This window comes from Salmo trutta, chromosome 12 (genome assembly GCF_901001165.1).
Source record: "Salmo trutta chromosome 12, fSalTru1.1, whole genome shotgun sequence".
NCBI classification, from domain to species: Eukaryota; Metazoa; Chordata; class Actinopteri; order Salmoniformes; family Salmonidae; genus Salmo; species Salmo trutta.
The window spans coordinates 59,784,730-59,849,580 of NC_042968.1; the positions used below are offsets into that span (position 1 = coordinate 59,784,730).

The window sequence follows — 64,851 nt, forward strand, 5'->3', positions numbered from 1 at the left end:
GTGATAAAGGCACTGGACTATGAACTCTCTTATTTGCTAAATGAACAAATGAAATAGGCAGAGGCATGGTGCATATAGCCACAGAAGCACAGTGACATATGCCTCAATGCAGTCATATTCATGGGTTATTATTATTATTATTGGGGGTGTGGCTTTCAGTTAGTTCTTTTTGGAAAACCATCCAGTGAGAGTGATTGTCATTCCATGTCATCTGTTCTGTATATTTAGTAAAAACGGACTAACCCAGTGCACTGCTTGGTATGATTTATATCTGAGGGGTTTTGCATGTGTAGGTAAAACGACAAATAATGTCCCATTTGAAACACTGACAATTAAAGAGCATTTTATTTTTTGTGGGTGGACCTGGGCCCAACCAGCCCCACCCATGCCTACACCCCTGGGTTAAATAGGTCTAACCAGCTTGGTGTAAAATAACAGCATGTCTAGTTTGATGGTAGGCTACTCACATTATGTAATATTAATTTGATCATTTATTATGCATAGGCCTATAAGTTTGTAGTCTACCTTATGTACAGACAGGAATCTTTTGACACCCTGTGGGCTGTTGAATATGCTTGTTTTGAAACATCTGGGGAAAATGCAAACACCCCCTTTGCAGAGTAGCCTACCATTCACCGCAAATCAGCGTACTTCCGCGTAAAGCAATTAGGCTACTGTCACGCACTCCATTGGTCTACCCTACAGAGAGCATCGAAGCAACATTGCGGTGTCTTCAGAGGGGAAACTGCGTAATGCGCAATAGCTGCTGGTCTCCAGTGCGCCTTGTCAGTCCATCAAGCTGTGACACTTATCGTTTCGAAAGCAGCAGCGCACCACACAGAGAGAGAAAGAGCAGGAGAGAATGGAGAAAAGTGAAGAGAACGACGATGAAGCCTCCTCGACCTCGTCCCACCAAAACACAATGTGGAAACAATTTCAAGCGAGAGCCAAACCCATCCTTAGCCCCAAACTCAGCGCCAGAAACCCAGATGAGAAAAAGGAGAAGGGATCATTGTGGATGTTTCGGAAGAAGAAAAAGCACCCTGTTTTGGATCGGGTGATCTCCTCCTCACAGCCCGACTTATTCTCCGAACCGGTGGGTTTGGACATGCAGGAGTCGCCCCTCTGCGGCAAAGTGGACCCGAGCACCAGCCACAGCTCCAGACAGGCGGGCGAAGAGACGATGCAGCCCGACACACAGAGAGTCGTTGTCGGCTCGGGAATCCCGAAGCCCACGCTAGTACAGCTGGTGCAGTCCCACCACAAGAGCTCTTCGCTGGGTTCCTCGTGCCTGGAGAGGCTGGTTGCGGACCCTTCAGCGAGTGGTAGTGACAGCGATGTAGGAGAGAAGGAGGCACAGCTGGATAAAGCTGACCTGCAGGTAAGGATCAATGAAACAAAGAGACCGCTATAGCCTATCTCTATTAGCCCTACATGAGTAATTTCTTTGCAGCATGTACATGGAGCCTATAGATATAATGTGGGCTATAGTAGCAAAATTAGAGCTACAGGCTATTCCGATGTGTACTGTACCACCCCGTTACAATATGTTATAGCTCTAACACTCCTCTGGATAATCTTTTGTAGCCTTTATTTAGGGTTCTAGGCTAACCATCATTTCTATTGAAGCTGCTAAAATAAACTACTATGCTGGTGTCAAACAGCACCCGCATCATCAAAGGAAGTTACCTTTAGCTAACAACCAAAGACAACAGTACCTTGGGATGCTCGCCAAACAAATATGAACAGTTTCATTTGTTTAACAGTTCATTTGGGTAAGTATACCTTCATTGCATAACAATACCTGCAGGACAGGTTGACTGGATGGTCATATGGTTCACCTTTTAGTTGTGTGTGTGTGTGTGTGTGTGTGTGTGTGTGTGTGTGTGTGTGTGTGCGCGTGCATGCATGATGTGTGTTTTCCAGCTAAGACAACAGCTGTAGACTATACCTGCAGCCTGATCAGACCTGTTGACTGACTACAGGTTACAGTTGTGTGTCTTTACACAATGTCAAGACAGATGATATTTCATAAAATAAGAAAACCACAATCCCTGGGTTTTGGGAAGGGAGGTGATAATAGAAGTGTGTATATAGTTAGTTAAAGGTATATTTTCCTCTGAGAGACAACAAATTGGTGCCCAAATGGGTCTGCGATAAGACAGTGTAATACCACAGTGTTTCTGAAAAGGAGAATGTGTGTGTGTGTGTTTGTTGTGTGGGGAAGGGAGTAGTAGAAATGCATGATCTAAGAGTATGGAGCCAGATAGCTGCCAAAAAGGTTGAACGTGCTTATCGTTAGGATCGTAAGAACAGCCATGCGTGAAACATGAAATGTAAACGTGAAATTTCATCTGTGAACATACAAACACCATGTTACGATTATGGACAAACATTTTAGGCTTGAACTAATCTTGTGTTGCAATTCTGACGTATAATAATACCTTTCAGAGTTTTGGCAGTTTCCTCTTACCAACAAAAACAACCTACACCAAACAGCCTGTGCGGAGTGCTACGCGAACAAGCATAACACAGTATTAAAAAAACGGAAGTCAGGGAAACCGGAAAGAGGTATCCTGCGCATTTTCAAGTTAAAAGTCTCCATTCTCTAATACTCAGTTGAGTTTACTTAACATTTAGGTAGCTAATGTAATGGATTTGTTCACCAGCGCAAGTCTAGATACCACTAGCTGTATTATGCCTACAACAGTGAAGTTTCAGTCCAATAGGTGTACCTCTACAGCATGGACATATCTCTGGGTGACGTGGACATCCCCATGCATGCACCTTATCAAAATATGACTAATTCAATATTGTACCATCCCATTCTCTGGGCTCTGTCTGCAATCATAACCAGTAGTATATACCAGGAATAATGAAACATAGAATAATACTATATGTTTGGTGAATCTATTAAGTATCTATGAACGCTCTTTGCCACTCAAAATATTTTAATATAGAATATTTAGATATGTATTTCATCACTCAAAATCTTGCCAAAGCATATTTTGTAGGCAGGGTTAATATGACTTTAAAATAAAGAACATATTCACTTTGAAACGAATGAGGTAGATGTTAAACGTAGGCTAAATCTGACATTAGGTAGTCTCCATATAGGCTATTCCCTCCATCGCAACACTTTTTATTATACGCCACTTAAAAAGATACCCTAGTTCACAGGCCTCTAAATAGAGCCTCTAAATACCTTTTAAACAAAATAGTTGGAGAAGCACAAGCGGTGGCTGATAGGAAAAACAGATCTGGCAGTTAGAATAGGCGATAGATAGTCTTGACCATTTGGGACCCCTTGGCTATTTCGCTCAGGACAGGTTATAGCCAAGACTTAATCAATATTTTGTTTTGTCTCATTTATTGATATGGATACAGACTCTGCGTGACGGGGTTGTGCAATGCAAATGGCTATAACAAGCCTACATGCAGAGTGGAATTAGCAAATACAACAGTCAAAATGCCTAATATAAGACCTACAGACCGTGCTCCCAAACACTGGAAGGTGTGTGATTCATTAGGTTACATGATCACCACAGTAGCCCCACGCGGCTCTAAAAATATTATATGGCCATTAATAACACAACCGCATGGCATATTTAGATAGTGGAATAGGCCTAGCATAAATCACATTTACTTTCTATTGTGCTGCTCAGGCTGTTATTCTAGACAAGGCTCGTCTGTGTCTTTATAGTATCATTCGCTGTGCAGAATATCAGATCTCTACAACGACTGTTTAACATCACAGGCGTTCCCAAACGTTTTTTGGCCAGCGACCCATTTTTGATATCAAACGTTTTTTGCAACCCCACCAGGCAATCTGAAGACAGTATGGTTTGTAGTGACTGATATGCATCAGAAAGGTATTGGGAAGTTCAGAAAATCATGAGGCAATCATTTTGATTGATACTTCTGTGTAGAAAAGATCCATCATTGATGATGATCTTTTCCCCCAGTCTGATTTAGTGCCTGGTCTTGTCCACCCGTTGTCAACCCTGGCTTGTGGGCATAGTAGAGTGAAACAGTACATACAGTTGAAGTCAGAAGTTTACATAGACCTTAGCCAAATACATCTAAACTCAGACATTTAATCCTAGTACAAAGTCCCTGTCTTAGGTCAGTTAGGATCACCACTTTATTTTAAGAATGTGAAATGTCAGAATAATAGTAGAGAGAATTATTTATTTCAGCTTTTATTTCTTTCATCACATTCCCAGAGGGACAGAAGTTTACATACCCTCAGTTAGTATTTGGTAGCATTGCCTTTAAATTGTTTAACTTGGGTCAAATGTTTTGGGTAGCCTTCCACAAGCTTCCCACAATAAGTTGGGTGAATTTCGGCCCATTCCTCCTGACAGAGCTGGTGTAACTGAGTCAGGTTTGTTGGCCTCCTTGCTCGCACACGCTTTTTCAGTTCTGCCCACAAATTTTCTATAGGATTGAGGTCAGGGCTTTGTGATGGCCACTCCAATACCTTGACTTTGTTGTCTTTAAGCCATTTTGCCACAACTTTGGAAGTATGCTTGTGGTCATTGTCCATTTGGAAGACCCATTTGCGACCTAGCTTTAACTTCCTGACTGATGTCTTGAGATGTTGCTTCAATACATCCACATAATTTTCATACCTCATGATGCCATTTATTTTGTGAAGTGCACCAGTCCCTCCTGCAGCCTAGCACCCCCACAACATGAGGCTGCCACCCCCGTGCTTCACGGTTGGGATGGTGTTCTTCGGCTTTCAAGCCTCCCCCTTTTTCCTCCAAACATAACGATGGTCATTATGGCCAAACAGTTCTATTTTTGTTTCATCAGACCAGAGGACATTTCGCCAAAAAGTACGATCTTTGTCCCCATGTGCAGTTGGAAACTGTAGTCTGGCTTTTTTTTATGGCGGTTTTAGAGCAGTGGTTTCTTCCTTGCTGAGCGGTCTTTCAGATTATGTTAATATAGGACTCGTTTTACTGTGGATAGAGATACTTTTGTAGCTGTTTCCTCCAGCATCTTCACAAGGTTCTTTGCTGTTGTTCTGGGATTGATTTGCACTTTTCGCACAAAAGTACGTTCATCTCTAGGAGACAGAATGCGTCTCCTTCCTGAGCGGTATGATGGCTGCATGGTCCCATGGTGTTTATGTATGCGTACTATTGTTTGTACAGATGAATGTGGTACCTTCAGGCGTTTGGAAGTTGCTCCCAAGGATGAACCAGACTTGTGGAGGTCCACAATTTGTTTCTGAGGTCTTGGCTGATTTATTTTGATTTTCCCATGATGTCAAGCAAAGAGGCACTGAGTTTGAAGGTAGGCCTTGAAATACATCCACAGGTACACCTCCAATTGACTCAAATGATGTCAATTAGCCTATCAGAAGCTTCTAAAGCCATGACTTCATTTTCGGGAATTTTCCATGCTGTTTAAAGGCATAGTCAACTTAGTGTACGTAGTGTACTTCTGACCCACTGGAATTGTGATACAGTGAATTATAAGTTAAATAATCTGTCTGTGAACAATTGTTGGAAAAATTACTTGTGTCATGCACGAAGTAAATGTCCTAACCGACTTGCCAAAACTTTGTTAACAAGAAATTTGTGGAGTGGTTGAAAAACAAGTTTCAATGAATCCAACCTAAGTGTATGTAAACTTCCGACTTCAACTGTACGTACATGTTCTTGAGTCTTACCTTTCAGTGATGGGTTCCTACTATTTTGGAGCCTGAACCATTCAAAAGGTAGAGCCACATTTGTAGGAAGAAAACAGAAACCGCTCTGTTTGTTACAACTGCATCTAGCGGCTATCGTTCTATGAACCAAGTGTACATTTTCTCTCGTGACCCCACTTTCACATGGGGTCGTGACCCATAGTTTGGGAAACCCTGTGCTACCACATCCTTATGATAGCTTATATATATTTTCACAAGTGCAACTTGACTGTAAAAGAGACAGGTTGGAATGTCAATTCTCATCAAATTCATGGGAAGTTTGACTGAAATACGGGACACACTTTTTAAATGTGTGTTTTAATTTGGTGATAGAATGTGGCAGGTGATTGGATGTTTGCGGGATTTGGGATTTGCTCTCTGGGCCTGCCGGATAGGCGGAGTTTTCCCTTCAAACACATTAAATGGTTAAAAATGGGAACACTTTGCCTTCACGGCACTAGGGCTGCTGAAGTGCACCTACTGCCAACAGCGCGAAAATAAATTAATCGTTGGGTTTTTTTAGGAAATGTTTGGTGATCGACTAGGAATGCCTTGGAGATCGACCATTCGATCGCAAATGTGGTTGAAACAGTCACCACTGCTGTAGTTAGAAACGTGAGCCCAAAATATAATTTGTTACCTTGTCGACAAGTTAATAAGCTATTTATTGTATTTCTAAAGTAATATTGAATTGTGTTCGGTTGTCAACTCAAACACATATCAACATTTAAAGGATATTTATTTTCTGCTTGGATGGTTCCATCTGTGAAACCGACTTGGTCAGGTTTTAATTACAGTATTCAGTTTGTCTACAAATTAGCAATTGATATGTTGGAATCAGGTCTCCATCTCAACCAAAAATCGAATTTAGAGAATAGGACTAAATCAAATCAAACATTAAATGCACGTTAAATAACGTCCTATTCTTAAGAACTTAGATTGTAGGTTGAGACAGAGACGTAACATATAAATTATTCATTTGTAGACAAACTGGAATTAAAGCCAGACTAAGTCAGTGGCACAGATAGAACTATCCAAGCAGATGATGCATCTCCTTAAAATGTTGATATTTGGTTGCGTTGACTACCAAACACAATTCAGTATCAGTACATTTTTAAATCCTCCAGCGCTTGAAGCCCTAGGCCTATGTGTTGTCTTATTTTGTTGATTCCTGGGTTGAATTGAAACAATAGCTGTTGATTTGCAAATGCTATATAGTCTTAAATAGCATCATTGATGATCTATGAGTGGAATAACTTGGATAGCAACAGTGAATCTGTTTAGTTTTTAAGTGGAGATCTCTCAACAATCACTCTCACGATAGCACATTGGTAGTCAGTGACAAATATCATCGCTAAGCAGGGCTTGGTAAATAAAACCCTGGAGCTGAAAGGGTAGCTGTAGATAGATCAATTCTCCAGTAGGAGGTGCTGCCCATCCTATATTTTTTTTTCAGATAGTGGCTATAACATTGAAGATCTGACATTGTTATATGTGCAAATTCAACATATTTATACAAGGTTTGTCTTTGGTAACTATGATGACATAATCCTGTGGTTGGAATTTCACCCTCAAAACAACAGTTTACGTTGATAACTATTTTTCAAATCCAATGTGTTTTCCACATAGATTTCACATCACAAAACATTGACAAATTACCTTGAAACAACGTTGATTCAACCAGTTTGTGCCCATTGGCTATTTTCCATTTCCTTTGCCTTGTGCAAAACAACCAGATTTCCCAAGTATGATTGTGTTTTAGTATCCATTACAGAAATGCATGTCTGTTTGCCAGAAAGTATTGCGATCGAAGGGAGAGACAGAGAGCAGCAGGAGAAGGAGAGAGCTTATGGATAGAGGAACAGAGTGAGAAAGGGAGAGAGAGAGAAAGTTTAATATGAGCGAGGGACAAAGAGAGTCTAATTTGACCAAATGTGTTTTTGCAGACTGAGCCATATCCATTACATCCGCACACTACAGGGTGTCGGAATTCCTGATCTAGTCATATAATCCTACGTTTTTATTCTATTCTAGACAAGTTTTGCATCGTACTGAAGAGAGGGAGGGAGGGAAGGAGAGAGGGATTATGGAGAGAGAGAGATCATGTAGAGAGAGACAGAACGAGTAATAGAGAGAGGGGGAGTATTTATGGAGAAAAGGAGTGAGTAAGAGAGGTGTGTGTGTTTCAGAGTGAGGACGACAGAGAGCGTTAAATATTCCTGTACCGCAGGGACATTTTCCAGCAGATTACCTGTCTGAGCCTGCACCGGGGCCAACCTTTCACAATACTTGGAAAAGGAAAAATAGGGAAATAGGGGTGGAGTCTTCAGCAGGTGTCATCACGTTACAACAGGGAGCCTTTGGCCGTCCAATAAGGCTCTGGTCAAAAGTACTGCACTATGTAGGGAATAGGGTGCCATTTGGGACAGAGACTATGTGTTTGTGTTCCAAACTGTTTCCTTGCAGTAGGAGGAACATGACCCAAGACACTGATCTAAGGTCAAGATTGCTTTTTACACCCTGATGGTTAAGATTAGGATTTAGATAGCCATAGATCTAGAATCAGCTTTCCCTAAGGGGCACTTCTACCGAGAGCCTGTTTTCTGTTTTAGAGAGGGACTTTCTGTTGTTGAAGAGAATTCTCTCCCCACACTTCCTGCAGTCTCTGCCCTGCATGCCAATAAATTATAAATGCGTGTGTGTGTGTGTGTTTGTTTGTACGTGTGTATATGTGTGTGTATGCGTTGTGTGTGCGTGTGTCCCCTAGTGATGCGTGGGTTGACTCATAACCCGCAGTCCCTACGGTGATAGTCGCGGAGCGGGTGGGTTTAGGGGCATTAAATATTGTGTGAATGAAGGGTTGGTGGGTGGCAGGCGGGTTGAATAAAGAGAACGTGGGGAAAGAGGATGATAGCAGTGCCGGCTATGTTATTTGTGATGATTGTGAGGCGCTATACAAATTCAACAGTCACATGACGGGAACTTCAAATAGGCCTATGGCACGTCAAGGGAACTGTAGCCTGATGGTTAGATGGGTTAAATGGAAACTGACGTCTGGACATTGACTGTAGGTCTATAACCTCTCACATAGCCTTAATATTTACTCCTTTCAGAATGAAGCATTTCTTGCAGTAAAATGACAAACCAAATGTAGGCTACATTTTTATTTGGGAACAGGAGTGGAGAAATATGATTTATTTCTTTCAGCGTCTTGAGAGAAAGGGAATGCGCAGTTACTGTCTGTAGAGGTGATATCTTTATCAGCATCATAAAAGCTGATAGTTGAGGATGGGTTATTAGCAATTGCAGGCGGGTGCAGGTGAACAAGCAGCTGACCCGTGCTCCACACATATGTTTGTACATAAACTCAGCAAAAAAATAAACGTTCTCTCACTGTCAACCGCGTTTATTTTCAGCAAACTTAACATGTGTCAATATTTGTATGAACACAACAAGATTCAACAACTGAGACATGACCTGAACAAGTTCCACAGACATGTGACTAACAGAAATTGAATAATGTGTCCCTGAACAAAGGGGGGATCAAAATCAAAAGTAACAGTCAGTATCTGGTGTGGCCACCAGCTGCATTAAGTACTGCAGTGCATCTCCTCCTCATGGACTGCACCAGATTTGCCAGTTCTTGCTGTGAGATGTTACCCCACTCTTCCACCAAGGCACCTGCAAGTTCCCGGACATTTCTGGGGGGAATGGCCCTAGCCCTCACCCTCCGATCCAACAGGTCCCAGACGGGCTCAATGGGATTGAGATCCGGGTTCTTCGCTGGCAATGGCAGAACACTGACATTCCTGTCTTGCAGGAAATCACGCACAGAATGAGCAGTATGGCTGGTGGCATTATCATCCTGGAGTGTCATGTCAGGATGAGCCTGCAGGAAGGGTACCACATGAGGGAGGAGGATTTCTTCCCTGTAACGCACAGCATTGAGATTGCCTGCAATGACAACAAGCTCAGTCCGATGATGCTGTGACACACCACCCCAGACCATGACGGACCCTCCACCTCCAAATCGATCCTGCTCCAGAGTACAGGCCTCGGTGTAACGCTCATTCATTCGACGATGAACGCAAATCCAACCATCACCCCTGGTGAGACAAAACCGCGACTCGTCAGAGAAGAGCACTTTTTGCCAGTCCTATCTGGACCGGCGACGGTGGGTTTGTTCCCATAGGCGACGTTGTTGCCGGTGATGTCTGGTGAGGACCTGCCTTACAACAGGCCTACAAGCCCTCAGTCCAGCCTCTCTCAGCCTATTGCGGACAGTCTGAGCACTGATGGAGGGATTGTACTTCCTGGTGTAACTCGGGCAGTTGTTGTTGCCATCCAGTACCTGTCCCGCAGGTGTGATGTTCAGATGTACTGATCCTGTGCAGTTGTTGTTACACGTGATATGCCACTGCGAGGATGATCAGCTGTCCATTCTGTCTCCCTGTAACGCTGTCTTAGGCATCTCACAGTACGTACATTGCAATTTATTGCTCTGGTTTATTGCTCTGCAGTCCTCATGCCTCCTTGCAGCATGCCTAAGGCACATTCACGGAGATGAGCAGGGACCCTGGGCATCTTTCTTTTGGTGTTTTTCAGAGTCAGTAGAAAGGCCTGTTTAGTGTCCTAAGTTTTCATAACTGTGACCTTAATTACCTACCGTCTGTAAGCTGTTAGTGTCTTAACGACCGTTCCACAGGTGCATGTTCATTAATTGTTTATGGTTCATTGAACAAGCATGGGAAACAGTGTTCAAACCCTTTACAATGAAGATCTGTGAAATTATTTGGATTATTCAAATTATCTTTGAAAGACAGGGTCCTGAAAAAGGGATGTTTAATTCCATGTGTGTGTGTGTTTGCATGCGTCTGCATAGTGTGTGTGTGTTTGCACGCATGTGTGTAAAAGGCCTGTCATGCCAAATAATGCCCCCCAGCCAAATAGTGTCGACCTCTGCGTCACAATGGGATTCGATAAACTATAAGCGTGCGTAGCTATATCAACGGTGTGATGACCTAATTATTAGACCTAATTATCACCTAATTATCATTACAGCCTAAATGACGTTCTTTTCATCATCGCTATGTAAACAAGGCTGATTTCCGCGGCAATTTTGCTGTTTAAACGTGTAATCTGCTTGACACATTAAAGTTACTTATGTTACAGATCACAGTCAGCTAATTTCCACTACAAATCCATTTGATTCATACACTGGCTTGTCTGGCTGTCATGTTTTTATTTGAGCCTGCCCTTCCCTTATCTGCACTGAAATAATATAATTTCAGTAGTCCTCTATTATGATTTAAAAAATTAAATATAAAAGAAGCTCATTAGTACACCCTTGTGGTTGAATATATATGTATCTATTGTAGGTCCTAGGATACAACAATGGATAATGTGGAACAAATCAATAACATCAAAGGATACCTTACAACTTACAGTAATCAACACCTTGTGAAACAGATGTGAAAACCAACCTGGCAATATCTCAGATTTGAATACATAAACGTTGATAGTTTTTGGTACAGTTGTGTCATACATTTATTTTCACTGATTTTTTTTGTGCACTCATAGACTAAAATACTGAATTCTGGTGTGTGGAATATAGAGGAGATGGTTGATGTGTGGGTGGGAGGTTCTGCCTGTCACTTGTTCTCAACAGGCGGCCAGTCTCAGAAGGGGGACTTGAAGAGGGAGACTGGAATGTCCAGGCACTACTGCTCTCTTTGTTCTGAGTGTTTGCAGTGCTACTGTTTTTAGTTAATCTGTGTATCTCACATATTATGTGCCCAGTATGATAGAGAAAAATAACTTTCTTAGCAGATATTGACAACATGACAACAACAGTAGCTGTAGATGATGTAATGAAAAGTTGGAGGGTTGTTGGTAATGGAGGACATGAGGTGGCTCCACGTCTGGGTGTTGGGCTGAACCCCTAGGTCCTGGAGAACAGGAGCAGAGTTAAAGGGAACAGGGTAGGAGACAGAGAGGTAAATAAGCAAACACACAGGTTACAGTTTAATGTGAGAAAATGTTATGGATTAGTGCAGTGTTATAAATGGGAGATATGTACTTTCACCACATTTGGAAGGTATAGCCTACCTCAAGCTGGTACCCCTCTGACTCAGAGCACAGAGAATCAGACTGTTCCGAACTCACTTGTTCTGGTGGATGGGATACCTCCTGGGGGGCTAGGACAGTCGATGGTTCTAAAGTCATTTGGAGAGAGAAATTGAAGAGGTACGTTTTTAGAAGCATAACTACAATTTCTTGCTTTCTAAAATGTCATCCAAAGGTTAACATACTTTGTCTATTGGGCTTCACTGAAGTGTAGGGCGTCAGGGCTTTCAGTGGTTGACTGTCCAACTGCTCCAACTGTAGAAGATTGTTGGCTTCCACCGAGGTAACCTCAGGAAGACAAAGAGAAAAGTATCAATATTCAGGAAACTAAAACTAGCTTCAGGTTATTATGTGTGCAAATGCGAATAGTTATTATCTGAGATTTTTTATATTCACTTTAACAGATGGTGACCAGGGCTAGGAGCAAAAGAGCAGCGAGGTTTCCCAGGTCTCGCCTTCCTTTCGTCCTTCTACCAAACCAAGTAATTCTCCCGGATGTCAATACACTTGGTCCCCTTCTTTATTCTGCTCCGGTAGTGCTCCTTCTGTTTCTCCTGGCACCTTGTCCATGTTCAGTCTCACCTTGATTGATAACAGGAATAAATGAAATTATATTTCATATTACAAATACATTTCTTACATATGTCTTGGGAGGGCCAGAAAATAAATTAACAGCGGACAGTCATTTTTACCTGGTCAAAAACCTCCACATCCTTCTCAGTCCGTGCCTGAAGGTGGTCCTCGAAGGCGTTCTGATCTGGTTCCACAACTTCCACCACATCAGGTGGGGTTTCAGTGATCTGAAAGTACGTTATGGAAAAATAGCAATAGACAAACAACAACACTAAGTCAATCACACATTTGAAAGACTACAGTATATGCAATAATTGTATCTACAATTGCATTGTTTACCTAAGTCAATAGCTGCGGCTCCCGTTCGTACTCGGCCTGGATGCTGCTGTTGTGTGAAAAGAGAATTACCATCAGGTAGTTCTCCCAACCTTCCTGGTATAATCAAGGGACTTGCCCATGGCAGTCTTGAGGGTCTGGTTGGTCCATTCACCAGACCTGGAGGAGGGGGTAGGAAAGCGATATCTATTGAAAATGTAAAATATTGAAATATGCCTGATTAGGTACCGTGGAAAAACAAAAACAACTTGTAAAAAATAAATAAAACAAACCATTGGTGACAGAATATAGCCTATAAAATCCGTACCTTGTTCCAGCGTTCATGATCTCAGTCACTCAAGATGACCTGGGGAGAACCGTGGGTGTTGAAGATGTCCACCATCGCCTTGAAGGTAGCCTCGCTTATCTCGTTTTTGATGGGTATCATACAAAAAGAAAATCTATTTTTGGTTCCAAGCACCCTTTTTAATGGGTTACAGAAGGGAATTTAGAGTTAAGAATGTACTCTTCCTTTACTGACCTTAATGGGTATTTCCTCGCCCTCCACCCACTTGGTAAAGTGATCGGTCGCAGGCAGACACCAGCTGTTGCCATTCCTGGATTTCATGAAGGATCTGATGAGGTCCACCCCTAACATTTAAAGTATTAGATAGAAGATTACATCATTCTTACCCATATCTGTGTCGTACAGTATGCAGATGTTCATATTTGTAAGGATACTGACACACACCCCATTCTATAATATTGAACTCTGCTGTGGTCAAATAAAGCAGCCATTACAAAACAACTTATCAGGGCAAAACGTGAATTGTGCCACTTACTGATCATGTGCCATGGTGAAACAACTAATGGGCTTCAACTAATGGGCGCCACAGTCTTCACCCTCTCAAACATCTGGCAGGCTAGACAGGGTACTGAGCTGCAAAAAGTGACAAATTGGAACATTGTGTGCTCTCTGATATGACACTCATTGAAATCATAATAATTTCAGATATAATAGAATGTGATTGATTAACAAAAGGTTATTTCACTTGCCCAGCTGTCCACCTCCTTGAAAATTCCCCGTCAGAAGAAGCGTAGGTTGATTTTGGCAATCGTGCTTCACTCCAAAATAGCCAGCATGCATCTCGGTCAGCACAGCCTCCTTCTCCTCCTTAGTAAACATCACCCTCCTGTCTGGCTGGCCATCCTTCTCCTGTAGGTACATGTGATTGTCTGGAATTACCATAATTGCTTCCACCTATCCATTTGATTGATCAGGTTTAACTTATACTGTATGTAGCTAGACACCTCAATATGACAGACATATGACTATATCAGTGGAGGCTGCTGAGGGGAGGACAGCTCATAATAATGGCTGGAATGGAGTCAATTGAATGGTATCAACCACATGGTTTCCACGTGTTTGATACCATTCCATTTACTCCATTTCAGATATTATTATGAGCCATCCTCCCCTCAGCAGCCGCCACTGAACTATATGTATAGCTAGCAACTAGCTAACGTTAGATGGAAAATGGTTGTTGAAAAATGGTTGTATGTAGCTCAATCCTTCCAGTTATCTAATATAAGTTAACTGCTTAACATTACCCTGAATTGTGAATTTCTCTGAATGTTGCACTTCTTTTCAAGATCAGTGGTGTTTTCATAGTGCTTTGCCTGGTTGGAAAGATAAAAGAAAATCTCCTCGAGGGATGCCACTGAAGTGCAAGCTACATACAAACAGAAAGCTGCATTAAGAGTTACAGTAGCTTGCTAGCTAGCTAGCGTTAGCTAAATAAAACTGTCTGGCAGCTACTGTAGCTGGCTAGCTGACTAAGCAGGCTGAGGTATATAAGTACAGAAGCTAGCAACATCAATCTAAAAACAGCTTCAATTATTTTTTCCTATTTAACAATATTTACTTATAAAAAGACAAATGCATGGTAAAGAAAGTGTTCCCTTTCCAGTCTTTTCTGTCCTCTGATGCAGCAGGTAGTCACCATCAAAAGCATCGTCCTTGGAGAGCAATTTTGAGGCCATAATTTTGCGGACTGAGCATGCATTTATGCGGTGAACTAGAACTGCCCGCATCCTCCTTCCTTCGCGACCGCTACGAGGTAAAATAGAGCCAAGCAACCAGCATAGCAACGAACGCTTTGGTTCATTACATAATCCAGTCAGAATGTTGCAAGTTCTAGCAACAGCCCTAGCAACAGCCCTAGCAACAGTCCTAGCAACAGTCCTAGCAACAGAAGCTAGAACTCATCAAATCCCATTGTGACGCAGAGGGGGACACTATTTGGCATGACAGGCCCACGAACCAAAATACTCCCTATTGACGTGCGGAGTAAACAAGTGAGGCAGGTACACGGACCAAAAAAACTCACATGGCTGTTCTGTGTTCTGCTTTTAATTAAGAAAACCTGCGAACTTAGTAGAAGAAATCATGGCACGCGATTTGTGACCAAAATCAAGCATCGTGTATCTGCATTGTTGTTCTACTACACACACATTAAATAAATTATATCTCCTCTGCCAATGTACAATGCATTTGGAAAATAATCAGACCCCTTCACTTTTCACACGTTGATACGTTACAGCTTTACTCTAAAATAGATTCAATTGCACATTTTCCTCATCAATCTACACACAATAACCCATAATGTCAAAGCGAAAACAAGTTTTTTATAATTTTAGCAAATTTATAAAAAATAAAAAAACAGAAATGCCTTATTTGCATAAGTATTCAGACCCTTTGCTATGAGAGTCAGGATTGTGTCGAGGCACATATTTGGGGAAGGGTAACACAAAATGGCTGCGGCATTGAACGTCCCCAAGAACACAGTGGCCTCCATCATTCTTAAAAGGAAGAAGTTTGGAACCACCAAGACTCTTCCTAGAGCTGGCCGCCAGGCCAAACTGAGCAATCGGGGGAGAAGAGCCATGGTCAGCGAGGTGACCAAGAATCCGATGGTCACTCTGACAGAGCTCCGGAGTTCCTCTGTGGAGATGGGAGAACCTTCCAGAAGGACAACCATCTCTGCAGCACTCCATCAATCAGGCCTTTATGGTAGAGTGGCCAGACAGAAGCCACTCCTCAGTAGAAGGCACATGGGAGCCCGCTTGGAGTTTGCCACAAGGCACCTAAATACTCTCACATCATGAAAAACAAGTTTCTCTGGTCTGATAAAATCAATATTTAATTATTTGGCCTGAATGCCTGGCGTCACGTCTGGAGGAAACCTGGCACCATCCCTACTGTGAAGCATGGTGGAGGCACCATCAGGGTGTGGGGATGTTTTTCAGCGGCAGGGACTGAGAGACTAGTCAAGATTGAGGGAAAGATGAACGGAGCAAAGTATAGAGAGATCCTTGATGAAAACTGCTCCAGAGCATTCAGGACTTCAGACTGGGGTGAAGGTTCACCTTCCAACGGGACAATGACCCTAAGCAGACAGCCAAGATAATGCAGGAGTGGCTTCGGGACAAGTCTCTGAATGTCCTTGAGTGGCCCAACCAGAGCCCGGACTTGAACCCGATCGAACATCTCTGGAGAGACCTGAAAATAGCTGTGCAGCGACCCTCCCCATCCAACCTGACAGACCTTGAGAGGATCTGCAGAGAAGAATGGGAGAAACTCCCCAAATACAGGTGTGCCAAACTTGTAGCGTCATACCCAAGAAGACTCAAGGCTATAATCGCTGCCAAAGGTGCTTTGACAAAGTACTGAGTAAAGGCTCTGAATACTTGTGTAAATGTGATATTTCAGTTGTCTATTTTTTATAAATTGCAAAAAAATCTAAAAACCTGTTTTTGCTTTTGTCATTATGGGGTATTGCATGTATATTGATGAGAGAAAAATAGTCATTAATCCATGTTAGATTAAGACTGTAATTGGGAAAAATCACTGGGTCTGAATACATTCCGAAAGCACTGTATTTTCAAACATCTTATTCAGTTATGACCATGGCAGTGGAGGAATAATTTATTGCAGACGTGTCATTGAACAGTTTAGACAAGAATACAATTGATCTCAGTTGACATAACTGTTGCTTTTTTCAGTTCTTCCTGCAGAACACTGAGGACAGAAGATTAGGCCTACTGGGCGTTTCTATGTAAAAAGCCCCATGTGAAGTTGATAGGAGCACATAAGATTTGGTGTAAAATGAAGGCTAAGAGTTTGTATTTTTGTTGTTGAAATTAAGGCATAGTCCTATATACATTTTTCTAAAATGTTCCAACCTAAAAATAAGGAATCAACAAACGCTTTGATTTCTGGTCAAACAGATATAAAAGGGGAAAAAGTCTTAAAAGCTATTAGAAATACATTAAAATACAATATTGTTGACGTAAAGACCCCTGCCAACTAATAGTGCTATGACAGTCATGGAATTTTGGATGGCTGTAACTGGCCAGCCAAGTGACCACGGTCTCCATAATAACTGTTCGAATAGCACTATTTTTTGGAGACTGCATGTGCTGCCATAGAAATAGAATTAATAGAATGGGCATCCCATTCAAGTCAATGATGGCATAATCGGTGGACTGGCGGCCATTGCGAGTGTACCCCAAAGAGCAAAGCAGGAAGTAAAAGCAGGAAATAAAAGCAGGAAGTGTGCCCATCAATATGTGCTGTGATTTGTTGATTCAGCTCAACTAACATACATGCTGTAAAGAGGTCAATGAAACTTAAACCATGGGGGATAGAAGATGGACACCGGATTGGCGCACATTCAACAAATTCTATCTAACAAAGTGGATATTCGTCAAATCTGTCGTGATTTATGTATTGTAACAGGCCCACAATGTGGGTACCAAAGTCAGATTTTGATATATTTGGCTGTTTTTGCTGCATAAAATGTAGAAGTTGTCCCTTTTCACGTTTAGAAGAAGTGACTGCTAATTGCTATCTCCTGTTCATATAAGCTGCTAGTATAGCTAGCATACAGTTATCGGTGGTGGTAGTCAAAGTCCTTTTTTTACTGTAATGCTGAGTTGATTGCATACAATGACATGAACATTTATTAAGGTTGACATCCATACAAGCATTATACTCTGATTTTTACCTCAACATATATGTGTATTTCACACTAAACAATAGCCTAAATGTAGGCTAATTTTGCTGAAAGGCTATGAGGAGATTCGGGAACTTTCCCACGCTGGATTTCCATGGCATTTCCATAGTTTTAGTTGAGCTCGATTGACCATTTTACCTCATTTATAAAAAATAAAAAAATATTCCATTGCATGAGCCACATCAGTTAACATCATTTGAATTAACATTCTACATTACCATGGAAATTATTGCATCACAATTCTAGTCAGCCATGAGTTTACAAGTCAAATTGCCAGGGTTACAGGTTCCAAGCCTCTTCTATTCATTCTATTTCTATGTGTGCTTCTGCTGCATTGTGGGGCCCTTGCCTAGGCAACCGAAGACTTGTTTTTTTTCCCGCAAGGAGCAACAAAGTTTCAACACAGTGTTAATTGGGCCAGGACAATGCCAGTATCGTGATACTCGTTAGTATCGTGGCAAGGACACAAAACGGATTTAACTTCTTTAGGAAAACAGCCCTAATGTTGGAAACAAAAATAATTCTGTTGTCATCCAGAGTCATATTTATTTATTTTCCAAGCTATAGCATACAATATTTTACATACAGCAGCTTTTAAAAGAATCAAAGAGTTTGTCCTGGTTCGTGTTTTCATTTTTTCCATAGAAAAATTAATGTGATACTGGTATCATCACAGCCCTAGTTGTTAAGAGTCCATGTTACCAAAGAAACGGACTCAACCGTACGAATGCCCGGCCATCCTGTCTTCTGTCAGCTGTTTGTTTAAAAAAATATGTATATACAGTACCAATCAAAAGTTTGGACCCATCTACTCAGGGTTTTTCTTTATTTTTACTATTTTCTACATTGTAGAATAATAGTGAAGACATCAAAACTATGAAATAACACACATGGAATCATGCAGTAACCAACAAATTGTTTAACATTTCTTCAAAGTAGCCACCCTTTGCCTTGATGACAGCTTTGCACACTCTTGGCATTGAACGCTGAGCTGTAGTCAATGAACAGCATTCTCACATAGATGTTCTTTTTGTCCAGGTGGGAAAGGGCAATGTGTAGTGCAATAGAGATTGCATCATCTGTGGATCTGTTGGGACGGTATGCAAATTGGAGTGGATCTAGGGTTTCTGGGATAATGGTGTTGATGTGAGCCATGGCCAGCCTTTCAAAGCACTTCATGGCTACAGATGTGAGTGCTACAGGTCGGTAGTCATTTAGCCAGGTTACCTTAGTGTTCTTGGGCACAGGGACTATGGTGCTTGAAACATGTTGGTATTACAGACTCAGACAGGGAGAGGATAAAAATGTCAGTGAAGACACTTGCCAACTGGTCAGCGCGTGCTCTGAGTACACATCCTGGTAATCCATCTGCCCCTGCGGCCTTGTTAATGTTAACATGTTTAAAGGTCTTACTCACATCAGCGATGGAGAACGTGATCACACAGTCATCCGGAACAGCTGGTGCTCTCATGCATGGTTCAGTGTTGCTTGTCCCGAAGCGAGCATAGAAGGCATTTAGCTTATCTGGTAAGTTTGCATTACTCGGCAGCTCACAGCTGTGTTTCCATTTTGTAATCCTGTTTGAGTGTCTGCTAGTGAACAAAGCAGGTTTGAGGAGTTAGCGAGGTAACTTTGATCAACTCTGAGTTAAATTTGGAATCCAAGAGTGGCTCACATTTAGCCAGCTAAATTTCTATAGCAACAAATACTTCAGAACTAAACTGCTCAAGGCTGGCTAACTCACGACTAATTCCACTTAACTCCACTTTCCCTGAATTACATGACTGAGGTACAAGGTGAGGACCAATGAAATCACATTCCCTCCCCTTCATTTGAGGAAGATGCCTATTTTATTAATGAAAAGTTTTTTGGTGTAAAAAAAATAGCAATGTTAAAATACACTGAGTGTACAAAACATTAGGAACACCTTCCTAATATTGAGTTGCACCCCTTTTTGCCCTCAGAACAGCCTCAATTTGCTGAGGAATGGACTCTACAAGGTGTCAAAAGTGTTCCACAGGGATACTGTCCCATGTTGACTCCAAAACTTCCCACAATTGTGTCAAGTTGTCTTGATGTCCTTTGGGTGGTGGACCATTCTTGATACACACGGGAACTGTTGAGCGTGAAAAACCCAACAGCGTTGCAGTTCTTGACACACTCAAACTGGTGCGCCTGGCACCTACTACCATACCCCATTCAAAGGCACTTAAATCTTTTGTCTCGCTCATTCACCCTCTGAATGGCACACGTACACAATCCATGTGTATAAAATCTTTCACTTCATCTACACTGATTGAAGTGGATTCAACAAGTGACATCAATAAGGGATCATAGCTTTCACCTGGATTCACCTGGTCAGTCTATTTCATGAAAAAAGCAGGCGTTCCTATTGTGTATATCACATTACACATTTAGCAATGACGGGATGCATTTTAAACTTCACACAATGTAACACTTTTGTATGACTTAATGAACACATATCGATTGATATGTGTGGGTAAAACGTTGCTTGTGCATTGATAAGCAAAGCACACCAAAGACTGCATTACCGATACGCATTAAAATAAAGACGGGACTTCTAGAAGCATTTTTCACACCATAGCGTGATGAATTTGCAAGGTATCTTTTCTTTCATTTTGATTTCTGCACAAATTAAAATGTGCCACTGACTTGCCCATGGATTGACGTTCCAGCATTGTCTCAATGAAGAGTTCGACGTTCGACTAGCCTTTGGCATACTTTTAAAGTGAGCAATCTGAGTCTCTGCTTCATTCTGTTACCATGGAATTGCCCTAATGTCTAATGTCACCTAACACAGTATAAAAGCACTGAAGAAAACACTGCTGTCTAATCAATTCAAACGGAGCCTGTTTGTTGAAGCGTAAATTCATCTTAGAGCTGTAGTTTACTTTATTATAAATAATGTGAAGTAAATAATATGGTTTACTGCATTGGTATTCTGTAGAACCCTATTACCATCTTATTGATCTGTGTGAGACTTTAATATGTGTGTGTGCGTGCGCGAGCATACACGTGTATGTGTGTGTGTGTTTTATGCCCACAGTCTAATCAATGCCTATCTCGGAATTCAGATTAACATGCACAGTAAACAAGAGTGCACCAAAAGTGCAGTATGTCCAGCAAAAGTGCAGTAGATGGAGAGGCAGCCTTTTCAAAGATGAAAACGGTTAGTATGTTTACACAAGTGTGTGTGCTGGACAACACATTGGGTGTAAACACTGACACAGTTACAGTCAGCACTTCCTGCTGTTGCTGTATGAGCTCAATCCGTTTCCGTGTGTGTGTGTGTGTGTGTTAGTACTATTTGCATAATGAGTGTAGGTTACATGGTTTTCTGTTCCTGTGCAGGCAGTGGGTTGGTAGACAAATAGCATGGTTGTCTGTTTGTAGGTAGAGGGAGGGTTGGTCGATGAAAATAAAATTTAAATTTGCATAGTTTAGTGGAATTAAATTGGTGCATGTGTACAGTATATTTGTTATGTATCTTACATATAGGCCTATCTGGCTTATATGATATATGATGGTCATAATGCTTCATGACAGTGTCATAAAGTGTATTTGATCATGCTCTCCGCAGCTGATGTGAGTAAGACCTTTCAACAGGTAAACATTCACAAGGCCGCAAGGCCAGAAGGATTACCAGGACATGTACTCTGAGCATGCGCTGACCAACTGGCAAGTGTCTTCACTGACATTTTTAAACTCTCCCTGTCTGAGTCTGTAATTTGTAAGTCGCTCTGGATAAGAGCGTCTGCTAAATGACTTAAATGTAAATGTAATACCAACATGTTTCAAGCACCATAGTCCCTGTGCCCAAGAACACTAAGGTAACCTGCCTACATGACTACCGACCCATAGCACTCACATCTGTAGTCATGAAGTGCTTTGAAAGGCTGGTCATGGCTCACATCAACACCATTATCCCAGAAACCCTAGATCCACTCCAATGTGCATACCGTCCCAACAGATCCACAGATGATACAATCTCTATTGCACTCCACACTGCCCTTTCACACCTGGACAAAAGGAACCCCTACATGAGAATGCTATTCATTGACTACAGCTCAGTGTTCAACACCATAGTGCACTCAAAGCTCATCACTAAGCTAAGGACCCTGGGACTAAATACCTCCCTCCGCAACTGGATCCTGGACTTCCTGACGGGCCGTACATGTACATATTACTTCAGTTACCTGAAGTGCATTGACTCTGTACCGGTACCCCCTGTATATAGCCTCGCTATTGTTATTTTACTGCTGCTCTTTAATTATTTGTTACTTTTATCTCTTACTTTTTTTAGGTATTTTCTTAACTGCATTGTTGGTTAAGGGCTTGAAAGTAAGCATTTCACTGTAAGGTCTACACCTGTTGTATTCGGCGCATGTTATTTAAAATATGATGAAAATAATTAATGTCACGTCCTGACCCTAGTAAGAGGTTATTTTCTATGGTAGAGTAGGTCAGGGCGTGACAGGGCGTGTTTTGTGCTTTTCTATGTTTTGTATTTCTATGTTTAAGTTCTAGTTTTTATATTTCTATGTTGTTTTTTGGGGTTGATCTCCAATTGGAGGCAGCTGGTCCTCGTTGTCTCTAATTGGAGATCATAGTTAAGTAGGGGTTTTTCTTCCTGGGTTTTGTGGGTTATTGTATTTTGAGTAGTGTTTGTTTCTCTCTGCGTCACGATTTGTTGTTTTGTCAATTCAGTTATTGTAAGGGCTGTTGTCATAATAAAACCAAGGTGCAGCAGAGGATGTGTGTTCATCTTGATATTTAATGAAAAAAGGAGAACACTATACAAAAATAAACCAAAGACAGCAAAACAGTCCTGTCAGGAAAAACTCTCAGCAGAAAGCACTAGACAGAAACAATCACCCACAAAAACCCAAAGGAAAAACAGGCTACTTATGTGTGACTCCCAATCAGCAACAACAAACTACAGCTGTGCCTGATTGGAAGCCACACGGCCAAAATCAATGAAACAAACCAACCTAGAAAAAAGAACAGAACGCCCACCCAATGTAACACCCTGGCCTAACCAAAATAAAGAACAAAACCCCTCTCTATGGCCAGGGTGTTACAGTTATTTATGTATTGCAGAGTTTCACGGATTAAATAAATATGTGGAACTACAACCACGCTGCACTTTGGTCTGCTCCTTTCGACAAACGTGACAATTAATTACATTAAAAAAACAAGGATTTAAGAGACAAACTTTCAAATGAAAGGAAACTTCTTGTCAGGGGAAAAAACTAATTTGAATAAATGTGGGTTTTGACACTCTTATGTAGGTGTCATAACCAACCATAAAATAACGCAATATATGTTACAATAGGTGTAACACATATGTGTAATGACAGTGTTATGACCATGTTATGGCAGTTTATGACAAGTTATGTCAACTGTTATGACATATTATGACATGGTTATGACAGTGGGTGTCAAGTAAAGTGTTACCTAACTTTCTTTCATTTTACAGTAGCCAAAGGCACAATCCTAGTCATATTAGCAACCCATGCTAGTTGTTGCATCTTAGATCTCCCCTCGTTCTACATTTCTGACAGATGTTTTCATCTTTGTCACATGAAAACATGAAACCGCTCACGTGTGCGTTGCCCTTTTGTGTTTTCCTGCTAATTTCATTTTGAAACGAATATTCATGCGTAGCCTACTGCCTTGTGCGCATTGCAGCGCTTATAATATGAAGAAATAATAGTTTATCAACATTTTAAGCTAAATGTTCTGGTCCACTGCAGCAGACTCATTGCTTTTTTACGTTTGTTTTCTGTAGCCTAGGCCTACTGGTTGTATGAATTTGTGGTCTATCGTCCCACAACTGTCCCTGAGACAGTTTGGAAAAGGCTGTTTCTTTCTCAACAAGCTGACAAATAGGTCAACTTCTCTACTATGGGGAATAGTAGATTGACATAGGCTAGTGATTTAGCTATTCATTACTCGTCTTGTTGGCCGAGGAAAAGTAAATGTGGACAGTTATTCTAAAATCTTCAAAGTGCACTGCAGAATTCGGTAAGAAGGACAGCACATTGTCCGACTTGCATGTTCTGTTAATATGAACTACCATAATCTAAATGGGATTTCTGTCATTCTGAGTACCCAATGCATATGGGTCCGGTAAATTCCTCAAATGTCCGTTAAATTAAAATGCTGCCGGTTTTCTTAACAGAAACCCTGGTTGGTCAGCAAACTCAGACCAGGATCTATCCATGACACTGAAGTTAGAATGTTCTATGTGGGATAGTGAATGGGTGGGCCTTTAAGAGACATCCCAGTAAGATCAGCCTGTATTGATCATTTATTTTAAAAGATTATTGATTGGAAGATTAAAGGTTTTCTCTTGTATATTCAATTCGGCAACAGGTGTCCAAGATATCGATCAGTCAACCAATCAGCCGGCCATAAATTAAGTTTGATTTGTTGATGTTGTTTCCCATTGGTTTATTTGTCCCTTTTATGTCTTCTGATGTTGTTTGATTGGTTCCTGGCTTGACTCCTGTCATTGGTTGGTTCCAACTGTAGCATACGCAGTCACATGACTGAACAACTGAGAGCTGTCAGACCGCCTCAGCGGTTACATAACTGGCTTAGCACCTGTCAATCAAGAGGTATCCGCTCCAGGGATTATAGCCAGAAGCTAAGACTTCACTTCTCCTCTCCCTCCCACTCTTCCTCCTCCTTCTACTCCTACCTCTTTGTCATCCCTTCATTCAGCTTAGTATCTTTTCCCCTAGTCCTCTGAGCTCTCCTGTCTTTCCTGTCATTAAATGCCTTTCTATCACTTTCTCCCTCTTGTTCTGTTTCTGCCTCTATCGCCCTCCATCTATCTTGGCTCTCTCTCAGAGGACACAGGCTATGATAGTGCAGAGAGTGAGTCTGGCCATGTCTGTCTGAGGGGGCAGTATGTGTGTCTCTGTGTGTGTGTCTCAGATGAGGTTAGGGACTGAGCGGATGTGAGGATGAATGGAGGAGAGGAGGTGGCTGTTTTCTGGATGAGTGGAGCTTGTCGTCCCTAAGCAGTGCCTTTTGGCAGTCCCCTCTTTTTCTCTCTCTTTCCCTCTTTCCTTCGATGCCAGTTTCTCCCACTCTCCCCTCAGTTCTCCTTTTATCTCTCATTCCCTCCCATTCTCCACAACCATCTCTCTCTCTCCTCCTCTCTCTCTCACTTCATGAATGAGGGTTTGGAATTGGCGTTTCAAGGGCTACGGGACGAGTCACATCACCTGACCTCAATATGCGGATGACTGCTATCGGTGAGCTTAAGCTGCTGTCCCCTGCCTCCCTGCCTCCCTGCCTCCTTCCCCATGCCACCTAACCCCTGCTTCCCCGTGCCACCTAACCCCTCCTTCCCCATGCCACCTAACCCCTGCTTCCCCATGCCACCTTACCCCTGCTTCCCCATGCCACCTAACCCCTGCTTCCCCATGCTACCTACCCCCTGCTTCCCCATGCCACCTACCCCCTGCTTCCCCATGCCACCTCCCCCCTGCTTCCCCATGCCACCTAACCCCTGCTTCCCCATGCCACCTAACCCCTGCTTCCCCATGCCACCTACCCCCTGCTTCCCCATGCCACCTAACCCCTGCTTCCCCATGCCACCTACCCCCTGCTTCCCCATGCCACCTACCCCCTGCTTCCCCATGCCACCTAACCCCTGCTTCCCCAAGCCACCTAACTCCTGCTTCCCCATGCCACCTAACCCCTGCTTCCCCATGCCACCTAACCCCTGCTTCCCCATGCCACCTAACCCCTGCTTCCCCATGCCACCTAACCCCTGCTTCCCCATGCCACCTACCCCTGCTTCCCCATGCCACCTACCCCCTGCTTCCCCATGCCACCTACCCCCTGCTTCCCCATGCCACCTAACCCCTGCTTCCCCATGCCACCTAACCCCTGCTCCCCCATGCCACCTAACCCCTGCTTCCCCATGCCACCTACCCCCTGCTTCCCCATGCCACCAACCCCCTGCTTCCCCATGCAACGTACCCCCTGCTTCCCCATGCCACCTACCCCTTGCTTCCCCATGCCACCTAACCCCCTGCTTCCCCATGCCACCTACCCCCTGCTTCCCCATGCCACCTAACCCCTGCTTCCCCATGCCACCTAAACCCTGCTTCCCCATGCCACCTAACCCCTGCTTCCCCATGCCACCTACCCCCTGCTTCCCCATGCCACCTAACCCCTGCTTCCCCATGCCACCTAACCCCTGCTTCCCCATGCCACCTACCCCCTGCTTCCCCATGCCACCTTCCCCCTGCTTCCCCATGCCACCTACCCCCTGCTTCCCCATGGCACCTACCCCCTGCTTCCCCATGCCACCTAACCCCCTGCTTCCCCATGCCACCTAAACCCTGCTTCCCCATGCCACCTAACCCCTGCTTCCCCATGCCACCTACCCCCTGCTTCCCCATGCCACCTAACCCCTGCTTCCCCATGCGATGGTTTTCAAGGGTTTCATTGTTTGAATGTGTTACTGTTGGTGGCTCTACTAAATTGTGGCTTACAGTATTTCTCTTGCACACTGTCCTTCTGCTGGCTGGATAGGTTCTCTAGTGGATACCTGTCTTGTCATCATGAGACCAGTGTGAAATGTTTTCAGTTTGTGTGTGTGTGTGTGTGTGTGTGTCTGTTCATCTGACAGGTTCCCCGACAAGTTTGAATAGTGTGTCTTACATGTGGGAAATCCAGATGCAATGTGTGTGTGTGTGTGTGTGTGTGTGTGTGTGTGTGTGTGTGTGTGTGACTCAGTGGGTGACTCACACTCTCAGGAGAAGACTTGATCTGACAGCTGTCTAGGTCAGGGAGAAATCACAGTAACATCAAAGTGAATGAATCATGTTGGTACGCATGTCTCCCTCGGTTCCCTAACTGGTTTCATCACACATGTCTGTGCTGGGATGAAGGAGATATGTAATTCTTCTCATGTTTGAGGATTATCGTTATGCAAGCATGGTTTCTGTGTCACTAGACACTCTAACATATGTATAATTGAAAGTTATACTGCACTTCAAAGTGATTCTATCTTCTGTGACTGTGCTCTGTAACATATGCTGAATATGGTAATTTACATAATCAGCATATGCTTTTAATCAATGTACAGTAATATGTGGCCCGTACAGAAATCAAACCCTCAATTCTGGAGCTGGAAATTGCAAGCAACAATGCTCCAACCAACCCGTCTGAACCAAATGCAACCAAGTGCAACACAACAACACTAATTAAAAGGAGCTCGCAAGAATTCATTCTTCCTTCAAGGCTGTGTTCTGTTGTTCTAAAAACAGGTTGCTATATGACCTAGTTTGTGTTCAGAACTGCTATGTTGCCGTTTCCCATTTTAAATATTTGGGAGTCAATATATTTGCTTCCTTAGATAAAACCATTGCCGGAAACTTTAACAGAACAGAAGATTGTAAGATTGTAAGATGGCCCCGGAGGGGATGGCTGCCGATGGCTTAACCAACCGTGCTATTTTGTTTGTTTTTTCGCGTTGTTCGTAACTTGTTTTGTACATAATGTTGCTGCTACCGTCTCTTATGACTGAATGGAACTGCGAGCACCCACCTCAGATTAGACAAAGGGTTTTTCTTCAATGAGTCGGACGGGAGGGAGATACTGCAGACATCCGACCAGGCCCAGATCGCCATCATTGGGCACCATAGTCCCTGTGCCCAAGAACACTAAGGTAACCTGTCTAAATGACCCGTAGCACTCACGTCTGTAGCCATGAAATGCTTTGAAAGGCTGGTCATGGCTCACCACAACACAGACCCACTCCAATTTGCATACCGCACCAACAGACCCACAGATGATGCAATCTCTGTTGCACTCCACACTACCCTTTCCCACCTGGACAAAAGGAACACTTATGTGAGAATGCTATTCATTGACTACAGCTCAACGTTCAACACCATAGTGTCCTTAAAGCTCATCACTAAGCTAAGGACCCTGGGACTAAACACCTCCCTCTGTAACTGGATCCTGGACTTCCTGACGGGCCACCCCCAGGTGGTAAGGGTAGGTAAAAACACATCCGCCACGCTGATCCTTAACACGGGTGCCCCTCAGGGGTGCGTGCTCAATCCCCTCCTGTACTCCCTGTTCACTCATGACTGCACGGCCAGGCACGACTCCAACACCATCATTAAGTTTGCTGATGACACAACAGTGGTAGGCCTGATCATTGACAATGATGAAGACAGCCTATAGGGAGGATGTCAGAGACCCGACCATGTGGTGGAAGGACAACAACCTCTCCCTCAACGTGATCAAGACAAAGGAGATGATTGTGGACTCCAGGAAAAGGAGGACCGAGCACGCCCCCATTCTCATCGACAGGGCTGTAGTGGAGCAGGTTGAGAGATTCAAGTTTCTTGGTGTCCACATCACCATCAAACTAACATGGTCCAAGCACACCAAAACAGTCGTGAAGAGGGCACGACAAAACCTATTCCCCCTCAGGAGACTGAAAAGATTTGGCATGGGTCCTCAGATCCTCAAAAGGTTTTACAGCTGCACCATCGAGAGCATCCTCACTGGTTGCATCACTGCCTGGTATGGCAACTGCTCGGCCTCCGACCGCAAGGCACTACAGACGGTAGTGCGTACGGCCCAGTACATCACCAGGGCCAAGCTTCCTGCCATCCAGGACCTCTATATCAAGGAAGGCCCTAAAAATTGTCAAAGACTCCAGCCACCCTAGTCATAGACTGTTCTCTCTGCTACCGCACGGCAAACAGTACCGGAGGGCCAAGTCTAGGTCCAAGAGGCTTCTAAACAGATTCTACCCCCAAGACATAAGACTCCTGAACATCTAATCAAATGGCTACTTAGGCTATTTGCATACAAGGTAATATGTACATGCGTACCTAAATGTACATATTACCTCAATTACCTCGACACTGGTGCCCCTGCACATTGACTCTGTACCAGTACCCCCTGTATATAGCCCTGCTATTGTTATTTACTCTTTAATTATTTGTTATTGTTATCTCTTACTTTTTTTAGGTTGTTTCTTAAAGCTGCATTGTTGGTTAAGGGCTTATAAGTAAGCATTTCACTGTAATTTAACATGTTGTATTCGGCGCATGTGACAAATAAAATTTGATTTGATTTGAAATCAATTCAATCTAAAAATCAATTCATTCAAAACTGTGAAATCATCATCCCTAACTACAACGTTTTCAGACAAGATAGAACGACCAAAGGGGGCGGTGTTGCAATCTACTGCAGAGATAGCCTGCAGAGTTCTGTCCTGCTATCCAGGTCTGTACCCAAACAATTTGAACTTCTACTTCTAAAAATCCATCTCTCCAAAAACAAGTCTCTCACCGTTGCCGCCTGCTATAGACCCCCCTCGGCCCCTAGCTGTGCTCTGGACACCATATGTGAACTGATTGCCCCCCATCTATCTTCAGAGCTCGTGCTACTAGGCGACCTAAACTGGGACATGCTTAACACCCCAGCCATTCTACAATCCAAGCTTGACGCCCTCAATCTCACACAAATTATTAATGAACCCACCAGGTACAACCCCAAAGCCGCAAACTCTGGCACCCTCATAGATATCATCCTAACCAATGTGCCCTCTAATTACACCTCTGCTGTTTTCAACCAAGATCTCAGCGATCACTGCCTTATTGCCTGCACCCGTAATGGGTCAGCGGTCAAACGACCTCCACTCATCACTGTCAAACGCTCCCTGAAACATTTCAACGAGCAAGCCTTTCTAATCGACCTGGCCCTGGTATCCTGGAAGGATATTGACCTCATCCCGTCAGTAGAGGATGCCTGGTTATATTTTAAAAATGCCTTCCTCTCCATCTTAAATAAGCATGCCCCTTTCAAGAAATTTAGAACCAGGAACAGATATAGCCCTTGGTTCTCCCCAGACCTGACTGCCCTTAACCAACACAAAAATATCCTGTGGCGTTCTGCATTAGCATCGAACTGCCCCCGCGATATGCAACTTTTTAGGGAAGTTAGAAACCAATACACACAGGCAGTTAGAAACGCCAAGGCTAGCTTTTTCAAACAAAAATTTGCTTCGTGCAACTCCAACTCTAAAAAGTTCTGGGACATTGTAAAGTCCATGGAGAATAAGAACACCTCCTCCCAACTGCCCACTGCACTGAGGATAGGAAACTCTGTCACCACCGATAAGCCCACTATAATTGAGAATTTCAATAAGCATTTTTCTACGGCTGGCCATGCTTTCCACCTAACTACCCCTACTGCATTCAACAGCACTGCACCCCCCACAGCTACTCGCCCAAACCTCCCCCATTTCTCCTTCTCCCAAATCCATTCAGCTGATGTTCTGAAAGAGCTGCAAAATCTGGACCCCTACAAATCAGCTGGGCTTGACAATCTGGACCCTTTCTTTCTAAAATTATCTGCCGAAATTATTGCAACCCCTATTACTAGCCTGTTCAACCTCTCTTTCGTGTCGTCTGAGATTCCCATAGATTGGAAAGCAGCTGCTGTCATCCCCCTCTTCAAAGGAGGTGACACTCTTGACCCAAATTGCTACAGACCTATATCCATCCTACCCTGCCTTTCTAAGGTCTTTGAAAGTCAAGTCAACAAACAGATTACCGACTATTTCGAATCCCACCGCACCCTCTCCGCTATGCAATCTGGTTTCAGAGCTGGTCATGGGTGCACCTCAGCCACGCTCAAGGTCCTAAACGACATCGTAACCGCCATCGATAAGAAACAATACTGTGCTGCCGTATTCATTGACCTGGCCAAAGCTTTTGACTCTGTTAATCACCACATCCTCATCGGCAGACTTAGTAGTCTTGGTTTCTCAAACGATTGCGTCGCCTGGTTCACCAACTACTTCTCTGACAGAGTTCAGTGTGTCAAATCGGAGGGCCTACTGTCTGGACCTCTGGCAGTCTCTATGGGGGTACCACAGGGTTCAATTCTTGGGCCAACTCTTTTCTCTGTATACATAAATGATGTTGCTCTTGCTGCTGGTGAATCTCTGATCCACCTCTATGCAGACGACACCATTCTGTATACTTCTGGCCCTTCTTTGGACACTGTGTTAACAACCCTCCAGACGAGCTTCAATGCCATTCAACTCTCCTTCCGTGGCCTCCAACTGCTCCTAAACACAAGTAAAACTAAATGCATGCTCTTCAACCGATCGCTGCCTGCACCTGCCCGCCTGTCCAGCATCACTTCTCTGGACGGTTCTAACTTAGAATTTGTGGACAACTACAAATACCTAGGTGTCTGGTTAGACTGTAAACTCTCCTTCCAGACTCACATCAATCATCTCCAATCCAAAGTGAAATCTAGAACTGGCTTCCTATTTCGCAACAAAGCATCCTTCACTCATGCTGCCAAACATACCCTCGTAAAACTGACCATCCTACCAATCCTCGACTTCGGCGATGTCATTTACAAAATAGCCTCCAATACCCTACTCAACAAGCTGGATGCAGTCTATCACAGTGCCATCCGTTTTGTCACCAAAGCCCCATATACAACCCACCACTGCGATCTGTATGCTCTCGTTGGCTGGCCTTCACTTCATAATCGTCGCCAAACACATTGGCTCCAGGTCATCTACAAGACCCTGCTAGGTAAAGTCCCCCCTTATCTCCGCTCACTGGTCACCATAGCAGCACCCACCTGTAGCACGCGCTCCAGCAGGTATATCTCTCTGGTCACCCCTAAAGCCAACTCCTCCTTTGGTCGTCTCTCCTTCCAGTTCTCTGCTGCCAACGACTGGAACGAACTACAAAAATCTCTGAAATTGGAAACACTTATCTCCCTCACTAGCTTTAAGCACCAGCTGTCAGAGCAGCTCACAGATCACTGCACCTGTACATAGCCCATCTATAATTTAGCCCAAACTACTACCTCTTCCCCTACTGTATTTATTTATTTTATTTATTTTGCTCATTTGCACCATATTATTTATATTTGAACTTTGAACTTTCTTCAAACTACAAATCTACCATTCCAGTGTTTTTCTTGCTATACTTTATTTACTTTGCCACCATGGCATTTTTTTGCTTTTACCTCCCTTATCTCACATCATTTGCTCACATTGTATATAGTCTTATTTTTTATTTTTTTTTCTACTGTATTATTGACTGTATGTTGTTTACTCCATGTGTAACTCTGTGTTGTTGTATGTTGTCGAACTGCTTTGCTTTATCTTGGCCAGGTCGCAATTGTAAATGAGAACTTGTTCTCAACTTGCCTACCTGGTTAAATAAAGGTGAAATAAAAAAATAAAATAAAAATCTAACCTCAGTAGATACAATAATATCCCAGTTGCTTTAACCGGCAGAATATCTATTGTCAAAATGACTATATTGCCGCGGCTGAATGCTTCCCTTGTCTCCACCTTCAGGTTATTGGGATACATTTCATAGTGTGGTTTCAAAATGTATATGGCAAGGTAAATGATCACGGATAAATGTAACAAATGTACAACGAGGGAAAGAAGTAGGACTAGCCCTACCAAACTTTTTAAATTGTATTTCCAGGAACTAGCATTCTTCTGTCCCCTGGCTGAGTATAGAGAGAAATATGTTGTCTCCTATTGCCCTGGAAGAGGTGGTCTTCACTGATATATCCCTTAAACAATGTAATATGGTGTCTCCTGTTGCCCTGGAAGAGGTGGTCTTCACTGATATATCCCTTAAACAATGTAATATGGTGTCTCCTATTGTCCTGGAAGAGGTGGTCTTCACTGATATATCCCTTAAACAATGTAATATGGTGTCTCCTATTGCCCTGGAAGAGGTGGTCTTCACTGATATATCCCTTAAACAATGTAATATGGTGTCTCCTATTGTCCTGGAAGAGGTGGTCTTCACTGATATATCCCTTAAACAATGTAATATGGTGTCTCCTATTGCCCTGGAAGAGGTGGTCTTCACTGATATATCCCTTAAACAATGTAATATGGTGTCTCCTGTTGCCCTGGAAGAGGTGTTCTTCACTGATATATCCCTTAAACAATGTCAACTACGCTTTGATCCTATTATTGCTCACACTATTTATATTTGGTACAACAACAAAACATTTGTATATAACTGGGAATCAAAAGGTTATGCCCATACTCCAAAATTTCACAATAATACCTTGCTATCTGCAGGGCGGCCTTTTGCATCCCCCCAATGGTCCAAATGTGGAATCCGTACCCTTACCGATAATCATGGACAGTAATGGTTTGAGAACATTCCAAGAATCGAAAAATACATACATGTTATCAGGAAACTCCTTTTTTTCTATAATTGACAACTTAGGTCAGCTACTCTGGCCTATGAAGTCCCTTGGGAAACCCAACTACCGAACCATCCAATGATGGGATTTATAAATACATTATGTGGGCTCCAGAAAGGACTGATCTCTACAATACTGTATATAAACAACCTTTGGTAAATTCATATCCTGAGCTAGCCATTAAAAAGTATGGTTCACAGATCTAATTTAATCTGAACAACCCTTTAACTGGAACAGAATATGGCAAAAAAATTACCTTGGCATCCTGTAATCTGAACCATCAATTCATTTTAAGTTTGTTCACAGACTATATTTAACACCAAGGAAGCGTTTTGCGATGAAAAACTGTTCACTGTTTCCCCTAAATCAGATAGGCACATTCCTTCAAATGATGTGGGAGTACCCTGCTGTTAAATGCTTCAGGGGCAAAGTAAAAAAAAAAAATTGGGGGGGGGAGTGCATGATTTTAAATATTCAATGCTTTGCATCTAATATGTTACTTAATGATGATAGTGCCCTTGAAACTCTCAATCAATCAGAGAAGATTACTGCTGGCAGGCAGCACTGCTGTGGATACAGCTGCATGGATACAGCTGCATGGTTTCTGAGTGGGGAGGGAGGATGCGGGAGGATGGTGACTGTGTCACGCCCTGACTATAGAAAGATTTTATTTGCTATGGTAGAGTAGGTCAAGGCGTGACAGGGTTTTTTCCCTATGTTTTCTATTTCTATGTTTAGGTTCTAGTTTTGTATTTCTATGTTGGGGTTTTGTTTGGGATGATCTCCAATTAGAGGCAGCTGGTCCTTGTTGTCTCTAATTGGAGATCATACTTAAGTAGGGGTTTTTCCACTGGGGTTTTGTGGGTGATTCATTTTGAGTTTTGTATGTGTTCATCGATGCGTCACAGTTTGTTGTTTTTCGTTTTCATTGTGTATTTATGTATTGCATAGTTTCACAGTATAAATAAAATGTGGAACGGCACACACGCTGCACTTTGGTCCACACACGCTGCACCTTTTGACAACCGTGACAGACTGAAGTGGGGAATGGGTTGTGTCTGTTGTTTGAGAGAGAGAGAATTACTATGGTAATCACAGTCTCATTTTTTGATTGCTTTTGTACATTTAAACCCCCCTCTGAATTTTTGATTTGGTCACGAAGTTGAGCTCACAGTATATTTAACCAGTTGAAACATGTCTATTGTCATGTCACAGAGCTCATGGAGATCGCCTATACTGGCTGCTTGTCTCACTAAATAACTAACACACACACACTCTCCTGAAATACCCTGTACTGCATGTATATCAGTGCCTGCTGATAGGATTGTACCTGATCAGTGTGTATTATAAGCCCAGCGGCGCTCATCTCCTGATTTAGTACCACAGGCCTGTGGAGATCAGCTGCAAGCAGCTTGTTGTTCACACAAGCACAGCCTGGTTGGTTAGACATATGGCGTAGTCCAGAATCAAACCTTATTCATTCACTGTACATAATGCACTACTTAGGACCACAGCCTAATAGGCAGGCATACAGACAGGCATACAGTCACATAATACAATTGGTTTTGACATTTGACATTTTTCTATTGGCTCAATTGTACCAGGCAAGTCAAGTGTCTTGTCGTTGTTTGGCCAATATCTCTCTCCTGTTCGTAGTCTATCGACTACACCCCCCCTCCTCCTCCCAGCCATAGCAAGACTAATCACATCACTATGATTGATTGTCAGTACAGATCACTATTATTGATCACCTATTGATCGTGTGCAGGTTGTGTCTCAGTGATGGTCTATTGTTGATATCATTAGATAGCAGATATCTGATAATGACACTAAAAATAGAAAGACTCAAAACACCATGATTGTGTAATGAAACCATGAAAAGTAATGCAACTAACCTGAGATCTGGTGTTTGAATGTAAACACCAATGTAAGTGTTATGAGACAAAGAATGTTTTAAAACAGAATAGAAGTACTCCGAAACACCCAAAGTTGTTCTTCAATCTGAATATTGTTTTTTAGGAGAGCGTTGGAAGGGGTGGGGGGGCAGTGCATGTAAAAGGCAGCATAAAAATACGTTTTTTTGGGGGGGGGGGCAGACTGTCTCTCATACAATCAAATGGTTAATATTAAATGCAATTGAGTTATAGCCTAAATGTTGATTAATGATAACACCCTGTGAAGAATATTTTTGTGGAGTTCCACCTTTTTCAATGCTTTATTTAGACATAATAGAAACAGGAGGAGACAGAGAAGGAGTGAAAGTGGGACAGGCGGAAGCTGCAATTGAACCCCTGGGGCAGTAAAATGGTGCATTTCTTTTGTAATTGATTTGAATTTTCACACACTCTACCACACTGTAAAACATTATTCTGGGGTGAATTTAAATTGACAACAACAACAAACAAAAAACATATACTTAATAGAAAATGAATGCAAGTCGTTTCAATGATTTTACCCAAAAATGTAAGAATAAATCCTACTTAATATGTTGCTCAAAATGTAAGTAACTTTTGTGAGGATAACTAACCAAAGAGAGAACATTTTGTGATTGAACTGATTTGGTTTGAATCATATCTTGTCACGTGGCTCTTTTTTTCGAGGATTATGGGTAATTCAAATGTTTTAGACTTTATGATTATTTTACAGAACGTTGTATGCATGTTTGAAGAACGAAAAGTACATTTCTATATTGGTATTAAGCAGCTTGTTGTGCCATGAGGTGTAATGGATTATGAGGAACGGATATCAAAACCATAAATCAAAATGACGTTCAATGGTGAGACTACCCATTCCCACGTTTCTACTTTTCGATGGAAGAGGCAAATATAATGCTTGTTGTAAAACCTTTAGTTACTGCTGGTGGATTGGGCACTGTGCTCAACAAGCCTACAAAAATGGGTTAAACGGGCAAACGATCAGATACTGAACATAAATCAATTTTTAACATACTGCAGAAGAGCTGTTCTAACGGTGGCTGAAACACCGTGATAGTGTTTAGAAGATTTAGAGATGGGAAACAACACCAAAAGAGAAGGTATCTAATTCTGCACACACTGTTCTGCAAACAGAACTCGAAACGCCAAAACAGTGTTTTCAACCTCTTCCGGTTGGGTTACACAACACTTGATTAAGTGGTGTTACGACACATGTCATCTTTCAAAACATCTCAGAACGATGTGTTTCAATACTCCAGCAAAGTTCAGCTTTTGCCTCCTTCGCGTTGGTGCCAGCTCAGTTGCCATTCGTTTAGGTGTTACAGAGCACTTCATTTTAAGTGTATGCAGGGGCGAAAATCTGATATCAACTTTGGAGGGGACAATTACATGAAAGTTTCTCAAGAGCAATTCCTGAGGGGGACACCAAAAGTAGTGCTGTAACACATAGCCTACATTGTAATATGGTAAATGTATATTGAGGAACCAAAGAAATAAGGTGTTTGCCGTACTCCTAACTACCGGTACCCAAAACTACACAACTACTCACAACAGCAATACCATTGCCTTTAACAAATCTTAGTTCAGTCAACAGTTTAAGTTGAGAGTGTGGGTATCCATGGCATTTTCCAATTATGTTCCTATTTTACAAGTCAAAAAAATTGAGAACCTTTCATAATGTTGCCAAACAAAGACTCAACAAACTTACCTGAGACTCCGTCTCTGCCAGTCTGTCCCTGCATATCTGTCCCCAACTCTGCTGTCTGTGTGTCATCTGTTGCCTGCTATGCCTAATGACATCATTGTGAAACATTTCCATTAGAATTTCATTTCTTTCTTATGAACATTTTATCAACTAGTCTTTGAGATATTAGGCTACTATGGTTCTTACTTTGTGTTTTGGTGTACTGAAAAATACTCTGATGTCCGTCTTTTATTTTTCTGCCATTTTTCTACCTGGCTGGCTGGCTACACACACACACAGTGTGTAGGTTATTTACAGTAGGAGATGGTTTTCTATCATCTTATCTTTTATCATTCTATTTGGGCTTCGATCTAAAATGAAGCTAGCAAATGTGAAACGGATTAAAATGACAAGAGTTGACAGCTGTATGAGTTCACCATTTACACAACATATGCTGCAACCTTTTGTAATTTTAATAGTTTGTTTCATATTGGCTGGCTTCCAACAATAGCTGAATTTGCAAAGCAAGCGAGCACCAATTCCGTTTCAGTGGTGTTTGCTATAATCTTTGCTACCCGGGTTAAATAAAATAAATAAATAAAAGTTCCCTTGCGACAATTTAGCTTTTGCAACGAGACCATTAAATATATCTAAGACAATGGTAGAAGAGAGTGTAGTTCTGTTCAGTTTGGACTTCAGTTTATCGCTAACCTTATCACAGGGACTTTGAAGCACAAACTTACATCATCTGCATGCTGATCTTGGAATAAATTGACGATAGCAAAGATTCCATCTTTGACGAGGCCACATAAATGGAATAGGTACTAGCTAGCTAATAGTTAATATTTGCGCGCTAGCTCTGCATATTCAGCTAGTGTGTGTGCGCGATTGACTGGATTAACCTCACGTCAGTTACGTTCATTGAGTGCCTTTCAGACAGTAGACACGACCCCTCTGTTACCTTGCCGACTAAGGAACTGGCAGTGGATCAAACCATTGTGAGGCAAAGGGTGGGGGGTCGCAATCTTTTGAAACTTAAAAATGCGCTATTAAGTGTCTATAATCAGCACAATTGCTTTCATTGCATATTATTAATATGATTTAAATTACATAGTTATGTTTCAGTGATATATTGGGGGGGACAAATCATATTTTTCCCAGGATGGGGGGGTCGTGTCCCCCCCGTCCCCCGTCCCCCCTGGGATTTCCGCCCCTGAGTGTATGAGCTGAATAGCTCACCGTTCTGTTGACTGGATTAAAGTTGCTGACCGCCATTGATTTAAGTGTGTCTGTGTGTTTGAGTGCGTCTGGAGGGAGAAAGAGAGAGCGAGAGCGAGAGAGAATTACTATGGTAACCACAGTGTAATTATGAGGTACAGCTATGTATATCCACGGAACCGAACTCGGGAGACAAAGCGGGCACTGGCAGTGTGTGTACACTGTAATCACTATGTGATCAGGGATGCAATACTGTAGAGTTGGTGTTTATCCCTGGGCTTGGTCTATGTCCTGATCACTAAATATATATTTTTTTGTGTAAGTGGGGACAATATATCAGCTGACCTTCTCTTCACCAGAAGTACACTGCTCAAAAAAAGAAAGGGAACACTTAAACAACACAATGTAACTCCAAGTCAATCACACTTCTGTGAAATCAAACTGTCCACTTAGGAAGCAACACTGATTTATAATACATTTCACATGCTGTTGTGCAAATGGCATAGACAACAGGTGGAAATTATAGGCAATTAGCAAGACACCCCAATAAAGGAGTGGTTCTGCAGGTGGGGACCACAGACCACTTCTCAGTTCCTATGCTTCCTGGCTGATGTTTTGGTCACTTTTGAATGCTGGTGGTGCTTTCACTCTAGTGGTAGCATGAGACGGAGTCTACAACCCACACAAGTGGCTCAGGTAGTGCAGCTCATCCAGGATGGCACATCAATGCGAGCTGTGGCAAGAAGGTTTGCTGTGTCTGTCAGCGTAGTGTCCAGGGCATGGAGGCGCTACCAGGAGACAGGCCAGTACATCAGGAGACGTGGAGGAGGCCGTAGGAGGGCAACAACCCAGCAGCAGGACTGCTACCTCCACCTTTGTGCAAGGAGGAGCAGGAGAAGCACTGCCAGAGCCCTGCAAAATGACCTCCAGCAGGCCACAAATGTGCATGTGACTGCTCAAACGGTCAGAAACAGACTCCATGAGGGTGGTATGAGGGTGGTATGAGGGCCCGACGTCCACAGGTGGGGGTTGTGCTTACAGCCCAACACCGTGCAGGACGTTTGGCATTTGCCAGAGAACACCAAGATTGGCAAATTCGCCACTGGCGCCCTGTGCTCTTCACAGATGAAAGCAGGTTCACACTGAGCATGTGACAGACGTGACAGAGTCTGGAGACGCCGTGGAGAACGTTCTGCTGCCTGCAACATCCTCCAGCATGACCGGTTTGGCGGTGGGTCAGTCATGGTGTGGGGTGGTATTTCTTTGGGGGGCCGCACAGCCCTCCATGTGCTCGCCAGAGGTAGTCTGACTGCCATTAGGTACCAAGATGAGATCCTCAGACCCCTTGTGAGACCATATGCTGGTGCGGTTGGCCCTGGGTTCCTCCTAATGCAAGACAATGCTAGACCTCATGTGGCTGGAGTGTGTCAGCAGTTCCTGCAAGAGGAAGGCATTGATGCTATGGACTGGCCCGCCCGTTCCCCAGACCTGAATCCAATTGAGCACATCTGGGACATCATGTCTCGCTCCATCCACCAACGCCACGTTGCACCACAGACTGTCCAGGAGTTGGCGGATGCTTTAGTCCAGGTCTGGTAGGAGATCCCTCAGGAGACCATCCACCACCTCATCAGGAGCATGCCCAGGCGTTGTAGGGAGGTCATACAGGCACGTGGAGGCCACACACACTACTGAGCCTCATTTTGACTTGTTTTAAGGACATTACATCAAAGTTGGATCAGCCTGTAGTGTGGATTTCGACTTTAATTTTGAGTGTGACTCCAAATCCAGACCTCCATGGGTTGATAAATTGGATTTCCATTGATTATTTTTGTGTGATTTTGTTGTCAGCACATTCAACTATGAATTCAACTAAAGAAAAAAGTATTTAATAAGATTATTTATTTCATTCAGATCTAGGATGTGTTGTTTAAGTGTTCCCTTTATTTTTTTGAGCAGTATATAATTCCTAAAGAACCAGTAGCAGGAAATTGTTGAATTCAGTAGATGCACACACTGACCGGCCTCGGTAATGCACCGTGATGACAGTGGACCTGGGTATGGAAGTGGAGCAACACCAGAATGGATATGTATGGCAGATAAGAAGCTCACACTCAGCTCAGGAAGTCTTTCTCATGCAACATCCTGTTAGTGGTGTCCCTGTAGATGTGCTGTTTCATTGTTTCTCTTGGTACATGAGACCCACACTGATAGCCGTCTGCTCACTGGAAACGTGTGTGCCCTGCCTGCACACACCCACAGCAGAGGAACGGGACTAAGCTTACAGTGGCTTTTATGGTGAATATTATGCTCTTGACTGTGTTTGCTGGTGAAAGCATCGCTCCTGTAGGAGCTGTAATGCTGAAAGCATCTCTGGTGCAGGACGTTCCAGGAAGTTGGTTTTGTGAAGCTGTGTCACACCCCTTTCCTCGTTCCAACGCTGTGTTTTAGCCAACATATTTTTCAGGATGTCAGTTTTATTAGGCTTTGTGTGTGTGCTTTGTGTTTTTCTGTCTCGCTCTCTCTCGCTCTCTCTGTTTGTTTGTCTGTGTGTGTATGCCTGTGAAACTGTGTGTGTGTGTGTGTGTGCATGCATGTTTGTGTATGTGATGCTGTGTGTGTGTCTGTGTGTGTTAGGTTGTGTGTTTAACGCTGTATTTTTAAACGTCTGTCTCCCCTCTCTCCCCAGGTTATGGGTGCCACTGGTGCCTCGGGGGTTAACTCGGACAGAGCTCTGCCCAGCTCAGAGATGTACCAGCTAGACATAGTGCTGAAGAGAGGACACAACCTGGCCATACGGGACAGAGGAGGTAGAATCATATACAGTATATCTGTCCATCTATCTTTAGGGGGGTTGGGAGGTACAGGGTTGGACAGGAATAATGTGTTTATAAAAAAAAAACTAAATCATGAAGTCTGTCTCACTTTTTTTCTCTCTCTCTCTCTCTCTCTCTCTCTCTCTCTCTTTCACACTTTTTCTTCTCTCCCTCTCTCACTTTTTTTCTCACTCTCTCTCTCTCTCTCGCTCTCTCCACCCTCTTAGGTACCAGTGATCCGTATGTGAAGTTTAAGCTGTGCGGGAAAGAGGTGTTTCGCAGTAAGACTATCCACAAGAACCTTAACCCTGTCTGGGACGAGGGGACTAAACTACTGGTGGACAGTCTGCAGGAACCTCTCTATGTCAAGGTAACACACACACACACACACATGCACGCACACACACATACACATGCACGCGCACACACATACACACACTCTAACACAGATGGTGTGTGTTTTCCCTGCAGGTGTTTGACTATGACTTCGGCCTTCAGGATGACTTCATGGGTTCAGCTTACCTCTATCTGGAGTCCCTGGAGCAACAGCGGTACTGTAGGCCTATGACATCTGTATATTACCTGTTTGTAAACTGTTTCGGCATATACTGTACATACAGTATGCAGATCACCTGTCTGACAGAATTATAATATATACACCACTTAGCAGAAGCTTTTCTACAACGCGACTTACAGTACAGCGAGTGCATGCATTTTCAGTCTGTGTATATGATGATCCCTGCACAAATTGAACTCACAACGCTTACCACCTTAGCCACACGAAACCACTTGACCGCATTACGTCATCAGCTATTGTGGCTCCCGGGTTTTGCAACCTGTTTTCCTCTGTTCTGTTCCTCCAGTGGAACCGGACCCTGCCTGAGACCTGGTGTCACACAGACATCCACACACTCAGACACACACAGGAATTGATTGTGATCTATTCCTGTGCAGGGCAATACCAGTTACTCTAACACTGCAGGACCCTCACTACCCGGATGTAGACCTGGGAACACTGGAGCTGACCGTCACCTTAAGACCTAAAGACGGCTCCATAGAGGAGCCTCACAGAGATGCCACTGTAAGTGTCACACCACCACTTACACACTGACAACAGTTATCACTATAAGAGAACTCTAGGGTGTGCAGGGTTTTGCTCCAGCCCGGCACTAACACGTTTCATTTTTGATGAGATGCACGGTAAGGGAGCCAGATCACTGCAGTCCCGGAAAAACTACAGGGCGGTGCAGGTTTCTGTTCCAGCCCAGCGCTAACACGTCTAGCACTGAGATAATGTAAGGCAGCCAGCAGCTATAGTGTATTGAGGGTCTAGTGGTGCTGAGTCTGTGAACTGTTTGCGTCCAACAGACAAACAAGGTGGTAAAGGAGCATCGTTGGAAGCCTTATGTGAACAAAGTGAGTCTATTGGTAGTTAGCCCTTTAGCCTCTTGTAGCATATTCCATACCTGCCAACTCCAATTAGTCTCTTTAGCCTAATGTAGCCTGGCTTAATATTCCTACATGCCCTCTCTCCATCTCCCTGACACTCTTTCACACAGATTTAATATCCATCAGGGGAATTTATTGGGTTCTTACCCCCTTGATTAGTTTTAATTAAAGCCTTAATTACAGCAGCATCTGTATTTTTTTTTGCGTCTGTATCTGGAGCAGTGTGGAACTGGAAGCGGGAATTTGGAACACTGTCCTGTTCTGTTATTTTGTGCTCTACGTCGGAGGGGGATGAGGCATCTGCAGTACCAGGATGTAAAATTAATCCTGTCAATGTATTATGCATGATCTGCTGGGTTAATTAGACATGGACCCAACGGCTACACTAAAAAAGAAAAACAAAGAAGAAAAAAAAAAGTTGCTTCAACGTACAAGGCAACCAGCTGCAATAGGATTGTGATTTTTCTCAACAAAATGTTTGTGTGTGAAATTTCTGTTGAGCAAATTCACAATCCTATCGCAACTGGTTGCCTTACAATTTTATGTGGAGACAACATATCTCTTTTTTTACAGTGTACACAGCCTGGCCTTTCAAGTGTGACCCTCTTCCACTCTGGGAGAGATTGTGGGGCAGGGAAAGAGAAAAAGGGGATGGAGATAGAGAGGTGGGGGACTGATCAGAACCAGTGTGAAGTGTCTCTTATCCATACTTTCATACTCTATAAAATCGAAAAGGGGTGTTAAATCTGTTTTTTCCCCCACCAATCTACACTATCTACTCCACATGTTCAGAGTGAAAGAAAAATCATAGAACATTTTCCAAATGAATAAAACATGTAGATGTCTTGACAGCGTATGTCTTCACACCCCAGAGTTGATCGTTGGTGGAAGCACCTTTGGCAGCCATTACGGCTGTGAATCATTTTGAAAAAGATTCTACCAAACTTGCACAACTTTTAGGGCAACACATATCCATTGATTTTGACAAAATTGCTCAAGCTCAGTAAAATTGTTTGGGAAATCATTGATGGATAGCAATATTCAAACCGTGTCTCTGATTTTCAAGCAGATTTAAGTCAGGACTGAGACACCACCTCTTGGAAAGCCATTGTGGTGGGTTTTTGGCTATACAATTAGTGTATTTGTCCTGCTGAAAAAGAAAACTCTTTCCCAGGGTTAGGTTTTCAGAAGACTACGGCAGGTTTTCCGCAAACTTTTTACCTGGGCTTTGGCTCCTTTCATATTTATTTTGATGCTGACAAACTCCCCACTCCCTGCCAGTGACAAGCATACCCATAACATGATGCTGCCACAACAATACTTGAAAATATAGAGGATCAACAACATCACATTAACTCCTCATTACTGGCCTGTTTACCACAAGGCCATTAAGTAATACTACAATACAAAATGGCAAATACATCTTATTTGACCAGTTTCTCACAGCAGGAAAATAATCCTGCATCAACAGGAACTGTGAATAATTATGTGGATTATAATTATTGGACACATTTTGGGAGTTTCTACATTTTCAGTTAGGGTAAATCAAGTCTGACATTTTAAAGTGGAAATTACCAACTTTAGAAGCCCTTTTAAACCTTCGAATACACTGCAATTTGCAATCAGGACATCTTTGTTTATCACAGTTTTTTATACATTTGGAAAATTTTGAAAAAATGTCTTTCACTTTGAAGATGTGGAGTAGGTTGCATAGATTTGTTGGTTAATAAAATTGAATTTAATCCAATTTTAGATGTAACATTAAGGCAGCAAAATGTGAAAACAGTGCAAGGGGTTTCTAGACTTGATGGTTTGGCCCTGTAGTTGATGGTTTGGCCCTGTAGTTGATGGTTTGGCCCTGTAGTTGATGGTTTGCGTATAAAGTATATCCACTTATTCCAACTACTCTACATACAGTGCCCTCTGAAAGTGTTCAGACCCCTTGACTTTTTCCACATTTTGTTACATTACATTACAGCCTTAACTCTTTGGCATTCAGGCCAAATAGTTCAATCTTAGTTTCATCAGACCAGATAATCTTGTTTCTCATGGTCTGAGTCCTTTAGGTGCCTTTTGGTAAACTCTAAGCTGGTTGTTATGTGCCTTTTACTGAGGAGTGACTTCCGTCTGGCCACTCTACCATAAAGGCCTGATTGTTGGAGTGCTGCAGAGATGGGAGTCTATGTTGAATGGAGTGCTCTTTCAAATAATGTGTCTTATTTCTAGACCATGCTGCTCAAACGGACCTGGAGGCGATCCAGTAAGGTAAAACTATGAAGAATAGCATCAGCTCCTATCCCTAGCCATACCCAGTGTGTGTGTGTGTGTGTGTGTGTGTGTGTGTGTGTGTAGCAGCCGCATCCATCCCAATGCTGTGCTGTGTTGGTGTTGCTGTGCTCTATCCCCTCATCCCCCTCCACTGAACTCATCATGAGGGGCCGCAGTGGCTGGCAGGTCTGCGTACCCACATCCATACAGTCAGATCCTGCCCTAGCCTTTTGGAATTTGTTGGCCCTCTACTCGTTTTGCAATGCGGCGGAGCGAATAATGTGCAGTTTTACAGCTAAGTCCCTGTAATTCTGCACATTTTGCCACAGGTTGAAGAGAAAAGTTTGCAGTTTTGAATATGATATCTGAGTGAGAGTGACTAACAAAATCAATGGGGGCCCCCTGGTCAGTAATCGGACCATGATTACTACAAGTTTGATAGCTGGCTAGGCGAACTTAGAAATCAAAAAATGGTAGCTGACGTGGCTAATTGAATGACTGTCAGTGACTGACATAGCAAGATAAAAAAACTGCCGACGCACAACTAAATTTCGAAATTGCACCTTGTGTATTTTACTATTATAACTCTCGACGGTAAGTTGAGACGCCGACTGAGTTCAAAAAAAAAAAGACAAATATTTGCCCATCCCTGGTCTACAGTAGCTGAATAAGCAGGTCTGACCAGCATGGTCTAATTGGTTGCTGATTTACCAGCATGGTCACCAGCATTCTGCCCCTGAAAAAGGCAGTTAACCCACTGTTCCTAGGCTGTCATTGAAAATAAGAATTTGTTCTTAACTGACTTGCCTAGTTAAATAAAGGTTAAATTAAAATAAAAAATACCAGCATAAGCTGGCCTCTAGCACACCAGCATGAAAGTGAACAAAACACAACAAAGGCTGGTCACCAGCAAAACCAGCTCTAGTCACCAGCATATGCTGGTCTATGCTGTTTTTTTTTCAGCAGGGTCAGTCTCACTGCCACACCAGAAAGAACACTATCCCATTTTAAACACAGAGATAAGCTCTGGATCTTAGAGATAATATATATATATATATATATATATTTTAATTCTAAACACCATAGTTCAGCAAGGAAACACCATGTCGAAATGTGTTTCACCATTTATTAAAGAACGAATAATGCAAGTCTAGGCGATATGGGCTCCGCTCCTTCAGGGTAGCTCACTGCCCAAGCAAAGCATCAATATATACAATGAACTACAAGCAGTGAGTGCGGTCAGCTATACCAATCCCACAGCAGGAAAGCAGGACAGGTGGAGGCTGGGGTTTGTGGTGGAAGAAGAAGCGCTCATCTTAAATAGACCGCCAAATAAGGTCGGCGTGATTGTTACTAGCATCTAATTGGTGCAATCCTAGCTGATGCGTCAGCTGAGGCGGGCACTCGGGTTCCCTTTCAGAACTGACTTTGCTTTATTAATCGTGTCACATTGTCAGTTATAGTATAATCGATAATGTGTCTCTGAGCAGACAGTCTGGCTAACAGCTGGTTCAGGTGATAAACTGTGGCTGTACTGTAGCATTGTTTGTTGTGGATGTCATCCTCTCCCATATTTTAGCACCGGGGTCGACATGATGTTGGGGCTCCTGCTTTTAGCACCAGAAGTGATTCAAACCAGAAGTGATGTAAAATCTATGTAACTGACTTTCTTTCTTTCTCTCTCCATCTCTCTTTCTCTATCTCCCTTGGTTTGTCGCTGCAGCAGCAGTCAGTGCGTCTGGCAGAGCTGCACCGTAAGCACCAGCTGTGGAGAGGCATTGTCAGCATCTCTCTGATCGAAGGTCGTGACCTTTGCCCCATGGACCCTAACGGCCTCAGTGACCCCTATGCGAAGTTCAGACTGGGAAACCAGAAGTACAGGAGCAAGGTACAGACGGCATATACACATGCACATGCACGCACAGGTAATCAGCGTCTCTCTTTCCCTCTGTAGACCATGCCTAAGACGCTGTGTCCCCAGTGGAGAGAGCAGTTTGATCTGCACCTGTATGAAGAGACAGGAGGAGTGCTGGAAATTGCAGTCTGGGACAAAGATACAGGACGCAGGGATGACTTCATAGGACGGTGTGTGTGTGTATTTAACCCTGTGTGTGTGTATTTAACCCTGTGTGTGTGTATTTAACTCTGTGTGTGTGTGTATTTAACCCTGTGTGTGTGTGTATTTAACCCTGTGTGTGTGTGTGTGTATTTAACCCTGTGTGTGTGTGTGTGTGTGTATTTAACCCTGTGTGTGTGTGTGTGTATTTAACCCTGTGTGTGTGTATTTAACCCTGTGTGTGTGTATTTAACTCTGTGTGTGTGTATATTTAACCCTGTGTGTGTGTGTGTGTGTATTTAACCCTGTGTGTGTGTGTATTTAACCCTGTGTGTGTGTATTTAACTCTGTGTGTGTGTGTGTATTTAACTCTGTGTGTGTGTGTGTGTGTGTGTGTATTTAACCCTGTGTGTGTGTGTGTGTGTGTGTGTGTGTGTGTGTGTGTGTGTGTGTGTGTGTATTTAACCCTTTGTGTGTGTGTGTGACTCTTTCAGCTGTACATTAGACTTGTCCACCCTCGCTAAGGAACACACCCATCGGTTAGAGTTGGCGTTGGAGGAGTCCCGGGGCTCTGTGGTGCTGCTGGTCACTCTGACAGCCTCCTCACACGTCTCCATCGCCGACCTGTCACTCACCCCGCTCGATGACCCCATCGAACGCAGGGAGATCATGGGCCGATATGTGAGTAACATTGTAGGTAAAGTGAGTTCAACTTAGTCTATTCACCATTATGTTTGCCAACCTGCAAGCTCAGGGAAGACATCTGTTCAAAAAAGAGGATTTGGTTAAGTTTACAGGTCGCTAAGGCATATGGTGGTGTAATGGTTGTAACCTAAAGCCTCTTTCTCTGACCACTGGATCCGTGTAGTACCTCTGTTTGACCAGAGAGTAGAGCAGTAGGACAGATCTCACACAATGCTCATACACTCACACCACTCTCTCTCCAAAATGCTGGTTAGAATTAATATTCTGTCTTTCGCTTTCTCTCCCTTTCTCCCAGGGCATGTTCCGGCCCCTGTCTAACCTGAAAGATGTGGGGATAGTTCAGGTCAAGGTGATGAGAGCTGAGGGCCTCATGGCTGCCGATGTCACAGGTAAGGTGTGTGTGTGTGTGTGTGTGTGTGTGTTTATAGTATAACTGCCTGCATCTCTGTGTAGGTAAGAGTGATCCTTTCTGTGTTTTGGAGCTGAATAACGACCGGTTACAAACACACACCATCTACAAGAACCTCAACCCGGAATGGAACAAAGTCTTCACCTTGTAAGTGTCGACTTCTTTCTATCCCTCTATATCTCCCTTTTTCCATCCATCTATCTATTCCTGTTTCTTTCCATCTTTATATACCTGCCTCTCCGCTCTTTCATCAATATATCAATCCCTCTTTTTATCCCTTGCTCTATTCCTTCTATTCCTCAGTCTCCAACCCAATACAGACTTTTGTCAGTAACAGCCTCCTCTCTGTTTCCCTCCCTCCCTCCCTGCCTTCCTATCACAATCCTTCCCCTCCTCTTCTCCCTCCTTCCCTCCCCCTCCTTCCCCCGTCCTCCTCTCCCTCTAATCCCCTCCTATTACTCCCTCTCTCTCTTTCTTTCTCCCCCCCTCCCCCTCCCCTCCTCCCTGTCAGTAATGTGAAGGACATCCACTCTGTGTTGGAGGTGACAGTGTTTGATGAAGACCGAGACAGGAGCGCTGACTTCTTGGGCAAAGTGGCCATCCCACTGTTACATGTGAGTGTGTGTGTGTGTGTGTGTGTGTGTGTGTGTGTGTGCTCTCACCCTCTTTCACACTCCCTCCCTCCCTTCCTCTCTCGCACAGATCCAGAATGGAGAACAGAAGGGTTATGTATTGAAGAATAAGGAGATGACTGGACCAACTAAAGGACTCATCTACCTAGAGTCTGACGTCATCTATAGCACTGTGAGTTTACTCACCTCACCTTCTCTTTTCTAAACCATCCTTTGCTTCCTCTCGCCTGACATGTTCCTTCCACTCCTTTGGGGGCTGTGACTCATGTTGTCCTCAGGTGAAGGCAGGCTTGAGGACGATAGTTCCACCAGAGCAGAAGTACATTGAGGAAGAACCCAAAGTGTCTAAACACGTGAGTGTGCGAGTGTGTGTGTTACGGCCGGTGATGATGATGATGATGACGATGATGAAGACCCTGTGTTTTTCGTCTAGTTGCTCCAGCAGAACTTCAACCGAGTGAAGAGGTGCATCATGTTTGTGATAAACATTGGGACCTTCATTAACAGCTGCTTTGAGTGGGAGTCACCTCAGAGGAGCATCAGTGCCTTCCTAGTAGGAAACACACACACACACTTTGATATTAAGGTCTACGGGCCTCGTCCAATTAAAGTAATAAACTGTCTCTCTCTCTCTCTCTCTCTCTCTCTCCCTTTCAGTTCTTTGTGGTAGTAGTGTGGAACTTTGAGCTCTATATGGTGCCTGGGGCTCTGCTGCTGCTGTTGACGTGGAACTACTTCATCACTGCAGGCAGGGAGTCAGGAGACACGGTGAGTGCTGTGGTTCTGTGTAGTGTGTTTCTATAATGTTATCGTTTCTCTCAACAGTGCCTTCAGGAAGTACTCAGACCGCTTGACTTTTTCCACATTTTGTTACGTTACAGCTTTTTTCTTAAATGGATAAAAAATAAAAACTCCTTGTCAATCTACACACAGTATTCCATAATGACAAAGTGAAAACAGGTTTTTAGAAATGTTTGCAAATGTATTAAAAATAAAAAACAGAAATTCCTTATTTACATACGTTTTCAGACCCTTTGCTATGAGACTCGAAATTGAGGTCAGGTGCATCCTGTTTCTATTGATCATCCTTGAGATGTTTCTACAACTTGATTGGAGTCCACCTGTGGTAAATTCAATTGATTGGACATGATTTGGAAAGGCACACACCTGTCTATATAAGGTCTGACAGCTGACAGTGCATGTCAGAGCAAAAACCAAGCCATGAGGTCGAAGGAATTTCTGCAGCATTGAAGGTCCCCAAGAACACAGTGGCCTCCATCGTTCTTAAATGGAAGAAGTTTAGAACCAGGGAGGTGACCAAGAACCTGATGGTCACTCTAACAGAGCTCCAGAGTTCCTCTGTGGAGATGGGAGAAACTTCCAGAAGGACAAACATCTCTGCCGCAATCCACCAATTAGGCCTTTATGGTAGAGTGGCCAGACGGAAGCCACTCCTCAGTAAAAGGCAAATGACAGCCCGCTTGGAGTTTGCCAAAAGTCCCCTAGACTCTCGGACCATGAGAAACAAAATTCTCTGATGAAACCAAGATTGAACTCTTTTGCCTGAATTCCAAGCGTCACGTCTGGAGGAAACCTGGCACCATCCCTACTGTGAAGCACGGTGGTGGCAACATCATGCTGTGGGGATGTTTTTTAGTGCGCAGGGACTGGAAGACTAGTCAGGATCGAGGAAAAGATGAACAGAGTAAAGTACAGAGAGATCCTTGATGAAAACCTGCTCCAGAGCGCTCAGGACCTCAGACTGGGGCGAAGGTTCACCTTCCAACAGGACAACGAACCTAAGCACACAGCCAAGACAACATAGGAGTGGCTTCCCGGACAAGTCTCTAAATGTCCTTGAGTGGCCCAGCCAGAGCCCGGACTTAAACCCGATCTAACATCTCTGGAGAGACTTGAAAAAAAGCTGTGCAACAATGCTCCCCATCCAACCTGACAGACCTTGAGAGGATCTGCAGAGAAGAATGGGAGAAACTCCCCAAATACAGGTGTGCCAAGCTTGTAGCGTCATACCCAAGAAGACTTGATGATGTAATCGCTGCCAAAGGTGCTTCAACAAAGTACTTAGTAAAGGGTCTGAATACTGTGATATTTTTTATTTTATTTTTATAAATTAGCAAAGATATCTAAAAATCTGTTTTGCTTTGTCATTATGGGGTATTGTGTGTAGATTGAGGGGAAAAAAATATTTAATACATTTTAGAATAAGGCTGTAACGTAAGAAAATGTGGAAAAAGTCAAGGGGTCTGAATACTTTCCAAAGGCACTGGTATGTATAATGTCTCTCTCCTCCCTGTCCTGGCAATGTGGCCTACAACAGGTAGGGGAAGCCACGTTTGAGTGGGAGGAGGAGGAAGAGGAGAAAGATGACAAGGTAACATTTGACCTTCTCTTTAACCTTGTGTGCAACTGATGGAAAAACATTATTGTAAAAAATAAATATATGATTTTGTATTTTGTTGTTAGAAGCAACCTTTTCTGTCCCTGTAACATTTGCGTGCGTGTGTGTGTCCTGGCAGGATTCGGAGCGTAAGGGCTTCATGGATAAGCTGTATGCCCTCCAGGACGTGTGTGTCAGTGTACAGAGTGCCTTGGATGACGTGGCCTCCTATGGAGAGAGGATAAAGAAGTGAGTGAGTCTGTGTGTGTGTGTGTGTGTGTGTGTTTGTGTATCACCTTTCGACAGCTACAGTTTATGTGTGTGTGTGTGTGTGTCTTCACTAACATCTCTGTCTCTCTCTCTACAGTACATTTAACTGGACAGTGCCTTTCCTGAGTTGGCTGGCCATATCTGTTCTGTGTGTGGCTACAGTCCTCCTCTACCTCATCCCTCTGCGATACCTCGTGCTCGCCTGGGGTGAGTGTGTGTGTATGTGTGTGTCCCTTGCTCCTTGTGTGTCTCCTGTCTACAGAGCCTAAACTGAACATGGAGGCTAGCCTCAAGGAGGGGTGTAGCTAGTCAGCTCCTGGGGTTCTGACCATTACATCCCTATCATTGTCTCTAACCTGTTCTGACCAGTTTCTTCCCATCCACTCTTCTCAGGTGTGAATAAGTTTACTAAGAAGCTCAGGAATCCGTACCTGATCGAAAACAATGAGGTGCTAGACTTCCTCTCTAGAGTCCCCTCAGACGTACAAATGGTAGGTGCTACTCGTGTGTGTGTGTGTGTGTGTGTGTGTGTGTGTGTGTGTGTGTGTGGACATGTTTAACTATACTTGTGGGGACCAGAAGTCCCCAAAGAATAGTAAATGTGTCAGAGATTCCTAGGAGTGGTGGCTGGAGTAAGGCGCAGAGATCAGAGGGTAAGTACAAACGTCTTTATTTCTCCGGCACAAAACGGACACGCCAAAACCAGAGGGCGAGTAACAAGGAGGACCAGCCCAAACACTCAGGGCAAAACAGTCCTGGAGAAAAATAAGACGTATCCAGCACATCCAAACACAAACAGTGAAAATAATCCCGCACAAACCTGGGCGGGCCTAACAGGCTTAAATAAACACAAATCAAGAAACAAAACAGGGAACAGGTGAAACCAATAAGACCGAACAAACAGAAAAGGAAAAAGGGATCAGCGGCGGCTAGTAGACCGGCGACGACGACTGCCGCCCGAACAGGCAGGGGAGCCACCTTCGGTGGGATTCGTGACAAAATGAACAACAATTTGACCAACTGGGGACATTTTGTTTGTACCCACAAGGTCAAATGCTATTTCTAGGGGGTTTAGGGTTAAGGTTAGAATTAGTGTTAGGGCTAGGATTAGAATTAGGGTTAGGTTTAGGGACCAGGGTTAAGGTTATGTTTTAGGGTTAGGGAAATTAGGATTTTGAATGGGACTGAATTGTGTATCCCCACAAGGTTAGTTGTACAAGACTGTGTGTGTGTGTGTGTGTGTGTGTGTGTGTGTGTGTGTGTGTGTGTGTGTGTGTGTGTGTGTGTGTGTGTGTGTGTGTGTGTGTGTGTGTGTGTGTGTGTGTGTGTGTGTGTGCGTGCATGTTTAACTCCGACTGTGTATTTGACAGATGCAGTATCGGGAGCTGAAGTTTGATCCAGGACAGAGCCCCAGCAAACGAAAGAAGACCAACCTTAGCTAGACACACACACACACACACACTGGACTCTGTCTCAGAGGGATATTCAACTCTCCCATACTTTGTAAATACGGTACGCAACTGTAAACATTGTAAAACAAATAGTATAGAATTTTTTTATATTATGAATATTTCATCATTATGATTAAGACTAGTGCTAGTTTTATTTTGTATGTTTTAGTTATTGTGGAAGTCACAGCACAAAGGGAACACAGTGTATGTTTTTTTTACTCCTTTTCTTTGTTTGGTCACAATATAATTTTATAAAACGGGTCCAAACATGTCTGAATTTTTTAAATTGAAAGATTCCCTTCTGGAGACGTGTGCTTTCCTCCGACTAGATACCTGGATACCTGTACAAGATCAGCACAGGGACACACACTAGCATCCAGGACTAAGTTGCCAGTTATAAAAACTTTGTTTTTAATAAAGATTTATAAAGAGATATATACAAATATATGTACTGTATGTGTATAACGAAGAGTATGTATTTATATCAAAGAGCATATGCGTATGTACTGTGTATTTTTGTCAAATCAAATCAAAAAAATATTGATCACATACACATATTTAGCAGCTGTTTTTGCGAGTATCGAAATGCTTGTATAGCACAAAAAAATACTGCAAAGTTGCTTAGGAGTTAGAAGCAGAGCTGCCATGTCTATTGGCGCCATCTTGGCCCTAGTCTGAATTTCTGCAGGTTTGTTTTAACGTACAGAGAACAGTGAGTCTTCTTGTAGAACTCTTCTGTTTCTTTGGTCCAGACACATTTTTTATATGAGTATCTGCCATTGAATACCCCGAAGAACATGGCTGACGTTTTACATTCTCCCAACCAATTGTGCTATTTTGTTATTTTTTTGGCTTTTTGTGTAACTTAAATGTATTACTTATTGTGTCCCTAATGTTGCTGCTACCGTCTCTTATGTCCAAAAATAACTTCTGAACATCAGAACAGCGATTACTCACCACAGACTGGAAGAAACTTCTTCCTTTAACAAGTCCAACGAGAACGATATCTTGCTTTCACTGGAACAGGCCCAGATCCAAGCCTTTTGCGTGAAAAAAAAGACGCCGGAAAAGGGGCCTCAGATCCGGCATTCTGAAAATCCGGAGGCGAGCGAGTAAACTCCCACTGCCTTCCATTCTTCTCGCTAACGTGCAATCATTGGACAATAAAATTGACGACCTACGATAAAGATTATCCTACCAACGGGACATTAAAAACTGTAATATCTTATGTTTCACAGAGACGCGACTGAACAAAGATACGGACAATGTAGAGCTAGCAGGATTTTACATGCACCGGCAGAACATAGACGCTACCTCTGGTAAAACGAGGGGTGGGGGTGTGTGTCTTTTTGTCAATAACAGCTGGTGCGCGATGTTTAATATTAAAGAAGTCTTGAGGTATTGCTCGCCTGAGGTAGAGTACCTTATAATAAGCTGTAGACCGCACTATCTACCAAGAGAGTCCTCATCTGTATTATTCGTAGCCGTCTATTTACCACCACAAAATGAACCTGGCACTAAGACCGCTCTCAACCAACTCTGTAAGGCCATAAGCAAAGAAGAAAATGCTCACCCAGAAGCGGCGCTCCTAGTGGCCGGGGACTTTAATGCAGGCAAACAAATCAGTTTTACCAAATTTTTATCAGCATGTCACATGTGTAACAAGGGGGAAAAAAATCCTCGACCACCTTTACTCCACACAGAGATGCATACAAAGCTGTCCCCCGCCCTCCATTTGGCAAATCTGACCATAATTCTATCCTCCTGATTCCTGCTTACAATCAAAAACTAAAGCAGGAAGTACCAGTGACTCGCTCAACACGGAAGTGGTCAGATGACGCTGATGCTACACTGTAGGACTGTTTTCCTAGCACAGACTGGAATATGTTCCAGGATTCATCCATTGGCATTGAGGAATACACCACCTCAGTCATCGGCTTCATCAATAAGTGCATCGATGACTGTACGTACATATCCCAACCAGTAGCCATGGATTACAGGCAACATCCGCATCGAGCTAAAGGCTAGAGCTGCCGCTTTCAAGGAGCGGGAGACTAATCCGGACGCTTATAAGAAATCCTGCTATGCCCTCAGACGAACTATCAAACAAGCAAAGCATCAATACAGGATTAAGATTGAATCCTACTACACCGGATCAGACGCTCGTCAGATGTGGCAGGGCTTGAAAACTATTACGGACTACAAAGGGAAACCCAGACGCGAGCTGCCCGGTGACGCGAGCCTACCAGATGAGCTAAATGCCTTTTTTATGCTTGCCTCGAGGAAAGCAACACTGAAGCATGCACGAGAGCACCAGCTGTCCGGTAGCCGATGTGAACAAAACCTTTAAACATGTCAACATTCACAAATCCGCTGGGCCAGACGGATTACCAGGACGTGTACTCAAAGCATGCATGTGTCTTCACTGACATTTTCAACCTCTCCCTGACCGAGTCTGTAATACCTACATGTTTCAAGCAAACCACCATAGTCCCTGTGCCCAGGGAAGCGAAGGTAACCTGCCTAAATGATTACCGCCCCATGGCACGTTGGTATCCATGAAGTGCTTTGAAAGGCTGGTCACAGCTCACATCAACAGCATCCTCCTGGACACCACAGACCCATAGTGCCCACGAAGCTCATTACTAAGCTAAGGACTCTGGGACTAAACACCAAACACCTCCCTCTGCAACTGGATCCTGGACCTCCTGACAGGCCGCCCCCAGGTGGTAAGAGTAGGCAACAACACGTATGCAGCGCTGATCTTTAACACTGGGGCCCCTCAGGGGTGTGTACTTAGTCCCCTCCTGTATTCCCTGTTCTTCCACGACTGTGTGGCCAAACATGACTCCAACCCCATCATTAAGTTTGCTGACGACACAACAGTGGTAGGTCTGATCACCGACAACGATGAGACGTCCTATTGGGAGGAGGTCAGAGAGCTAGCAGTGTGGTGCCAGGACAACAATGTCTCCCTCAATGTGAGCAAGACAAAGGAGCTGATCATGGACTACAGGAAAAGGCGGGCCGAACAGGCCCACATTAACATCCACGGGGCTGTAGTGGAGCGGGTCGAGAGTTTCAAGTTCCTTGGTGTCCACATCACCAACGAACTATCATGTCCAACCATACCAAGACAGTCGTGAAGAGGGCACGACAAAACTTTTCCCCCTCAGGAGACTGAAAAGATTTGGCATGGGTCCCCAGAACCTCAAAAGGTTCTACGGCTGCACCATCGAGAGCATCCTGACCGGCATCTGACCATAAGGCGCTACAGAGGATAGTGCGAACTGCCCAATACATCACTGGGGCCATGCTTCCTGCCATCCAGGACCTATATATAATAGGCGGTGTCAGAGGAAAGCCCATAAAATTGTCAGAGACTCCAACCACCCAAATTATAGACTCGTTTTCTCTGCTACCGCAAGCGGTACTGGAGCACCAAATCTAGGACCAAAAGGCTCTTCAACAGCTTCTACCCCCAAGCCATAAGACTGCTGAACAATTCATAAAATCTCCACTGGAAAATGTACATTGACCCCCCCCCCCCTTTTGTACACTCGCTGTTTGTTTGTTACCAATGCATAGCCACTTCGCCCCCACCTACATGTACAGATTACCTCAACTAGCTTGCACCCCTGCACACTGACTCAGTACCGGTGCCCCCTGTATATAGTCTCGTTATTCTTATTGTGTTACTTTTATTATTACTTTTTATTTTAGTCTACTTGGTAAATATTTTATTCTTCTTGAACTGCACTGTTGGTTAAGGGCTTGTAAGTAAGCATTTCATGGTAAAGTCTACACTTGTTGTATTCGGCGCATGTGACAAATAAAATTTGATTTGATTTGACTGAACTTGGACTGCTAGCAGAATAATCTAGGAAGTCAATGCATTCTAGCTTAGAATGCTAAAGATTATTTTACAATGTCATTGTCTTGCATGAATCTGAACCTGAGAAAGTGCATTTATGTATGTGATATGTGGAGTGCATATTCATTGTGTGTGTTGCATGAGTGTGTGTCGCATCGTGAAGTCAGTACAAAGGCTTGTTGATAGTGTATTTGCATTTATCCCAAGAATAGTGTTTTTCTTTAACATCAACTTCATCAAAGGTTTCTTCCTGGTTCTCATGTGATTTACCTGATCAGGATTTTACCTGTGATGTGTGTGTTTATAAACATTCATTGGCTGATCAGGGTTTGAATGTGAACTGACAGTGTGCTCTTATCTGAGAACACGTTCGTGAAAGGTTTATGACCACAGGTTTACCATAGAGTGAGGTCACTGCACGTTGGTGCTGTCCACAAAAAGTACCTGTTGAAATGAAGAGGACAGAGACGCACATCTGGAAAAGTATATTCTTTGTTTAAATAAGAAATCATTAGAAGAACAACAGCCGCAGGTTTACAACATGAGCTCTGGGTCGGCTGAAGCCAAAATCATGAGATCATCCTCTGATAATCTTGGTTATTGTAAAATACATTTGTACTGTTTTATTTTCTGTCTCTGTCTGCATAGACCATGTTCATAAATGATTGTTGTACCGCTGTGACTGTTAATGCTTGATGCTGAAGGAATTCTGTATGGTCTGCCTGATACAGTATATAAAGACCATGTAACTGGAGCAAAAATCATTTGTATAGAGAGTCTTACTGTGGGTGTGCTCAGAGGCGGAAGGATCGTGGGAAGATTTCCCGCTATGGGGTAGCGCTACGTGCGCAGAGCCATAATCTAAATATATGGCTCTGGGTGAGCTGCTCGCTCTGCTTCATAAACCACGTTTACATCTACAGTTGTTATGCGAGTAAAGTCATCACGACAGCTGTGATGGAAACAGGTTGTTTCGGTACAATTTTATAAATGCAGAGAGATCATGTGTTCTTTTGACATGGTGGGATCTTTTTGTGTCGGTAAAGTTAATTATTGAAGAAATGGCGATGGAAACGCCTTTATGCGCAAGTATTGCAAGATGGCGACCGACAGAGATGGTTGCCTCGCTTACAGTCCTTAGGAAACTGCAGTATTTAGTTTTTTTTTAATGTATTATTTCTTACATTGTTAGCCCAGAAATGTGTTATTACAGTGTTATTACATACAGCAGGGAATAACTATTGGATATAAGAGCGACATCAACTTACCAACATTACGACCAGGAATACAACTTTCCCGAAGTGGATCCTTTGTTCTGACCACCACCCAGGACATTGGATCCAATCCCAGAGGCCGACCCAAAAAAAGTCGCCACAGAAGAGGTAGACGGAGCGGCCTCCTGGTCAGACTTCGAAGGCGTGCACACCACCCACCGCTTACGAGTATATTAATATTACTCGCCAATGTCCAGTCTCTAGACAACAAGGTGGATGAAATTAGGGCAAGGCTTGACTTCCAGAGAGACATCAGAGGTTGTAACATTCTCTGTTTCACGGAAACATGGCTCTCTCGGGATATGTTGTCGGAGTCAGCCACTGGGTTTCTTCATGCGTCACGCCGACATAAATAAACCTCTCTGGGAAGAAGAGGGACGGGGGTGTATGCTTCATGATTAACGACTCATGGTGTAATCATAACAACATACAGGAACTCAAGTCCTTCTGTTCACCTGATCTAGAATTCATTACAATCAAATGCAGACCATATTATCTCCCAAAAGAATTCTCGTCAGTTATTGTCACAGCTGTGTGTATCCCCACTCAAGCAGATACCACGACGGCCCTCAAGGAACTTCACTGGACTCTATGTAAACTGAAAACCATATATCCTGAGGCTGCATTTATTGTAGCTGGGGATTTTAACAAAGCAAATTTGAGAACAAGGCTACCTAAATTCTATCAGCATATTGATTGCAGCACTCAGGTGGGCAATACACTGGACCACTGCTACTCTAACTTCCACGATGCATATAAGGCCCTTTCCTGCCCTCTCTTCGGCAAATCTGACCACGATTCCATTTTGCTTCTACCGTCCTATAGGCAGAAACTCAAACAGGATGTACCCATGACTAGAACCATTCAACACTGGTCTGACCAATCGGAATCCGCGCATCAAGATTGTTTTGATCACGCGGACTGGGAAATGTTCTGGCAGCCTCAGAGAATAACATTGATTTATACGCTGACTCAGTGAGTGAGTTTATAAGAAAGTGCATTGGAGATGTTGTACCCACAGTGACTATTAAAACCTACCCTAACCAGAAACCGTGGATAGATGGCGGCATTCGCGCAAAACTGAAAGTGCGAACCACTGCATTTAACCATGGAAAGATGACTGGGAATATGGCCAAATATAAACATTGTAGTTATTCCCTCCGCAAGGCAATCAAACAAGTGAAATGTCGGTATAGGGACAAAGTGGAGTCGCAATTCAATGGCTCAGACATGAGGCCTATGTGGCAGAGTCTACAGGCAATTACGGACTACAAAAAGAAAACCAGCCACGTCATGGACACCGACGTCTTGCTTCCAGACAAACTAAACACCTTATTTGCCCGCTTTGAGGATAATACAGTGTCACGGACACAGCCCGCTACCAAGGACTGCGGGCCCCCCTCACCTTTTCCGTGGCCAACGTAAGTAACACATTAACAGGTGTTAACCCTCGCAAGGCTGCTGGCCCAGACGGAATCCCTAGCCTCAGAGCATGCGCAGACCAGCTGGTGTGTTTATGGATATATTCAATCGCTCTCTATCCCAGTCTGCTATCCCTACATGCTTCAAGATGGCCACCATTGTTCCTGTACCCAAGAAGGCAAAGATAACTGAACTAAATGACTATCGCCCCATAGCTTTCACTTCTGTCATCATGAAGTGCTTTGAGAGAAGGATCATATCACCTCTACCTTACCTGCCACCCTAGACCCACTTCAGTTTGCATACCGCCCCAACAGGTCCGCAGACGATGCAATCGCCATCACACTGCCCTATTCCACCTGGACAAGAGGAATACCTATGTAAGAATGCTGTTCATTGACTATAGCTCAGCATTCAACACCATAGTACCCTCCAAGCTCATCATTAAGCTTGAGGCCCTGGGTCTCAACCCCGCCCTGTGCAATTGGGTCCTGACGGGCCACCCCCAGGTGGTGAATGTAGGAAACAACATCTCTGTGACGACCCTCCCACTCTGTCTGCTGTATTTTCTCTCTTTGCTCTTGTTCCTCATTAGGATGCCAGTGGGCGGAGTTGGAAGGGTCGTCAGCTAGATGGGAAACACCTGGGCTCGGGTGTGTCCCAGGATAAAGACAACTCTTCCACAGTCATTGGGGAGACTCTCTCCACGCAGACACTTTGTTGATTTTTGGTTGTGTAGTTTTGTGGCTTTTTGGTTATTTGCTTTGGCACCTTTCAACACCCTGCATTATTACATTCAGGTATGCAAAACACTCACTTACACTACTGATTACTGATTACACATGCCATTGTTAATTACTTAGTTACTTTATTTAATAAATATATATTTTTGTTACTCCTTGTCTCCACGTTGTCTCCCTTTTGTTGCAAACTCTGAGCCGGTTCGTAACAAGTGGGAGCTCATCCGGGATCTTGAACTTGTGTTTGGGAGAAAACGTGGAGGTATGTTAAATTGAGGTGCTTTGTTTGTTAGTTTGAGTTTGGTGCTCAGTACTGGTTGCGTTTGTTTGTTTGGTTTGTGTGTTGTGTTGGAAAGAATACATTGGTTAGTTTCCAGGTCCTGCCTAGCCTGAAAACGCTTGTTCTACTCGCTGTTGGGATGTTGGTCTGAGGAGGTGAGAGACAATCAGCTGTGTACCTTGGTGGGAGATTTGGATAGGGTAGTGAAACTTACTACCCGGAGCTATAGCCTTTTTCCCGTGATAGGCTTAGCGACGTGTTTCATTTTTGGAATATGTTGGGCATTGTTAATGTTTGTTATTTTTGTGTGGTGTCTGTGGACTGAGCAGTTGTCTCGGGAGCACATCCGTGGCTTGGTGGAATCTACCAGCGTGCTGGGGGGTTACTTCCTCGCCAGCGGGCTACAGTGCATAATTACCCACCGCAAATCTGCATGAAGACTAGGGTTGAGTTATTGTAGGTTTTGTGGAAGCTCCATATCTCATCTCTCTTTCTGTGGTGCCAGTGTGATTTGTTATTTCTCTTGTTGTGGTCTGGTGTGCTCAGAGGGGTTGAGTGAGAATTTTTTTTTCTCTCTCTGACTATGGCGTCTAATGTAGACGAGTTCATTCGCTTTCCATCAGAGGAACTGTTAGACTTATGTACTAAAGAACAGCTGTTGAAGGTTGCTGAACACTACAAGGTTGAAATTAGTGATAAACGTCTAAAAAATTCTATTAGGTTAATATTGAAGGCCAATCTGATGGAGAGTGGTATTCTTGACGTCACCACTGGGGCAGCCTCTGCTGAGGACTCGCCGTCACCCCGATATGTCACAATTACCACTCCATCGGTTAGTCCTAGTAGTCTTCTTTTTGAACAGCAGAAAGAGCTGCTTCTGTTACAGCTAGAGCATGATCGTGAGAAGCTAGAGCACGATCGTGTAAAATATGAGAAGGAATTGGAATTTAAACAGGATATGGAGAGTGCTAAAATCAAGCTGCAACAAGAGCGACTAGAGTTGGTTAGGGAAGGAAAGCTCTCAGGAGAGAGTTTGCTCTGGGAAGGTGACGCAGATTTACTTAGGAATCGTTCCTCTTTTGGTCGTGCCCCGGACACATTTGACATTGTTGGGAATTTACGGTTGTTGCCTCAGTTTAATGAAAGGGACCCTGAGACATTCTTTTCGTTGTTTGAGCGTGTTGCTGACGCTAGGAGTTGGCCTGGTTCTGACCGAACTTTAATGTTGCAGTGTGTGCTGACTGGTAAAGCGCAGGAAGCATATTCAGCTCTTAGTGTAGCCGACAGTGTCAGTTATGATAAGGTTAAAACGGCGGTGTTACAGATTTACGAATTGGTTCCTGAGGCTTACCGCCAACGATTTAGAACTTTAGAAAGGGATGATAAGCAGACTCATGTTGAGTTTGCGCGAAAATTATCTTCACAGTTTAATCGCTGGTGTTCCGCCTCTGCGGTTATGACTTTTCAAGGGCTGTGTGATCTGATTATGCTAGAGCAATTTAAGGACACAATCCCTGATCATATAGCGACGTATATTAACGAATGAAAAGTAAAGACTGTCGCTGAAGCTGCGGTTTTGGCAGACGAATATGTTTTGACTCACAAAAGTGTTTTTGTAGAACCCCGTACTTGGAGTGAGTGGGGGCGTTCGGAGAGATTTGGGCCTCGCTCACAGAGATACTCTGGTTCACGGGGAGAGTTTTATTCAACTAGGGTTGAGCCTGACTCCCGTGGTAAAACTAACTTTGGTCAAGAGTGTCACTACTGTCAAGGCTCAGGTCATTGGAAAAACGAATGTCCGGTTCTCAGGTCTAGGGGTAAATTCAGTACGTGTGCTAACGTTAAATCTAGGCCTACGGCGTTAGCTGCGTCTGTTCCACATCAGTTTACTCCTGAAACATTGTCTCAGGCCCAGGGGCATGTGAAAGTTCATATTGACCCAGGCTATTTACCTTTCGTTACGGAGGGTTTTGTGTCTATGTTAGGAAGTAAGAACCTAGTGCCAGTGAAGATCCTACGAGACACAGGTGCCTCGGAATCGTTTGTGTTGGAATCTGTGTTACCCTTCTCTGCTGAGACTGATTCTGGGAATAGTGTTCTAATTAGGGGAATAGGTTTGAACAATCTGTCAGTTCCATTGCATAAACTGATATTGGATTGTGGACTGGTGAAAGGTGAGGTTGTTGTGGGGGTGCGTCCTTCGTTGCCTATTGAGGGTATCGACGTTATCCTTGGGAATAACTTGGCTGGTGAGTGTGTGTGGCCTGTCGTGTTTCCATCTCTAGTGGTTTCCACTAAACCGTCAATTGTAGGGATTCCTGATGAGAGTGCGCAGAGGTTCCCAGCGGTGTTCTCTGCGGGTGCAGTGACGCGGTCTATGAGCCATGGTGACCTGGTCCCTGCTCCGGTAAATGAGAATACCACAAAGAAGTCTCTCACTGTTTTCCCTGTTATTCCGTTGTCTGTACTCCGCTCCGATCTAAACAATGCGCCACGGACTGACCCCACATTAGAAGAGTTGCGTGACCAAATTGTGCCTGTGGAACAGTTGGGAGATGTCGCACATGGTTATTTTCTCCAAGAGGATGTTCTGATGAGAAAGTGGGTGTCTACAGAGGATGGTAAACCTGTTCGTTTGGCTGATAACGTTACTTCCCTTGGTTCTTTTAATGCTAGGTCTGTGCATGAGGAAAAAAATGTTCCTGGTCCCGATGATTGCATACTGCAGGGTAGATTGAAAAATTCTGAGACACTGGATATTATGGCCCTTTTACTCAGCTACCTGTTGATGGGCGGAAAGAGCTGGTTGGTCTGATTCTGTTGATGGGCGGGAAGAGCTGGTTGGTCTGATTCGGAAAATTCCAGGTTTGTTTTCTGTGACACCTACACGTACAAACTTGATAGAGCATGATATTGACATTGGAGATGCTGACCCCATTCGTCAGCGGTTCTATAGAGTCTCTGTAAAGAAACTGCGTTGTCTGGATGCTGAGGTCAGGTACATGCTGGAGAGTAAGATAGCAGAGCCTTCTTTCTCCAGTTGGGCTTCTCCCTGTATCTTGGTCAGTAAACCGGATGGAACGGACCACCGTAAGGTAAACGGAGTCACTAAGCCGGATTAATTTCCTCTTCCTCAGATGGAGGACTGCGTTGATCAAGTCGGCGCAGCTAAGTTTGTGAGCAAATTTGACCTGTTATTGTGCTATTGGCAGGTGCCACTGACGAGTAGGGCACATGACATTTTTGCCTTTATTACACCCTCTGGTCTGTACTCGTATTCGGTTATGAGTTTAGTGTCTATGAATCGTTGGAGTGACTATGAATTGTTGGAGTGACTATGAATTGTTGGAGTGACTATGAATTGTTGGAGTGACTATGAATTGTTGGAGTGACTATGAATTGTTGGAGTGACTATGAATCATTGGGAAATGACAACCGTTGAGTTGTGACTGAACAGTTGGGAGATGTTGTTTGCGTTTGTAGCTGATGTGGTCTCTTGTGCGCCCTGTTCCTGAGTGTTATGTGACTGACCATTGTTTGGTTTTGTCATGTTCTAACTTTCCTGTCTGTTCCCTCCTGGTCTTGTGTTCTCCTTTCCTCTTAAATGTTGCTTCCTGTACACAAAGGTTGCTGAGGTCTGGGGAGAAGGAGGTTGGCTGGGGCAAGTGGAAGGTGAACATGTAACCTCTCGTAAATTTGGGACGCAGAGGCCTGTGTCGGTTTGGGACGCGGAGGCCTGTGTCAATTTGGGACGCAGAGGCTGGTACGTTGTTCCGGGGCCCTTGTTGGTCCCCGGTTTTATGGGGGGGTGTGTGACGACCCTCCCACTCTGTCTGCCGTATTCTCTCTGTTCTTGTTTCCTTATTAGGATGCCGGTGGGCGGAGTTGGAAGGGTCGTCAGCTAAATGGGAAGCACCTGGGCTCGGGTGTGTCCCAGGATAAAGACAACTCTTCCACAGTCATTGGGGAGACTCTCCACGCAGACACTTTGTTGATTTTGGTTGTGTAGTTTTGTGGCTTTTTGGTTATTTGCTTTGGCACCTTTCAACACCCTGCATTATTACATTCAGGTATGCAAAACACTCACTTACACTACTGATTACTGATTACACACACCATTGTTAATTACTTAGTTACTTTATTTAATAAATATATATTTTGATACTCCTTGTCTCCACGTTGTCTCCCTTTTGTTGCGAACTCTGAGCCGGTTCGTAACACTGTGAATCAATTGTGTTGACAGTCCACCACAACATTCCCAAGAGTGTCCTGATTAGCAAGGGGTAGTCTGTGTTTTAATTTAATTGTGTATTTAGAAACAGTTTGAATGGGGAATTGGGCTTCCCAGGTAAAATGCTGTCCGAGGTCAATTCAATATTGCTTTTGTAATACAATAAATAGACAAAAGTTAAGGCTATCTTACAAACTAATGTAACATTCAACCTTAAAATGTGTAAAACATCCATGGCCACATTAAGGTTACTCTAACTATAAATGTCTTCTTATGTAACCATATAAAGCGTGCATGTTCAAGATAGCATGTGTAGGTTGTCGCAGGTCTGTGGAGATCTTAATAATTTGTGCAACATCTCAAACGGTATTGATCACTTGCACTTCTATTTAATGTAATCTAAAAGGAAATACAGGTCATTTGGTTCTGCTATTAGATGAAACACTGATAACACATTCTGTTGTATAAACAAAATATCTGACATTGTACTCCCATTTGAACTTTGCTGTGCTTTAAAATGGTTGAAAGCAGTGATAGACATTTGTGTGACAACTAAACCAAAATCAGACATTGTTTTCCATTGGAATTTGGTTGTGCTTTTAGATGGTTGAAAGCATAGTGATAACACAATTGGAAATTCAACAAACTTTTGGCTT

General features: G+C 43.5%; 1 protein-coding gene and 2 long non-coding RNA genes across 6 annotated transcripts; 1 reads left to right on the forward strand and 2 right to left on the reverse strand.

Moving 5' to 3' along the window:
• The first annotated feature begins 630 nt into the window (after nt 1-630).
• On the forward strand, nt 631-52,817 carry LOC115203888 (multiple C2 and transmembrane domain-containing protein 1). 4 transcript variants are annotated; one of them, XM_029768962.1, is made up of 21 exons: nt 632-1,381; nt 40,610-40,730; nt 40,964-41,106; nt 41,208-41,287; nt 41,691-41,817; nt 44,412-44,450; nt 46,177-46,341; nt 46,408-46,538; nt 47,004-47,190; nt 47,510-47,603; nt 47,668-47,770; nt 48,135-48,237; nt 48,326-48,427; nt 48,534-48,608; nt 48,689-48,808; nt 48,913-49,023; nt 50,594-50,647; nt 50,793-50,902; nt 51,021-51,130; nt 51,317-51,414; nt 52,294-52,817. In XM_029768962.1, the coding sequence occupies exons 1-21, from the start codon at nt 863-865 to the stop codon at nt 52,363-52,365; spliced, it is 2,664 nt and encodes an 887-aa protein (XP_029624822.1). In that variant the 5' UTR covers nt 632-862; the 3' UTR covers nt 52,366-52,817. The 4 variants fall into 4 exon arrangements, with proteins under 4 accessions (XP_029624823.1, XP_029624822.1, XP_029624825.1 ...); XM_029768965.1 differs by lacking the exon at nt 632-1,381 and adding an exon at nt 35,780-35,860; XM_029768964.1 differs by lacking the exon at nt 632-1,381 and adding an exon at nt 40,109-40,218.
• LOC115203890 (uncharacterized) lies at nt 11,480-12,860 on the reverse strand. The gene is made up of 6 exons (XR_003880273.1): nt 12,743-12,860; nt 12,523-12,630; nt 12,227-12,412; nt 12,016-12,118; nt 11,813-11,919; nt 11,480-11,652 (listed from the first exon to the last, which is right to left on the reverse strand). It is a non-coding gene; the product is annotated as an uncharacterized LOC115203890 (long non-coding RNA).
• LOC115203891 (uncharacterized) lies at nt 13,271-14,048 on the reverse strand. The gene is made up of 2 exons (XR_003880274.1): nt 13,561-14,048; nt 13,271-13,369 (listed from the first exon to the last, which is right to left on the reverse strand). It is a non-coding gene; the product is annotated as an uncharacterized LOC115203891 (long non-coding RNA).
• Nucleotides 52,818-64,851: the final 12,034 nt, after the last annotated feature.

What these genes read in the sequence shown, in the direction of transcription:
- LOC115203888 (XM_029768962.1), top strand. Translation starts at nt 863, where the DNA reads ATGGAGAAAAGTGAAGAGAACGACGATGAAGCCTCCTCGACCTCGTCC. An exon ending in CTGACGTCATCTATAGCACT is followed by an intron (nt 48,428 to 48,533) that starts GTGAGTTTACTC and finishes TGTTGTCCTCAG; the next exon opens with GTGAAGGCAGGCTTGAGGAC. An exon ending in AAGAGGAGAAAGATGACAAG is followed by an intron (nt 50,648 to 50,792) that starts GTAACATTTGAC and finishes GTGTCCTGGCAG; the next exon opens with GATTCGGAGCGTAAGGGCTT.